The sequence below is a fragment of the Tinamus guttatus genome, unplaced genomic scaffold (assembly GCF_059628265.1).
Source record: "Tinamus guttatus ecotype Peru unplaced genomic scaffold, ASM5962826v1 Tinamus_guttatus_pri_ptg000087l, whole genome shotgun sequence".
NCBI lineage: Eukaryota > Metazoa > Chordata > Aves > Tinamiformes > Tinamidae > Tinamus > Tinamus guttatus.
In genome coordinates this window covers 1,308,405-1,380,493 of record NW_028288621.1, presented here as the reverse complement: position 1 = coordinate 1,380,493, position 72,089 = coordinate 1,308,405, and the positions used below count along the sequence as shown (strand labels likewise).

At 48.7% G+C, this 72,089-nt stretch overlaps 1 pseudogene; it reads left to right on the top strand.

The window, feature by feature from the left end:
- Positions 1–40,106: 40,106 nt before the first annotated feature.
- LOC148595549 (ras GTPase-activating protein nGAP-like) lies at positions 40,107–65,172 on the top strand (annotated as a pseudogene).
- Positions 65,173–72,089: the final 6,917 nt, after the last annotated feature.

Genomic DNA, 72,089 nt, shown 5'->3' with positions numbered 1-72,089 from the left:
CCTCACAATGGATGACCTCACAATCGACGACATCACAATGGGCCTCTAATGACATCACAATAGATGACCTCACAATGGACGACATCACAATGTGTGACCTGACAATGGACAGCATCACAATGGATGACCTCACAATGGAACTCTTGTGACCTCACAATGGACGACCGCACAAAGGGCCTCTAACGACATCACAATGGATGACCTCACAATGGACGACATTACAGTGGATGACCTCAGAATAGGAATCTTGTGACCTCACAATGGAAGACCTCACAATGGATGACCTCACAATGGACGACATCACAATGGGCCTCTAATGACATCACAATGGATGACCTCACAATGGACGACATCACAGTGGATGACCTCACAATGCGACTCTTGTGACCTCAAAATAGAAGACCTCACAATGGAAGACCTCACAATGGATGACCTCACAATGGACAACGTCACAATGGGCCTCTAATAACATCACAATGGATGACCTCACAATGCACAACATTACAGTGTATGTCCTCACAATGGGACTATTCTGACCTCACAATGGAAGACCTCACAATGGATGACCTCACAATGGATGACCTCACAATGGGCCTCAGATGACATCACAATGCATGACCTCACAATGGACAATATGACAATGGAAGACCTCACAAAGGACGACCTCACAATGGACGACCTCACCATAGGCTTTTCATAACCTCACAATGGACGACATCACAATGGGCCTCTGATGACATCACAATGCATGACCTCACTATAGAGGACATCACAATGCATGACGTCACAATGGGACTCTTGTGACCTCACAATGGAAGACCTCAAAATGGACGACATCACAATGGACGACCTCACAATGGGCCTCTAATGACACCACAATGGATGACCTCACAATGGGACTCTTGTGACCTCACAATGGAAAACCTCACAATGGATGACCTCACAATGGATGACCTCACAATGGGCCTCTAAAGACAACACAATAGATGAACTCACAATGTACGACATCACAATGGATGGCCTCACAATGGGACTCTCGTGACCTCACAATGGAAGACCTCACAATGGACGACCTCACAGTGGGCCTCTAATGACATCACAATGGATGACCTCACAATGGACGACATCACAATGGATGACCTCACAATGAGGCTCTTGTCACCTCACAATGGAAGACCTCACAATGCATGACCTCACAATGGACGACCTCACAATGTGCCTCTAATGACATCACAATGGATGACCTCACAATGGACGACATCACAATGCATGACCTCACAATGGGACTCTTGTGACCTCAAAATGGAAGACCTCACAATGGATGACCCCACAATGGACGACCTCACAATGGATGACCTCACAATGGGACTCTCGTGACCTCCCAACGTATGACCTCATAATGGGCCCCTCGTGACCTCACAACGGAGGACCTGACAATGGACGACCTCACAATGGGCTTCTCATGACCTCACAATGGATGACCTCACAATGGACGAACTCACAATGAACGACCTCACAATGGGACTCTTGTGAACCCACAATGCAGGACCTCACAATGAATGACGTCACAATGGACGACCTAACAATGGGCCTCTAATGACATCACCGTGGATGACCTCACAATGGACAACATCACAATGGATGACCTCTCAATGGGCATCTAATGACATCACAATAGATGACGTCACAATGGACGACCTAACAATGGGCCTCTAATGACATCACCATGGATGACCTCACAATGGACAACATCACAATGGATGACCTCACAATGGGACTCTTGTGACCTCACAATGGAAGACCTCACAATGGATGACCTCACAATGGAGGACCTCACAATGGGCCTCTAACAACACCACAATGGATGACCTCACAATGGACGACCTCACAACGGGCCTCTAATGACATCACAATGGATGAGCTCACAATGGACGAAATCACAATGGATGACCTCTCAATGGGCTTTTCGTGACCTCACAATGGAAGACCTCACAATGAATGAGCTCACAATGGACGACATCACAATGGGCCTCTAATGACATCACAATGGATGACCTCACAATGGACGACATCACAATGGATGACCTCACAATGGGACTCTCGTGACCTCCCAACGTATGACCTCATAATGGGCCCCTCGTGACCTCACAACGGAGGACCTGACAATGGACGACCTCACAATGGGCTTCTCATGACCTCACAATGGATGACCTCACAATGGACGAACTCACAATGAACGACCTCACAATGGGACTCTTGTGAACCCACAATGCAGGACCTCACAATGAATGACGTCACAATGGACGACCTAACAATGGGCCTCTAATGACATCACCGTGGATGACCTCACAATGGACAACATCACAATGGATGACCTCACAATGGTCCTCTAATGACATCACAATGGATGACCTCACAATGGACGACATCACAATGGATGACCTCACAATGGGACTCTCGTGACCTCACAATGGAAGACCTCACAATGGATGACCTCACAATGGATGACCTGACAATGGGCCTCTAACAACATCACAATGGATGACCTCACAATGGACGACCTCACAATGGGCCTCTAATGACATCACAATGGATGAGCTCACAATGGACGAAATCACAATGGATGACCTCTCAAGGGGCTTTTCGTGACCTCACAATGGAAGACCTCACAATGAATGACCTCACAATGGACGACATCACAATGGGCCTCTAATGACATCACAATGGATGACATCACAATGGACAACCTCACAATGGGCCTCTAATGACATCACAATGGATGAGCTCACAATGGACGAAATCACAATGGATGACCTCTCAATGGGCTTTTCGTGACCTCACAATGGAAGACCTCACAATGAATGAGCTCACAATGGACGACATCACAATGGGCCTCTAATGACATCACAATGGATGACATCACAATGGACGACATCACAATGGACAACCTCACAATGCGCCTCTAATAATATCACAATGGATGATCTCACAATGGACGACCTCACAATGCAGGACCTCACAATTGGACTCTTGTGACCTCACAGTGGAAGACCTCACAATGGACGACCTCACAATGGATGACTTCAAAATGGATGACCTCACAATGGACGACCTCACAATGGGACTCTTGTGACCTCTCAATGGGCCTCTAATGACATCACAATGGATGACCTCACAATGGACGACATTACAATGCATGACCTCAAAATGGGCCTCTCGTAACCTCACAATGGACAACCTCACATTGGATGACCTCACAATAGGGCTCTTATGCCCTCACAATGGATGACCTCACAATCGACGACATCACAATGGGCCTCTAATGACATCACAATAGATGACCTCACAATGGACGACATCACAATGTGTGACCTGACAATGGACAGCATCACAATGGATGACCTCACAATGGAACTCTTGTGACCTCACAATGGACGACCGCACAAAGGGCCTCTAACGACATCACAATGGATGACCTCACAATGGACGACATTACAGTGGATGACCTCAGAATAGGAATCTTGTGACCTCACAATGGAAGACCTCACAATGGATGACCTCACAATGGACGACATCACAATGGGCCTCTAATGACATCACAATGGATGACCTCACAATGGACGACATCACAGTGGATGACCTCACAATGCGACTCTTGTGACCTCAAAATAGAAGACCTCACAATGGAAGACCTCACAATGGATGACCTCACAATGGACAACGTCACAATGGGCCTCTAATAACATCACAATGGATGACCTCACAATGCACAACATTACAGTGTATGTCCTCACAATGGGACTATTCTGACCTCACAATGGAAGACCTCACAATGGATGACCTCACAATGGATGACCTCACAATGGGCCTCAGATGACATCACAATGCATGACCTCACAATGGACAATATGACAATGGAAGACCTCACAAAGGACGACCTCACAATGGACGACCTCACCATAGGCTTTTCATAACCTCACAATGGACGACATCACAATGGGCCTCTGATGACATCACAATGCATGACCTCACTATAGAGGACATCACAATGCATGACGTCACAATGGGACTCTTGTGACCTCACAATGGAAGACCTCAAAATGGACGACATCACAATGGACGACCTCACAATGGGCCTCTAATGACACCACAATGGATGACCTCACAATGGGACTCTTGTGACCTCACAATGGAAGACCTCACAATGGATGACCTCACAATGGATGACCTCACAATGGGCCTCTAAAGACAACACAATAGATGAACTCACAATGTACGACATCACAATGGATGGCCTCACAATGGGACTCTCGTGACCTCACAATGGAAGACCTCACAATGGACGACCTCACAGTGGGCCTCTAATGACATCACAATGGATGACCTCACAATGGACGACATCACAATGGATGACCTCACAATGAGGCTCTTGTCACCTCACAATGGAAGACCTCACAATGCATGACCTCACAATGGACGACCTCACAATGTGCCTCTAATGACATCACAATGGATGACCTCACAATGGACGACATCACAATGCATGACCTCACAATGGGACTCTTGTGACCTCAAAATGGAAGACCTCACAATGGATGACCCCACAATGGACGACCTCACAATGGATGACCTCACAATGGGACTCTCGTGACCTCCCAACGTATGACCTCATAATGGGCCCCTCGTGACCTCACAACGGAGGACCTGACAATGGATGACCTCACAATGGACGACATTACAGTGGATGACCTCAGAATAGGAATCTTGTGACCTCACAATGGAAGACCTCACAATGGATGACCTCACAATGGACGACATCACAATGGGCCTCTAATGACATCACAATGGATGACCTCACAATGGACGACATCACAGTGGATGACCTCACAATGCGACTCTTGTGACCTCAAAATAGAAGACCTCACAATGGAAGACCTCACAATGGATGACCTCACAATGGACAACGTCACAATGGGCCTCTAATAACATCACAATGGATGACCTCACAATGCACAACATTACAGTGTATGTCCTCACAATGGGACTATTCTGACCTCACAATGGAAGACCTCACAATGGATGACCTCACAATGGATGACCTCACAATGGGCCTCAGATGACATCACAATGCATGACCTCACAATGGACAATATGACAATGGAAGACCTCACAAAGGACGACCTCACAATGGACGACCTCACCATAGGCTTTTCATAACCTCACAATGGACGACATCACAATGGGCCTCTGATGACATCACAATGCATGACCTCACTATAGAGGACATCACAATGCATGACGTCACAATGGGACTCTTGTGACCTCACAATGGAAGACCTCAAAATGGACGACATCACAATGGACGACCTCACAATGGGCCTCTAATGACACCACAATGGATGACCTCACAATGGGACTCTTGTGACCTCACAATGGAAGACCTCACAATGGATGACCTCACAATGGATGACCTCACAATGGGCCTCTAAAGACAACACAATAGATGAACTCACAATGTACGACATCACAATGGATGGCCTCACAATGGGACTCTCGTGACCTCACAATGGAAGACCTCACAATGGACGACCTCACAGTGGGCCTCTAATGACATCACAATGGATGACCTCACAATGGACGACATCACAATGGATGACCTCACAATGAGGCTCTTGTCACCTCACAATGGAAGACCTCACAATGCATGACCTCACAATGGACGACCTCACAATGTGCCTCTAATGACATCACAATGGATGACCTCACAATGGACGACATCACAATGCATGACCTCACAATGGGACTCTTGTGACCTCAAAATGGAAGACCTCACAATGGATGACCCCACAATGGACGACCTCACAATGGATGACCTCACAATGGGACTCTCGTGACCTCCCAACGTATGACCTCATAATGGGCCCCTCGTGACCTCACAACGGAGGACCTGACAATGGACGACCTCACAATGGGCTTCTCATGACCTCACAATGGATGACCTCACAATGGACGAACTCACAATGAACGACCTCACAATGGGACTCTTGTGAACCCACAATGCAGGACCTCACAATGAATGACGTCACAATGGACGACCTAACAATGGGCCTCTAATGACATCACCGTGGATGACCTCACAATGGACAACATCACAATGGATGACCTCTCAATGGGCCTCTAATGACATCACAATAGATGACGTCACAATGGACGACCTAACAATGGGCCTCTAATGACATCACCATGGATGACCTCACAATGGACAACATCACAATGGATGACCTCACAATGGGACTCTTGTGACCTCACAATGGAAGACCTCACAATGGATGACCTCACAATGGAGGACCTCACAATGGGCCTCTAACAACACCACAATGGATGACCTCACAATGGACGACCTCACAACGGGCCTCTAATGACATCACAATGGATGAGCTCACAATGGATGAAATCACAATGGATGACCTCTCAATGGGCTTTTCGTGACCTCACAATGGAAGACCTCACAATGAATGACCTGACAATGGACGACATCACAATGGGCCTCTAATGACATCACAATGGATGACCTCACAATGGACGACATCACAATGGATGACCTCACAATGGGACTCTCGTGACCTCCCAACGTATGACCTCATAATGGGCCCCTCGTGACCTCACAACGGAGGACCTGACAATGGACGACCTCACAATGGGCTTCTCATGACCTCACAATGGATGACCTCACAATGGACGAACTCACAATGAACGACCTCACAATGGGACTCTTGTGAAACCACAATGCAGGACCTCACAATGAATGACGTCACAATGGACGACCTAAAAATGGGCCTCTAATGACATCACCGTGGATGACCTCACAATGGACGACATCACAATGGATGACCTCTCAATGGGCCTCTAATGACATCACAATGGATGACCTCACAATGGACGACATCACAATGGATGACCTCACAATGGGACTCTTGTGACCTCACAATGGAAGACCTCACAATGGATGACCTCACAATGGGACTCTTGTGACCTCACCATGGAAGACCTCACAATGGACTAACTCACAATGAACGACCTCACAATGGGACTCTTGTGAACCCACAATGCAGGACCTCACAACGGATGTCGTCACAATGGACGACCTAACAATGGGCCTCTATTGACATCACCATGAATGACCTCACAATGGGACTCTTGTGACCTCACAATGGAAGACCTCACAATGGATGACCTCACAATGGATGACCTCACAATGGGCCTCTAAAGACAACAGAATAGATGAACTCACAATGTACGATATCACAATGGATGGCCTCACAATGGGACTCTCGTGACCTCACAATGGAAGACCTCACAATGGACGACCTCACAGTGGGCCTCTAATGACATCACAATGGATGACCTCACAATGGACGACATCACAATGGATGACCTCACAATGAGGCTCTTGTCACCTCACAATGGAAGACCTCACAATGCATGACCTCACAATGGACGACCTCACAATGTGCCTCTAATGACATCACAATGGATGACCTCACAATGGACGACATCACAATGCATGACCTCACAATGGGACTCTTGTGACCTCAAAATGGAAGACCTCACAATGGATGATCCCACAATGGACGACCTCACAATGGATGACCTCACAATGGGACTCTCGTGACCTCCCAACGTATGACCTCATAATGGGCCCCTCGTGACCTCACAACGGAGGACCTGACAATGGACGACCTCACAATGGGCTTCTCATGACCTCACAATGGATGACCTCACAATGGACGAACTCACAATGAACGACCTCACAATGGGACTCTTGTGAACCCACAATGCAGGCCCTCACAATGAATGACGTCACAATGGACGACCTAACAATGGGCCTCTAATGACATCACCGTGGATGACCTCACAATGGACAACATCACAATGGATGACCTCTCAATGGGCCTCTAATGACATCACAATAGATGACGTCACAATGTACGACCTAACAATGGGCCTCTAATGACATCACCGTGGATGACCTCACAATGGACAACATCACAATGGATGACCTCACAATGGGACTCTTGTGACCTCACAATGGAAGACCTCACAATGGATGACCTCACAATCGAGGACCTCACAATGGGCCTCTAACAACACCACAATGGATGACCTCACAATGGACGACCTCACAACGGGCCTCTAATGACATCACAATGGATGAGCTCACAATGGATGAAATCACAATGGATGACCTCTCAATGGGCTTTTCGTGACCTCACAATGGAAGACCTCACAATGAATGACCTGACAATGGACGACATCACAATGGGCCTCTAATGACATCACAATGGATGACCTCACAATGGACGACATCACAATGGATGACCTCACAATGGGACTCTCGTGACCTCCCAACGTATGACCTCATAATGGGCCCCTCGTGACCTCACAACGGAGGACCTGACAATGGACGACCTCACAATGGGCTTCTCATGACCTCACAATGGATGACCTCACAATGGACGAACTCACAATGAACGACCTCACAATGGGACTCTTGTGAAACCACAATGCAGGACCTCACAATGAATGACGTCACAATGGACGACCTAAAAATGGGCCTCTAATGACATCACCGTGGATGACCTCACAATGGACGACATCACAATGGATGACCTCTCAATGGGCCTCTAATGACATCACAATGGATGACCTCACAATGGACGACATCACAATGGATGACCTCACAATGGGACTCTTGTGACCTCACAATGGAAGACCTCACAATGGATGACCTCACAATGGGACTCTTGTGACCTCACCATGGAAGACCTCACAATGGACTAACTCACAATGAACGACCTCACAATGGGACTCTTGTGAACCCACAATGCAGGACCTCACAACGGATGTCGTCACAATGGACGACCTAACAATGGGCCTCTATTGACATCACCATGAATGACCTCACAATGGGACTCTTGTGACCTCACAATGGAAGACCTCACAATGGATGACCTCACAATGGATGACCTCACAATGGGCCTCTAAAGACAACAGAATAGATGAACTCACAATGTACGATATCACAATGGATGGCCTCACAATGGGACTCTCGTGACCTCACAATGGAAGACCTCACAATGGACGACCTCACAGTGGGCCTCTAATGACATCACAATGGATGACCTCACAATGGACGACATCACAATGGATGACCTCACAATGAGGCTCTTGTCACCTCACAATGGAAGACCTCACAATGCATGACCTCACAATGGACGACCTCACAATGTGCCTCTAATGACATCACAATGGATGACCTCACAATGGACGACATCACAATGCATGACCTCACAATGGGACTCTTGTGACCTCAAAATGGAAGACCTCACAATGGATGACCCCACAATGGACGACCTCACAATGGATGACCTCACAATGGGACTCTCGTGACCTCCCAACGTATGACCTCATAATGGGCCCCTCGTGACCTCACAACGGAGGACCTGACAATGGACGACCTCACAATGGGCTTCTCATGACCTCACAATGGATGACCTCACAATGGACGAACTCACAATGAACGACCTCACAATAGGACTCTTGTGAACCCACAATGCAGGCCCTCACAATGAATGACGTCACAATGGACGACCTAACAATGGGCCTCTAATGACATCACCGTGGATGACCTCACAATGGACAACATCACAATGGATGACCTCTCAATGGGCCTCTAATGACATCACAATAGATGACGTCACAATGTACGACCTAACAATGGGCCTCTAATGACATCACCATGGATGACCTCACAATGGACAACATCACAATGGATGACCTCACAATGGGACTCTTGTGACCTCACAATGGAAGACCTCACAATGGATGACCTCACAATCGAGGACCTCACAATGGGCCTCTAACAACACCACAATGGATGACCTCACAATGGACGAGCTCACAACGGGCCTCTAATGACATCACAATGGATGAGCTCACAATGGATGAAATCACAATGGATGACCTCTCAATGGGCTTTTCGTGACCTCACAATGGAAGACCTCACAATGAATGACCTGACAATGGACGACATCACAATGGGCCTCTAATGACATCACAATGGATGACCTCACAATGGACGACATCACAATGGATGACCTCACAATGGGACTCTTGTGACCTCACAATCGAAGACCTCACAATGGATGACCTCACAATGGATGACCTCACAATGGGCCTCTAAAAACATCACAATGGATGACCTCACAATGGACGACCTCACAATGGGCCTCTAATGACATCACAATGGATGAGCTCACAATGGACGAAATCAAAATGGATGACCTCACAATGGGCTTTTCGTGACCTCACAATGGAAGACCTCACAATGAATGACCTCACAATGGACGACATCACAATGGGCCTCTAATGACATCACAATGGATGACCTCACAATGGACAACATCACAATCGACAACCTCACAATGCGCCTCTAATGATATCACAATGGATGATCTCACAATGGACAACCTCACAATGGATGACCTCACAATGGGACTCTTGTGACCTCACAGTGGAAGACCTCACAATGGACGACCTCACAATGGACGACTTCAAAATGGATGACTTCACAATGGACGACCTCACAATGGGACTCTTGTGACCTCACAATGGAAGACCTCACAATGGATGACCTCACAATGGACGACATCACAATGCATGACCTCGCAATGGGACTCTTGTGACCTCACAATGGAAGACCTCACAATGGATGACCTCACAATGGACGACATCACAATGGATGACCTCACAATGGGACTCTTGTGACCTCACAATGGTCCTCTAATGACATCACAATGGATGACCTCACAATGGACGACATCACAATGGATGACCTCACAATGGGACTCTCGTGACCTCACAATGGAAGACCTCACAATGGATGACCTCACAATGGATGACCTGACAATGGGCCTCTAACAACATCACAATGGATGACCTCACAATGGACGACCTCACAATGGGCCTCTAATGACATCACAATGGATGAGCTCACAATGGACGAAATCACAATGGATGACCTCTCAAGGGGCTTTTCGTGACCTCACAATGGAAGACCTCACAATGAATGACCTCACAATGGACGACATCACAATGGGCCTCTAATGACATCACAACGGATGACATCACAATGGACAACCTCACAATGGGCCTCTAATGACATCACAATGGATGAGCTCACAATGGACGAAATCACAATGGATGACCTCTCAATGGGCTTTTCGTGACCTCACAATGGAAGACCTCACAATGAATGAGCTCACAATGGACGACATCACAATGGGCCTCTAATGACATCACAATGGATGACATCACAATGGACGACATCACAATGGACAACCTCACAATGCGCCTCTAATAATATCACAATGGATGATCTCACAATGGACGACCTCACAATGCAGGACCTCACAATTGGACTCTTGTGACCTCACAGTGGAAGACCTCACAATGGACGACCTCACAATGGATGACTTCAAAATGGATGACCTCACAATGGACGACCTCACAATGGGACTCTTGTGACCTCTCAATGGGCCTCTAATGACATCACAATGGATGACCTCACAATGGACGACATTACAATGCATGACCTCAAAATGGGCCTCTCGTAACCTCACAATGGACAACCTCACATTGGATGACCTCACAATAGGGCTCTTATGCCCTCACAATGGATGACCTCACAATCGACGACATCACAATGGGCCTCTAATGACATCACAATAGATGACCTCACAATGGACGACATCACAATGTGTGACCTGACAATGGACAGCATCACAATGGATGACCTCACAATGGAACTCTTGTGACCTCACAATGGACGACCGCACAAAGGGCCTCTAACGACATCACAATGGATGACCTCACAATGGACGACATTACAGTGGATGACCTCAGAATAGGAATCTTGTGACCTCACAATGGAAGACCTCACAATGGATGACCTCACAATGGACGACATCACAATGGGCCTCTAATGACATCACAATGGATGACCTCACAATGGACGACATCACAGTGGATGACCTCACAATGCGACTCTTGTGACCTCAAAATAGAAGACCTCACAATGGAAGACCTCACAATGGATGACCTCACAATGGACAACGTCACAATGGGCCTCTAATAACATCACAATGGATGACCTCACAATGCACAACATTACAGTGTATGTCCTCACAATGGGACTATTCTGACCTCACAATGGAAGACCTCACAATGGATGACCTCACAATGGATGACCTCACAATGGGCCTCAGATGACATCACAATGCATGACCTCACAATGGACAATATGACAATGGAAGACCTCACAAAGGACGACCTCACAATGGACGACCTCACCATAGGCTTTTCATAACCTCACAATGGACGACATCACAATGGGCCTCTGATGACATCACAATGCATGACCTCACTATAGAGGACATCACAATGCATGACGTCACAATGGGACTCTTGTGACCTCACAATGGAAGACCTCAAAATGGACGACATCACAATGGACGACCTCACAATGGGCCTCTAATGACACCACAATGGATGACCTCACAATGGGACTCTTGTGACCTCACAATGGAAGACCTCACAATGGATGACCTCACAATGGATGACCTCACAATGGGCCTCTAAAGACAACACAATAGATGAACTCACAATGTACGACATCACAATGGATGGCCTCACAATGGGACTCTCGTGACCTCACAATGGAAGACCTCACAATGGACGACCTCACAATGGGCCTCTAAAGACAACACAATAGATGACCTCACAATGGACGACATCACAATGGATGACCTCACAATGAGGCTCTTGTCACCTCACAATGGAAGACCTCACAATGCATGACCTCACAATGGACGACCTCACAATGTGCCTCTAATGACATCACAATGGATGACCTCACAATGGACGACATCACAATGCATGACCTCACAATGGGACTCTTGTGACCTCAAAATGGAAGACCTCACAATGGATGACCCCACAATGGATGACCTCACAATGGATGACCTCACAATGGGACTCTCGTGACCTCCCAACGTATGACCTCATAATGGGCCCCTCGTGACCTCACAACGGAGGACCTGACAATGGACGACCTCACAATGGGCTTCTCATGACCTCACAATGGATGACCTCACAATGGACGAACTCACAATGAACGACCTCACAATGGGACTCTTGTGAACCCACAATGCAGGACCTCACAATGAATGACGTCACAATGGACGACCTAACAATGGGCCTCTAATGACATCACCGTGGATGACCTCACAATGGACAACATCACAATGGATGACCTCTCAATGGGCCTCTAATGACATCACAATAGATGACGTCACAATGGACGACCTAACAATGGGCCTCTAATGACATCACCATGGATGACCTCACAATGGACAACATCACAATAGATGACCTCACAATGGGACTCTTGTGACCTCACAATGGAAGACCTCACAATGGATGACCTCACAATGGACGACATCACAATGGGCCTCTAACAACACCACAATGGATGACCTCACAATGGACAACCTCACAACGGGCCTCTAATGACATCACAATGGATGAGCTCACAATGGATGAAATCACAATGGATGACCTCTCAATGGGCTTTTCGTGACCTCACAATGGAAGACCTCACAATGAATGACCTGACAATGGACGACATCACAATGGGCCTCTAATGACATCACAATGGATGACCTCACAATGGACGACATCACAATGGATGACCTCACAATGGACGACATCACAATTGGTGACCTCACAATGACACTCTTGTGACCTCACAATGGAAGACCTCACAATGGATGACCTCACAATGGATGACCTCACAGTGGGCCTCTAATGACATCACAATGGATGACCTCACAATGGACGACATCACAATGGATGACCTCACTATAGAGGACATCACAATGCATGACGTCACAATGGGACTCTTGTGACCTCACAATGGAAGACCTCAAAATGGACGACATCACAATGGACGACCTCACAATGGACCTCTAATGACACCACAATGGATGACCTCACAATGGGACTCTTGTGACCTCACAATGGAAGACCTCACAATGGATGACCTCACAATGGATGACCTCACAATGGGCCTCTAAAGACAACACAATAGATGAACTCACAATGTACGACATCACAATGGATGGCCTCACAATGGGACTCTCGTGACCTCACAATGGAAGACCTCACAATGGACGACCTCACAATGGGCCTCTAAAGACAACACAATAGATGACCTCACAATGGACGACATCACAATGGATGACCTCACAATGAGGCTCTTGTCACCTCACAATGGAAGACCTCACAATGCATGACCTCACAATGGACGACCTCACAATGTGCCTCTAATGACATCACAATGGATGGCCTCACAATGGACGACATCACAATGCATGACCTCACAATGGGACTCTTGTGACCTCAAAATGGAAGACCTCACAATGGATGACCCCACAATGGACGACCTCACAATGGATGACCTCACAATGGGACTCTCGTGACCTCCCAACGTATGACCTCATAATGGGCCCCTCGTGACCTCACAACGGAGGACCTGACAATGGACGACCTCACAATGGGCTTCTCATGACCTCACAATGGATGACCTCACAATGGACGAACTCACAATGAACGACCTCACAATGGGACTCTTGTGAACCCACAATGCAGGACCTCACAATGAATGACGTCACAATGGACGACCTAACAATGGGCCTCTAATGACATCACCGTGGATGACCTCACAATGGACAACATCACAATGGATGACCTCTCAATGGGCCTCTAATGACATCACAATAGATGACGTCACAATGGACGACCTAACAATGGGCCTCTAATGACATCACCATGGATGACCTCACAATGGACAACATCACAATAGATGACCTCACAATGGGACTCTTGTGACCTCACAATGGAAGACCTCACAATGGATGACCTCACAATGGAGGACCTCACAATGGGCCTCTAACAACACCACAATGGATGACCTCACAATGGACAACCTCACAACGGGCCTCTAATGACATCACAATGGATGAGCTCACAATGGATGAAATCACAATGGATGACCTCTCAATGGGCTTTTCGTGACCTCACAATGGAAGACCTCACAATGAATGACCTGACAATGGACGACATCACAATGGGACTCTTGTGACCTCACAATGGAAGACCTCACAATGGACGACATCACAATGGATGACCTCACAATGGACGACATCACAATTGGTGACCTCACAATGACACTCTTGTGACCTCACAATGGAAGACGTCACAATGGATGACCTCACAATGGATGACCTCACAGTGGGCCTCTAATGACATCACAATGGATGACCTCACAATGGACGACATCACAATGGATGACCTCACAATGAGGCTCTTGTCACCTCACAATGGACGACATCACAATGCATGACCTCACAATGGGACTCTTGTGACCTCAAAATGGAAGACCTCACAATGGATGACCCCACAATGGACGACCTCACAATGGATGACCTCACAATGGGACTCTCGTGACCTCCCAACGTATGACCTCATAATGGGCCCCTCGTGACCTCACAACGGAGGACCTGACAATGGACGACCTCACAATGGGCTTCTCAAGACCTCACAATGGATGACCTCACAATGGACGAACTCACAATGACGGACCTCACAATGGGACTCTTGTGAACCCACAATGCAGGACCTCACAATGAATGACGTCACAATGGACGACCTAACAATGGGCCTCTAATGACATCACCGTGGATGACCTCACAATGGACGACATCACAATGGATGACCTCTCAATGGGCCTCTAATGACATCACAATGGATGACCTCACAATGGACGACATCACAATGGATGACCTCACAATGGGACTCTTGTGACCTCACAATGGACGACCGCACAATGGGCCTCTAATGACGTCACAATGGATGGCCTCACAATGGACGACATCACAGTGGGCCTCTAACAACATCACAATGGATGACCTCACAATGGACGACCTCACAATTGGCCGCTAATGACATCACAATGGATGACCTCACAATGGACGACATCACAATGCATGACCTCACAATGGGACTCTTGTGACCTCCCAACGTATGACCTCATAAGGGGCCCCTCGTGACCTCACAACGGAGGACCTGACAATGGACGACCTCACAATGGGCTTCTCATGACTGCACAATGGATTACCTCACAATGGACGAACTCGCAATGAACGACCTCTCAATGGGACTCTTGTGAACCCACAATGCAGACCTCACAACGGATGACGTCACAATGGACGACCTAACAATGGGCCTCTAATGACATCACCATGGATGACCTCACAATGGACGAAATCACAATGGATGACCTCACAATGGGCCTCTAATGACATCACAATGGATGACCTCACAATGGACGACATCACAATGGACAACCTCACAATGCGCCTCTAATGATATCAGAATGGATGATCTCACAATGGACGACCTCACAATGGATGACCTCACAATGGGACTCTTGTGACCTCACAGTGGAATATCTCACAATGGACGACCTCACAATGTACGACCTCAGAATGGATGACCTCACAATGGACGACCTCACAATGGGACTCTTGTGACCTCACAATGGATGACCTCACAATGCATGACCTCACAATGGACGACCTCACAATGGGCCTCTAATGACATCACAATGGATGACCTTAAAATGGACGAAATCACAATGGATGACCTCACAATGGTATTTTCGTGACTTCACAATTGAAAACCTCACAATGAATGACCTCACAATGGACGACCTCACAATGGGCCTCTAATGACATCACAATGGATGACCTCACAATGGACGATATCACAATGGACAACCTCACAATGCGCCTCTAATGACATCACAATGAATGACCTCACAATGGACGACCTCACAATGGACAACCTCACAATGGACGACTTCACAATGGACGACATCACAATGCATGACCTCACAATGGGACTCTTCTGACCTCACAATCGGCCTCTAATGACATCACAATGGATGACCTCACAATGGAGGACATCACAATGGATGATCTCACAATGGGACTCTTGTGACCTCACAATGGAAGACCTCACAAGGGATGACCTCACAATGGATGACCTCACAATGTGCCTCTAATGACATCACAATGAATGACCTCACAATGGATGACGTCACAATGTACGACATCACAAAGGATGATCTCACAATGGGACTCTTGTGACCTAACAATGGAAGACCTCACAATGGATGACCTCACAATGGATGACCTCACAATGGGACTCTTGTGACCTCTCAATGGGCCTCTAATGACATCACAATGGATGACCTCACAATGGACGACATTACAATGCATGACCTCACAATGGGCCTCTCGTAACCTCACAATGGACAACCTCACATTGGATGACCTTACAATAGGGCTCTTGTGCCCTCACAATGGAAGACATCACAATGGACGACATCACAATGGGCCTCTAATGACATCACAATGGATGACCTCACAACGGACAGCATCACAATGGATGACCTCACAATGGAACTCTTGTGACCTCACAATGGACGACCGCACAATGGGCCTCTAATGACGTCACAATGGATGGCCTCACAATGGACGACATCACAGTGGATGACCTCAGAATAGGAATCTTGTGACCTCACAATGGAAGACCTCACAATGGATGACCTCACAATGGACGACATCACAATGCGTCTCTAATGACATCACAATGGATGACCTCACAATGGACGACATCACAGTGGATGACCTCACAATGCGACTCTTGTGACCTCAAAATAGCAGACCTCACAATGGAAGACCTCACAACGGATGACCTCACAATGGACGACGTCACAATGGGCCTCTAATAACATCACAGTGGATGACCTCACAATGCACAACATTACAGTGTATGACCTCACAATGGGACTATTCTGACCTCACAATGGAAGACCTCACAATGGATGACCTCACAATGCATGACCTCACAATGGACAATATGACAATGGAAGACCTCACAATGGATGACCTCACAATGGACGACCTCACCATAGGCTTTTCATAACCTCACAATGTAAGACATCGCAATGGACGACATCACAATGGGCCTCTGATGACATCACAATGCATGACCTCACAATAGACGACATCACAATGCATGACGTCACAATGGGACTCTTGTGACCTCACAATGGAAGACCTCAAAATGGACGACATCACAATGGACAACCTCACAATGGGCCTCTAATGACACCACAATGGATGACCTCACAATGGGACTCTTGTGACCTCACAATGGAAGACCTCACAATGGATGACCTCACAATGGATGACCTCACAATGGGCCTCTAAAGACAACACAATAGATGAACTCACAATGTACGACATCACAATGGATGGCCTCACAATGGGACTCTCGTGACCTCACAATGGAGGACCTCACAATGCACGACCTCACAATGGGCCTCTAATGACATCACAATGGATGACCTCACAATGGATGACATCACAATGGATGACCTCGCAATGGGACTCTTGTGACCTCACAATGGAAGACCTCACAATGGATGACCTCACAATGGACGACCTCACAATGGGCCTCTAATGACATCACAATGGATGACCTCACAATGGACGACATCACAATGGATGACCTCGCAATGGGACTCTTGTGACCTCACAATGGAAGACCTCACAATGGATGACCTCACAATGGACGACAGCACCATGGGCCTCTAATGACATCACAGTGCATGACTTCAGAATAGACGACATCACAGTGGATGACTGCACAATGGGACTCTTGTGACCTCACAATGGATGACCTCACAATGGACGACATCACAATGCATGACCTCACAATGGGACTCTTGTGACCTCACAAGGGAAGACCGCACAATGGATGACCTCGCAATGGACGACATCACAATGGATGACCTCACAATGGGACTCTTGTGACCTCACAATGGAAGACCTCACAATGGATGACCTCACAATGGATGAGCTCACAATGGGCCTCTGATGACATCACAATGCATGACCTCACAATGGACAATATCACAATGGAAGACCTCACAATGGACGACCTCACAATGGACGACATCACAATGGACGACCTCACAATGGGACTCTTGTGACCTCACAATGGAAGACCGCACAATGGATGACCTCACGATGGATGACCTCACAATGGGCCTCTGATGACATCACAATGCATGACCTCACAATGGACAATATCACAATGGAAGACCTCACAATGGTCGACCTCACCATGGGCTTTTCATAACCTCACAATGGAAGACATCACAATGGACGACATCACAATGGGCCTCTGATGACATCACAATGCATGACCTCACTATAGACGACATCACAATGCATGACGTCACATTGGGACTCTCGTGACCTAACAATGGAAGACCTCACAACGGACGACATCACAATGGACGACGTCACAATGGGCCTCTAATGACATCACAATGGATGACCTCACAATGGGACTCTTGTGACCTCACAATGGAAGACCTCACAATGGATGACCTCACAATGGATGACCTCACAATGGGCCTCTAATGACAACACAATAGATGAACTCACAATGTACGACATCACAATGGATGACCTCACAATGGGACTCTCGTGACCTCACAATGGAAGACCTCACAATGCACGACCTCACAATGGGCCTCTAATGACATCACAAAGGATGACCTCACAATGCACGACATCACAATGCATGACCTCACAATGGGACTCTTGTGACCTAACAATGGAAGACCTCACAATGGACGACCTCACAATGGGCCTCTAATGACATCACAAAGGATGACCTCACAATGGATGACATCACAATGGGCCTCTAATGACATCACAATGGATGACCTCACAATGGGCCTCTAATGACATCACAATGGATGACCTCACAGTGCACGACATCAGAATGGATGACCTCACAATGGGACTCTTGTGACCTCACAATGGATGACCTCACAATGGACGACATCACAATGGATGACCTCACAGTGGGACTCTTGTGACCTCACAATGGAAGACCTCAGAAGGGATGAGCTCACAATGGAATACCTCACAATGGATGACCTCACAACGGACGACATCACAATGGATGACCTCACAATGGGACTCTTGTCACCTCACAATGGGCCTCTCGTCACCTCACAACGAATCACATCACAATGGGCCCCTCGTGACCTCACAACGGATGACCTCACAATGGACGACCTCACAACAGGCTTCTCGTGACCTCACAATGGATGACCTCACAATGGACGAACTCACAATGAAGCAACTCACAATGGGCCTCTAATGACATCACAATGGATGACCTCACAACGGACGACATCACAATGGATGCCCTTACAATGGGACTCTTGTGACCTCACAATGGGCCTCTCGTGAGCTCACAACAGACGACCTCACAAAGGCACTCTTGTGACCTCACAGTGGATGACCTCACAATGGACGAGCTCACAATGGGCCTCTCGTGACTTCACAATGCACAACCTTAAAATGGATTACCTCACAATGGGTTTCTTGTGAGCTCACAATGGACGACCTCAGAATGGACGACCTCACAATGCGCCTCCCGTGACCTCAGAATGGGCCTTTCCTGACCTCAAAATATAGATTGAAACCAAAAGCATGAAAAGAATACGAAAGAGAACAGCAAGAATACAAATAAGAACAATCTCCTTCACAATAACATTAACAAGAACATAAGCAACAAAAAACACTACTTGAAAAATCAAAAAAGAAACATTTCCATACCACGTTCATGACGGCATCTGTGGGCCCAGCACTTGCTGGCAGCAGCCAGGGTGAAGGGGCCCGTGGCCTGCAAGGGCCAAGGAGCCGTTGGCATTCGCAGCCCCGAGAGCAGGGCTCTCTGTGCAAGGGGTCTCTCTGTGCCGAGCGGTGGGGCCCGGAGCAGGCAGTGCCGGGCCTGCCTGCAGCAGCCTCCTTCCCCCGGCAGCCCCTCTGGCAGGCAGGCGGGGAGCCCAGTGCCAAGCGGAGCAGAGAACAGGGCAAGGGCAGCGGTGCGAGCGCCGAGGGGGGCGCGGGGCTTTGGGGCCTCCCTTGGGAGGCATCGCGCAGGCTGCCCCGGAGCCCCGCAGCTGCCCCGCACCCTGTGGGCACCACGAGTGGCCCTGGTGCTGCGCAGACCTGCTGCTCACCTGGCCTTGCTGCTGCGTGGCCAGTGCTGGGGCCACTGCTCCACGGAACCGTGGGAAGCATCGGTGTTCCCGTGGCGATAACTGCCCCTCTGGAATGTTCCGTACTTGCTGGGAGGTGACAGCAGCCACAGGGGCCAAGGGGCCGCCGTGAGGAAGGCTGCTGCTGTGCTGGGCTCCTCCTGGCACGGATGAGCCCGGTGGCAGAGAGCAACGTGCGGCCTCGGCCTTGCTGGCTGCCAAGGAGGGCTCCTCAGGCAGCGCCCTGGCACGGCTGCCGCCTGCCTGCCCACAGGCCGGGCTCCGCTCGGGGCTCTGCTTTGAGCCCTGCATCGTGGTGGGCTCCACATTGTTGCTTTACCCTTTAGGACTTCTTGACCCAGGCCTCCCATCTATCAGCTCCACGTGTCTTATCTCTAGACACTTGACGCCTTCACATCCCGTCTCTGCAAGGACTGGGATATCTCCATACAAATTACGACTCCTTGACCTCCACATCCTGTCTCCGGGAAGACCGGGATCTCTTATCTCCATATGATTTACGACTTTTTCACCTTGGGATCCTGCTTCTGGGAGGACTGTGGTATCAGCTCCAGGTGTTCTATCTCCATCAGCACCAGGCCCAACTGATGCTCTGCAGCGTCTACGGAGCGGCGCTGGCACTGGAGCTGGAGGAAGAGGAGCACCAGAGCATGCAGAAAGGGGCGGACTCTGCAGGAACGGAGACATAAAAGGAGCACGGATTTCCCCTCCTCCGCCGCTGTGTGGTATTTCCCTCCCAGGTGTGTGCTTCATCCCCTGCACCCACACACACGCTTTCTTGCCCTCAACATCCCTTGCACCGAGGGCTGCGGGACAGAGCCTGCACCCAGGCACCTGTGCCCGCACCCAGGCGCAGCCAGCGACACTCAGCTGCACTGGGGGTGGTGGCAACTACAATCCTGCTGCATCTCTCCCGCTTGCTTCTCTTTTCCTTCCTTTTCCCTTCCTTTTCGCCCTGGCCTATTGCGCATATGAGAATAAAACTTACAAGCTTTTTACACATTTGACCCAGTTTGTGTTTTAATCTCGCTCTTGGGATCGTATCAAAACCTGCCCTGACACCGCGGCTTTCATCTCTGCAGACACACGCACTCCCTCGCCCCCACGTTAGCCGTGGTACTTCTTTTCCCACCGGCCTGACCCTGGGTCCGGGCCCCCCCACACACACCACAACTTTACTAGGTCGGGATGGTTCTTTTCCACCAAAATGCCGCGGCGGGGGCCCTCGTCCCCTGGCGGGGCCTCGTCAGCTTTCCTTATCCTCGTACTTTTGGCCGTTTTTCGGCCGTTTTTTGGCCATCTTTCGCGGCCGCTTCTCGGCTCGCGGCTGCGCTGGCGGCGCCTCACGGCAGAATGGCACTGCGCGTGCGCGGGGGCGGGGACTGCAGCTCCTGCCCACTGCGCAAGCGCCCTCTCGGCAGCCGGGGGCGGGGCCGGGGAGGGAGGGAGTCCTCCCGCGGTGGGGGGGCGTGCGCGCATGCGCAGTGCGCCCCTCCCCTCCATGCCGGGGCGGGGCGGAACCGCGCGGCACCAGGAGGCCGTTGCCTGTCCCCCGCGGTCGCCATGGACACAGCGGAGCCGGTTGCGCAACGGCCTTTACTGTCGCCATGGAAACATGGGCGGGAAGAGGAGGGATTTGGGGTGGATAGAAAAAGTAAAATAATAATAATAAAAAGAAGAAATAATAACAATAAGAAGTAATAATAATAAGAGGAAATAATAATAATAAGAGGAAATAATAATAATAAGAGGAAATAATAAGATGAAATAATATTAATATTAATAATAATAATAATCCCCAGTGGCCACTGGGGATGATTTTTGGGCCTGAGCTGGCTGGGAAAGAACACACGACACTTAAGCTGCGACACAGGAATGTAGAAAGAACAGGGACATAAAAGGAGCCCGGATTTCCCCCCCAGGTGTGTGGTTCTTCCCCTGCACCCACACGCACGCTTTCTTGCCCTCAACATCACTCGCACCGAGGGCTGCGGGACACCCCTGAAAGAAGAACAAAAATAATTAAAATTAAAAAGAAATAATTACAAAAATAAATAAATAATAATGATAATAATGATAATAATGGCCAGCTGCCGTGGGGATTTTTTTTGGTCTGCTTCTTTAGCTTATTTAGAACGAAACCCACTCTAGCATGAAGTTAAAAATGCAGAAAAAGCATTTTTGCTACTTAATATCTTTTAATATCATTTGTTGTATTAAGTATTTAGCAAATATGTTTTCAGGCAGATGTTTCTGAAATGCCTGTCTTTTATTACACACATTTGCTTTCCAACGCTTAAAAATAAAAGTCTTCCAGCTTTCCCTTCAGTTAGAAGGAGACTTTCTTTTTAATTCCAATCAAGTGTCTTCCCATTAACATTTGGAAAGACGACTGAAAGGGGGTTCACGAAGCTCGAACAAGCATGAGAGCAAGTCTGGCTGATGCCAGTGCCATGCAAATAGACAGTGCCGTAAGTGATTTTAACTCGTTGTGTAAGAGGGATTTCTCCAGGGTTTCTGATGGAACCTTCTGTAGGGTGCAGCTTTCTTTAAGGTGTAAACTTATTCTGTTGAATTGATCTTTATGTTCGATTTGGTGTGGGTGGTCTTTCTGAGCACGTTGCTGTGTTAAAAGAGATGGTGATTTTTCTGCTGCTTTATCCAGAAGTCTTTATCTGGAAGAGAAATTCAAAATTTAGCCCCCAAGGTAACACACCTTTACAAAACTCTAATTCAGCTGTCTAGGGGAGGATATTACACTGAGGCATCAATATATTTTTTTTGTGCTTCAAACATTTGGGCATTGTTGAGGTTTTTTTTTTTTTTTAGTAGTAAAAATAATTTATTTAAAATGTATAAAATCTTGAGTATACGCAGGTTCAAAATGTAAGCAAAGGCCTTGGCATGATAGAAGACCTGGTGTGTGGTGCTTTAAAAAGGGAGTATCACTTGCCTTAATCTATTAATACTAGGGGTTCTGCCTCTGCCTTTTGACTCAAGACAAGCTATAATGCAAGCACTTTGTTTCTAGGCTAGAAAAGAGATTTTCAAGATTCACACACGAAACTGGACCCCTAAACCATGTGACACGTACCTTGATGAGCTGCTGGTAAGTTCAAAAATCAAGTGAGTTCCTGCATGTGACTGAGTCTGTGGGAGTTTCAGCTCGTGGCGCACGGCAGGGGGGAACCAGGCTCTTGCACCTCGCTGCACAACTAGCCAGGGAGCCAGCTCCGTGTCCTCAAAGCCATCAGAGTGAGACACTTCCATCCACTTATTGCTTTACTTTCTGTCTCTCCAAACAGTGAGTGGCTTGTGGGGCAACTTCCTCAGGAGAAAAGTTTTGCTTAGAAGGTTCAGGAGAAAAGTCTGGCTGGTTTGTAAGTGTGCAGGGTGGCTAACAAAACCTCTGTAGTGCAGCAACACTTTTCACATTTCCTATTACACTGTTTTTAACCTGCATGCAAAGTCTTCGCGTGTTGCACTTTGGCACCTTGACCTTTCTGTGTTGCCAGAGCCTGACATAATGCTCCGTTTGATGTTCTGTTTTATTAGGATACTGTGGTGCTGATATCAAGTCCGCATGTGCTGAAGCCGCCCTCTGTGCTTTGTGGCACTGCTACCCTCAGATATACAGAAGCCCTGAGAAACTGCAGCTAGATGTCTCTTCAATTAAAATAACAGCAAAAGATTTTTTCATGGCTATGGAAAGAATTGTACCAGCTTCACAGAGGTCTGCGGCTTTGCCCGGACAAGCATTATCACCCATTTTTAAACCACTGCTTAATAAGACTTTTCAGAGAATTTTATGAGTCCTGCAGAGAGTATTTCCCCACGCAGAACTTGTCCTAAAGAAGGACCAGCAGCAAGGCAGGACCATAACATGTACAGCTGGTTAAAACTACTTGTTGTTTTAGCTATCATCATTTCACCTCATATGAATTGAAGTATTTGTGGATCACACTGTGCGATGTGTGAGATCACATGCATCAGATATCCTGGCAACATCCTGCTAGCTTTTCTACCTGGAGACTTGCTAGGTTCATTTTTATTGGTAGAACAGGCAGAAAGCCACAAGTGCAAGCAGAGATGTTAGGTGATCCATAATTGCTTCCCCTCTCTCTTCTCTGCTTCTACCTTCTCCTCCCTGAGTGATCTTGGAGGATCTTTATACAGAAGATGGGTTGATCTACACACCCTGGCTTAGGAGTCTTGAGACAAAGGGCCATTGGTGGCCATCACATTCATTTAATTCCCATACTTTTACCGTGGGATACAGATTCCAGACACACAGCCTCGTGGGTTGTGTGGGTGACTAACAAGTACAGGAGTTGTTGCTGATAATCACAATTCTTTGTTCTTGGGGGAAAAAGGGACATTTGGCCAATGAGGAAATATAACTTTTGCAAAATATAAGACTTAGGCGAGCTTTGTAGAGCCTTGTGCAACCTCTTTAGGCTGTGGTAGGATCAAGTCTTCAAAAACAGCACTTAGTGTGAGCCCATCCAAGGGAGAAATAGAAGATAAGTGGGTTTGGGGGCTCCTTTGGAAGCTGTATTAGAGTGAGACATGCAGGCTATCCAGGCAAGTTAACAAACCCTTCTTGTCTTCCAGATGATATGAACGCTACTTTACAAAGTGATTTCATCTGGAGTGACGAGGAGTCACTTTCAGCCTTTGGAGATGAGGAGACTTTTCCTGAAAAGACTTGTCAAAAGAAGAAAAACTTCCTTGACTTCAAGAGGTAAATGCCTGTCCCCTTTTAGGTTCAGAACTTCAGCTTGTTGTGTCTTTGGAAAGAGATTAGGCTGCTTGTGTCTTCTCTCAAGAGAAACTAGAGACAGAGCAAATTAACACTGATGTCTTTATTCATCACTATGTGTTTTAAGCTTGCTATTTTCTCATTTTGTTCTAGAAATGCTTCTCACCAGCCAACGTGTCACAGGCCAAGGCTCTTGCTCTCTGGAGAGCCAGACCGTGGGCAAAGCTCCCACTTGGCGCCTGCAGTCATACACACCCTGGAAAAGTTTCCAGTTTATACCCTGGACCTGCCAGTTCTGTTTGCTAGTGCCTCATCACCAGAGGAAATATGTGCACAGGTATCCTTTTTTTTTTTTTTCTTTCTTCTCTCTTTAATCTCATGAGATTCACTGACTGTCTGCAAACTGCTCAAGTGAGGTAAGTGAAATTGTTAATGGAGGTGGTCTGCTTTTACTGTACTTCGTTATTGTATTATAACATTTTGAGCTTTGATGAGAGATGGACACGTAAGCACAGATGTTCTATTGAGTCGTGCGGCTCTTTAGAAGTTAACTTACATGTAAGCAGTCTTGCAATCAGGCAGCAATCTGGATCTCTGTCTGTGTAGCTCTCAATTTTTGAGTCAAATCAGAAATTTTACTCTATTATTAATGTTTTGCATGGTGAGGTTTTTTTTTTTGTTTGTTTGTTTGTTTATTGGTACGTTGCCTTTATGCACTTCTATTTTATTAGGCCAGTTTGATGTGTAGTTATTTATGAGCAGCCTGTGCTCCTGGTTCATTGCTCTTACCAAAGCTTTCATTTTACTAGTTTATCCGAGAAGCTCAGAGGACAGCACCAAGTATAATTTATATTCCACGGATCGATGTATGGTGGGAAACAGCTGGCGTTCCATTGAAAACTACAACGTTATTAGAGAAGATTCCAGCATTTGCTCCGGTTTTGTTGCTTGCAACAGCAAACGTATCGTACGTGGATCTCCAAGATGAGGTATTTCTGTAAACACTTCTCCCAATTCTTCTATTCAGTTTCATTTTATGAATCCTTTAAGTAATACTGTCCTCCCTCAAGCAAATGGATCCTTTTATTACGAGGGCACCCTTCTGAATCATGTAATTTTGCTTAGACACAAAGCAGCGCTGAGAACGTTTGTCTCGGTTGTTTTGTGAGTCAAGGGACTCGCTTCCATTTCAGCAGGAAACCTCAAAGGTGGGGGATGTCATCACTCTGTCAGTGCATCCTGTGCTCGTGCATTCCCTGAGCTTAAATTCTAGAGCTTTTCCTCAAATAAGATATTTTATTTGCCATCCTGACCTAAAGAAATCTAGCCTTTGATCACCAGGAAGATAACATTATTATTGTTATTATTATTATTATTCAGATCATTATTAAGCTTAATTTAAAAAATCCTCTTTTTGACGTAGTGATCTTGTACCTGAAATGTCTTTCCTTCTCATGCCATAGATACAGGAGTTGTTTATTGAAGATTATGGAGAAGTTTTCGATATCCCGTTGCCTGCTAAGGAAGAGAGAAGCAACTTTTTTGAGGACTTAATTTTAAGTCAAGCTGCTAAACCTCCTGCATCTAGAAAGAAAGCAGGTGAGCCTATTCTATAGATAAAAATTTGCTAACTGTATGTTAACAGCCTTAAAATACTTGTTTTGGTAGTGGGTTTCCTATCAGTAACTCTGTGTGTGCTCCTATTTGAGTGCTGCCGATGGAATAAATTGTCTGGTTCCCTTAAGCTCGGCAGGCCCTGGAAGTGCTGCCGGTGGCGCCGCCGCCTGAACCTCGGGAACCACCACAGGGGGAAACGCAAGGGGCAGAGGAGCAGGAGGAGGAGTCCCTTGGTGCACTTAGCGTTTTCTTAAGGGATGTTACTCTCAGACTTGCTACTGACAGACGTTTCAAGGCCTTCACAAACCCTGTTGATGCAGATGAGGTAAACTGCTCTGGGTCTGTAATACTGTACTGTCTGGGTGTATTTTTAACTGCCCAGTGTTGGTGTGCTCTAGCGAAAGGCTTATCTTTAGCACTGCACTAAAAAGATTTCTTTTTGGAGGAGCAAAAAAGTGTTTTGTATTTTATTTTGCTGACTCCCTGAGGCTCTTCAATGTCCTTTTTTTGAGTAGTCACTGAAAGCCCTGGTTTCCTCCTAGAAACTCAGACCAGCTACTACCAGAGTCTGCCTGGGGAAAGACTTTGATATGTAGGTATGCTACTACTCTGAAATAAACAGTCAGATTTCTTTGGGGCTGTTGGAATAAAGCCTAAAGCTCTTGCCCCGTGTTTGTTGGCTGTCAGTGGTTCTTCTGGGAACAGGAGAACAGCAGATGTTTAAAAAAAAATTCAAGATTCCGCCTGCCATTTTGTCTCTGGCTCCCCAGTACAGGATCAGCCATAAATGACATGTGGTTTCATCTTCCCCCAAAACTTCCAAGTCCCTCTTTTTCTCATTTAATTTACTGACTGTGCTCCCATCTTAACAGACTTATACTTCAGAGTTAGTTGCAATTTTAATACAGCTGTGTATCAGCAAGGGCCCTGTTCCTCTGGGCATCCCTCATCTTTCCCTTCCAGGCTCTTGACATGTGAACAGTCTAAACAAATAGAAGTGTCCTCACCTAAACTAGCCTTGAGGCTCCTCTCAAGCTCCCAGTAAAGACCGAATTAGCTCTGCTCCAGGTATCTCCTCCTAAGGGAGATGCCTAGAGCAGCTGCTTCCAAAGGGCAATTCCGGCAGTGGATTTCCTGCTGCCCAGAGCAGAGCCTGGCTCGGGTGGCTCAATCCAATGTATTCACTGCGATGTTCTGAAGCTGAAGGAAGCAAATCCTGCTCTGCATGTCTGTTTCCTTCACTGTCCCACACACACTCCCCAGCTTCCTGCTGCCTTTCTTCTCCCTTACAGTGTGCCTCTTCAAAGCCCTTTGAAAGAGCCCTTCCTTTTTCAAGCAGCTAAGTGGTTAATTCCACTATCTGCTCATAATGTCACAAATATTCAGGGTTTTTAAGAAGTCATTTATTTGAATTTATTAAAATAATGTGGGTAGATATTGTGTAAGTCTAATAAAACCTCTGAACCCATCTATTTAATTTGTAGGTACCTGATTATATCACAGTAATTAAACAGCCAATGGACCTTTCAACAATTCTCTCTAAAATTGACTTGCACCAATGTTGGGGCCTTAGTAAGAATATATAGGAAAGTGGAGTTTGTGGGGAACTGGACCGACGCCTAGCAACCGAACACCTGGAGGAGAACCAATCAGCTGGGAGCCTGTAGCCAATGAGTGCTGCTCCTCAGCTCATGCCCACCTGCACCGGTATAAAGCCCTGCTACAGACAACAGCAGGGGGGAGTTGACCTTGCTTTGTGTGGAGGTGTTGTTTGCTCTGGCTTGTGGGGAGGGCCCTGGCACTTGGTGCAAGAGTGACCCTTGACATCTGGTGACCCCGACGTGATCGTGCGAGAACGCGAGGGATCTTACTGGAAGCGGATTGTGACCACGACCTGGTGAGTCAGAATGGGAATTGGCGCATCTAGAGTGAAAGTTGCTGCAACAGCAATGGAACATGATACTGTTGAACGCTTCGTAAGGCTTGCTCAAAAAACTAAGATTGAGGTCTCGAAAACCGAGCTAACTGATTTATTACTATTTTGTAAGAAGAGAAAAATCATAGAAGAAGCTTCCCAAGCATATAAATTTGAATCGTGGGAGCGAGTAGGAAGAGAACTATGGGACGGTGTACAATTAGGCTCGGAGGAAGCGTGGCGCCTCACAAAGACATTTCGTCTAATATGGCCTATGTTTGAGCGGTTAGTTGCTATTGCGTTTTGGGAAGCGCTCCATGGAGAAGAAAAGGAAAACGGGTCTGAAAGTTCTGAATGTACCAACAATACTGAGCCAATTCAGTGTAAGAAAATAGATAATAAGAGAAAGGTAACCTCACCTAAACAGGCATGTCCGGTAACTTTGGCCGAACAAGAAGTATGGGGGGGAGTGGATGAGTATCTCCCCCCGTGGGAGGGGGAGGAGCGACCACCCCCCACAGCACCCGAATGGGAGAAGCGACCACCTCCCACAGCGCCCGAATGGGAGGGGGAAAAGCGACCAACCCCCACAGCGCCCGAAATGGAAGTGGACCCAGTTAAAGTACCGATCCCAGATGGATCGGACGATGATAATGCCGTGGTTCAAAAAATGCGACAAGAACTTCGGGGACAGGCAGAGAAAATGACAGAATTATTAGAACAAATGCGGCGACTAGACGGTGGGTCCAAGGCCAGAGATGTGAAGGCAGCCTATAAGGCTGCCCATAGGGCTATAGTCGAAGGGTTGGAAAATGTAGACAAACAATTAGAGCAGTGGGAGGCATGAAAAGATGCTCCTAAGATTCAAAAGAAAGCAGCTGGAGGAAGTGACCCAGCTGAAGAAGGATTGTTGCCGGAGCTCCCAGCCACTTCCACTGCAGGTGGAAGTAATGATGAGGGAATGCCACCTGTTGATCCAACATTTAATGCGGGAGCACGGTATAAAGGGCTCATAGAGAATGCTCAGTTACAAGGAGAATTTGTATTAACACCACTAGCAGCTCCTGTAGTAACGGGGGCCCAGGGCCCCAGGTGGGAACCTCTCGATTGGAAATTTGTTCAAGGCATACAAAAAACAGTAATGCAGTATGGGCACGACAATAAGTTGGTGAGAAATCAGGTCTCCGCCCTGTTTAAATATTCCCATATGGTACCTGCGGATAGCAGAGCGATAATGGAGCTCCTGCTTTCCTCTACCGCTTACATGCTTTGGTTAGCAAAATGGCAGGAAAGATTAGAGGAAAAACAGTTGGAGAATCTAAATCGCAGTATGGACGATCCATTAAGGGTTGCCACCCTTGATCAACTGATGGGGAATGGGCGTTACCGGGCAACCGAGGCCCAGGCAGCGCTCCACCCCAGGATACTACAGCCATCGAAAAATGCAGCGCTAGCCACTTTTCTTGCACTACCACAAATAGGAACGCCACAGTTACCATACACCAAAATAACACAAAAGCCGAATGAGTCTTTTTTCAACTTTGTTGATCGACTGAAGGAAGCCCTGGATATGGCACCTAATGTGCCTGCGGAAATGAAAGCAATATTGGCAAAGGATCTTGCAGTTCAAAACGCAAACCAAACTTGCAAGCAACTGTTAGCTACTTTGCCACCAGGAGCTTCAATTGTCCAAATGATAGAGACCTGTGCCCGAGCGCCATTGATGGAGGAAGAACAAAAAGCAAAAATATATGGTGCGGCTTTGGCCGCAGCAATTAAAGGAGAAAGAATGTCTAGAAAGGAAGACAAGAGATTCCATGGGACATGTTTCCGATGTGGTCGATTAGGACACATGAGGAGGAAGTGTCCTAATAGATTCAGGATGGAAGGTATAGCCCCGAGAGGATTTAATGGGACCTGTACGAGATGTCAAAGGTTCGGGCATAAGGCAGCGGAGTGCCGATCACGGTTCCGCAAGAACGGCACGCCAATACAGGGAAACGGGAGCCGCCGCGTTGTGAGGGATGCGGCAAACAAGTATCCCCAGACGATGGCTGCCTCTGTGAACTCTCCACCGCAACCCGCGGAAGCACAGGAGTCAACCTCTCTGTGGCAAAATCCACAGTGATTAGAGACTGACGTGCACATATTAGAATTGATGTGCACTGGTCCCCTGGGGAGGAGCTGAGAGCCAGCGACCCCCCCCCCCCCCCTCCCAACCGCCGCCCTCTTCTCCTTCTCCCGCCCCCCAAGCTGCAGTGTTGCTGGGAGCAGGTCAGGGCGGGCGGACGATCCGGGCAGGGTAATGAGCAGCGGACGGAAGAGCAGATTTGTGGTACTCTCACAGGTGGCAGTGAAGTGCAACTTTAGCACGGGAAAATGAGTGAGCTTGACCAGTTATGCCAGGAGGCTGAGCAACTGAAAAACCAAATCAGGGATGCTAGGAAAGCATGTGCTAACGCCACCTTGGCTCACATCACAGCCAACATTAACCCCGTGGGGAGAATTCAAATGCATACTAGAAGAACACTCTGGGGACACTTGGCTAAAATTTACGCAATACACTGGGGGACTGATTCCAGGCTTCTAGTCAGTGCCTCCCAGGATGGCAAGCTTATAATCTGGGACAGCTATGTGTCTTCCTAGCTGGTTATGATGACTTCAACTGCAATGTCTGGGATCATGATAACCGTGTCAGTTGCTTAGGTGTGACTGATGATGGAATGGCAGTGGCAACAGGATCGTGGGACAGCTTCCTCAAGATCTGGAACTGAAAAGAGCAGCGGACTCCGTGACTGGAAGAACTTTCCAGCGGTTGAAAACTAAAAATGATAGCATATCCAGTCTGACCATACTAACTTGGACCCCCATCCTCCCCAGCTCCAAAGGGCAAGATTTTTTCCTTCCCCTGTCGCTGAAATGAAGAGCACAATTACCTTTCCAAGAAGAATTTCTGTGGTTGTAAGCAAAATGAAATTGTGTATTCCTTTGGGACCATTTTTCTTTGTCTTGGGAATTTAAAAATGAAACACTAACATAAAAGCGTGACCAGAATGATTATATTTATGCTTGCAACTATGTTTTTATTTGTAATATTTGATGCATGATATTGCCAATTTTTGTTTTTTTTGTAAAAAGAGGGGAAATGCTGAGGTTTACAGCTATGTTAATTTGTTTTTTGTAAATGTTGCAATGTTTATTGCTAATTTTTGTTTTTTGGAAAAAAGAGGGGGAGATGTTGGGGCCTTAGTAAGAATATATAGGAAAGTGGAGTTTGTGGGGAACTGGACCGACGCCTAGCAACCGAACACCTGGAGGAGAACCAATCAGCTGGGAGCCTGTAGCCAATGAGTGCTGCTCCTCAGCGCATGCCCACCTGCACCGGTATAAAGCCCTGCTACAGACAACAGCAGGGGGGAGTTGACCTTGCTTTGTGTGGAGGTGTTGTTTGCTCTGGCTTGTGGGGAGGGCCCTGGCACTTGGTGCAAGAGTGACCCTCGACACACCAATATATAACTGCAGGAGATTTTCTGAAAGATCTTGATCTAATCTGTAGCAATGCATTAGAATACAAGCCAGATAGAGAAGCTGGAGGTGAGGATAGCTGTTCTGTGTACGTTGCACCTTGCGCCAGCAGGAGTTTGTGTATCAAGCTATCAAATCATTATGAAATATAAAATGAAATGAATGGTAAGAAAAACTGCCAGAGAATGAGCATTTGTGCTAACAGACTAATGACAAATCCGTTTTCTTTCCCAATTAGTTCTCCTTAGGGAAATGTGATTTAACTGAGTGTTCAGGGGGTGCCGTGGTGTTTTGGTGCTTTTTTGTTTTTTGGTGCTTTGGTTTCTCGTGTTGAGGGAGGATGAAGCTATTTAGCAAACTCTTAAACTCTTTGCAGTGAATAAATGTTTTGACTATTACTGGTGTAGCTGACTGGGTACCTCTATTGGCTAACATGTTTTAGGCCTGGAGCATGTATAGTCCATAAGGCACAGCAATTTGTGCTGAGGTCACTTCACGCTTCTTGCACTCAGAGACAAAGCCTGAAGCTCCTTTTGTTATAGCTTGTTACGAGAGCCCGTGCCCTGGCAGGAGAGTCAGCGTTTGCATGCAACCCCAGATTCAATTAGCCATGTACTTCTCATCTTCCAGCTGCTTCTTACAGAGGATTAATATTCTCTTGGAAATCAGAATCCCTTAACTGTATATTACACAATTTGAGAGATGTTGATCCTCATGAAAATGCAGATGTAATGGGCAGCTCGAAATGTAAGAACATTCCTTTAATTTGACTGACTAGTCTACCTTGTTTTTTCCTGTAGTTACTTTACTTGACACTTATTTCTTCATTTTGGGGCTTGTCTAGTTCCAATTTATGCATTTGTTCAACCACAGACCCCGGCAGCAGCTCTTTTCCAGAGATTTTGATGAACAGCATGGAAGAGTCTCAGTCTGTCCCTTCTTCAGGAAGGTGGTCTTCCTCGCGAGAGCAGGAATGGTCACAGGTCTTTCAGCAGCTCTTACCTGCCATTTACTCCAGCCACTATGTTTTTTAATGACTCCTCTGTTAACCTATATGGTTAAGGGTGGTTACGGAAGTGAATTTGTGAATAACTTGAGAATTGCTGATTAAACTGGATATATTAAGGTTTAGGTCTTTATTTTAAAACAGAAAACAAAAGCAACCAAACAAAAAAGAAAAACACAGAAAGAAAGTCAAGGGTAAATGGCATCCTGCCAGCTGTAAGAATGAAAGTGTGTTTCACTCTCTTCTCTTGAGATCCTGTCACCTCTTAAACGTGATTTAATTTGGCTGTCTGCTGGTCTTCACCTGCAGGAGAAAATGCAAATCCAGAAAGCAATTTGCAGGAAATAATTTGAGTTTGGAATATTTGAAAATAGTTTGAGTCATACCCTAGCTGAAGAGTTGTTTAAGTCAGCTGAAGTTGGCTGCTTTTAAACATTATGAGTGTTTGGCTTGTAAAATAAATTAAAAAAAAGGCAGACTGTATGGAAAACTTACCACATGAAAGAACTGTGGCAGTAAAGAAGGATTTGGCTAACTTTCTACTTCATTTTCTTCCAGTTAATGCTGGGAATGAGGATGCCCCTTATTTCAGCGGTGGGAAGGATGCTGCTGTATCGTCGGAAGGCAGGATGGTGCTGGCTACAAAAAGCTGCTGAGTGAAAGCTGAAGTGGTCCCCTCAAAGCTCCCAAGTAGCAAAAAGCCGCAGGTTTATGGTTTCACCATCTTTCATTGCTCTCTTGGTGGGTCGGTAGTGCCAGTGTAACAGGAATCTCCACCAGCATAGAGGGTTTTTAAGCACAATAAGGAATATCTTCCATTTGAGAATGCCCAAGCTAACACTGTGGGGACCCTTCCAGTAAGGGACCATGCATGAAATCGCGTGGTCTTTTAAGCCGATGTACAAGAGGAAGCGGCCGTGCCTCCGTGCCGTTCCCAGCTCCGCGGCTGAACGAGCTCCGGCGGGAATTCTGTCGCCCGGCTCGGTGCGGCGACGGCTCCGCCGCCGTTCCCTGCGCGCAGGCTGCATTCCCGGCCAGAGAGCGGATTAGACTCTCCTTCCCAGATGAGCGATGGATTTAACATTCAGCTGCTTCAGGAGTTAGCGAAATGTTCCACCTTCTACACTGGCTTTAAAACTGGACTAAGAGTAGTGATTCTTAGTGTCCTATCCGTGTTTGCGCTTGGAGAGTCTTTACAGCCCGAGCAAAGGGTTGAGGGATTTTCTGTGTTTCCTGTGGATGTCCCTGTTGTTTCAAGCAGGTTTGTTAGGGATGGACTGAATTTCTCTCCGTTCGGGTACGAGGGGAGTCAAGCTCTGTTGGAGGAAAGGCACATTATTTCTGCATAGTGGCATACATGTGAAGAGCTTGCTGATTTTTTTGTGTTGCACTGCCTGTGTTAAATTATTAATCGCTGAATTAATAATTAACCTGAAATTCTCAGAGACTGGTTATAACATCAGGTGTGTTGTGAACCTGGTTTGCATTCACCAACCAGCTCTCTGCTGCTGCCACTGAGTAAATAAACCCTAATTACTCCTGATGTTGCAGGCGCATAAAGCATTCAGATTCCCTTGTTCATTTTTGCTGGTAGCACAACTGAATGTGCCATCCTGAGGGCTGTTATCAGATAAAAGGAAGATAAAATTAACTTTGGAAAGAGATTTCCAGGCTTAAAGGGGCCTGCAGGGAGGTAGCAAATCAGGCAAGAGCGTAGGAAGAAGGCTGAGCAAATTGAAAGTTTGCATGCAGTTAGCACTGAAAGTTGCTTTGAGATTGGAAGTTATTCCTTCAGAAATTCTCTTCGTTCAGAAGAGAAATTCCTTTCATTGTTGATTTTGAAAAGCATGGAGAAAGCAGAAGCAGAAATTGGTGAATCAGCTGAATTGTAGTTCCCTTAATGGTTTGCAGTTGGGATTAGAAGAAGATCTTTCAAATATGGACTAAGTGTAAATGAACGTCTTAGCTGTCCTGGTGTCTGCATGCAGCCTCAGAGCAAGAATGTGTGTGTGGGAACTCTCAATGTCAGCAATACGTAATCTCTTAAAATACATAGAGCTTGGAATGGAATGGGGATGGTCTAGTCTACTGTAGTAAAAGAGCAAATACAATGGGAAAGGTTGTATCATTTAATCCCTTGATTGATTTGTTTGATAGTTCTTACCTGGAAAGAAGAGCACAAGGGAGAGCTGGTGGAAAAGATAAAAATCGGAAGGCTGAGAAATGAAGGCTGGGCTATTTCTTGAATGTAACAGTAAGTTGCTGGGTAAGGAACTGGTGTGCAGTCATCCTCTGTCTATATCTTGACACTCTTTCTGGAAAACCTCCTCCAGGCAATGTATTAAATAGGGTGAGAGACCCGAAATCTGAGTATGTCCTAGCGGCTAGGCAGGAAAAGTGAGTTTTAGACCGTTTGACAAAAACGGTCCATTTAATGCTGTTTAATTTAGGCATGGTGGAGGCTTGTAAAAGGGTTGGTTTTTGGAGGGGACGTGCGGGAGATCTCTGCGTTGAAACAAAACGAGTGTGAAAATAGAGCAGAAAGAGCTGAGCCCTTCTCTGCTTGCAGGACCCGGAAAGGAAAGAGCAGGAAGCACAGAAGAGCCTGTTTGAATAAGTCTTTGTACCTAAGAAGTGTTTTAAGCCCATTTTAACTCTCAAAAAGCTACCCCACCTCCAGTGTGAATGCACTGGGGCATCCGGAGTCCCCCGCTGAAGGGTGGTAATGGTGTGTCAGCTGGAGCTTCCAGATAGTGGGGCAAAGGAAACCCTTCCCAAAGCTGGGAACTTCGCATTTCTTACTAGTCAAAGAATTAAATATCTTAAATCCTTCTCTGTTAACCTCAGTGCGATGGTTCCAGAAACTCTGTTGGAGCAGCCACGTCTGGGAGCTGCGAGTGAGAGGTGGCCGGGGCAGGTCAGTCCAAAGGGTTATCCCCAAAGCTCATTAAACTGCTAAGTGACTTGTTAAGGATTATCGGTGGGATTGTTGTTTCATTATTAATTGCAGTAAATGATGCCCTTAGATGGATAGTCCTTGGGGGTTTATATTCTTGGAAGATAAACTCAGATATATCCCAGATATTTTTTTCCTGTTCTGCACCTTATCCCAGGGTACTGCTCGCATATATTGGCTGTGTCCTGCAAAAATAGCTTGTCTCGATGAGCAGTTGCTGTGCCCTGCTGAGGAGGGAGGATTGAGCGCTGCGTGCGCTGGGGCACGGGCTGCAGTGCTGTGGTGGCACGTTTCCTGTTGGCTCTGCTGCTCCCTCATAAAGGCACTATGGTTTAGGCCACTGATGTCTTAAAATGCCAGGCCGTTGCTGTACTGAGCTTCTGACCAACCTGGGGTAGCGCTGAGCGATCCTGAGAGTCTGTTTTCTTGTCCAAAACGTGATCCAGGACAGGAGAGGAATGCAGAAGCGCTGCGAGGCCTCTGCGAAGGAGCCGAGTGGCTTGTCCGGCTGTGGCTTTTCCCAGTTCCTGACCACCGCTTCCACGCAGGTGACACTGGTGTGTCACTGTCACGCAGAGCTGCCTCTTAGTTACCATTTCTCAGGGCAGGGGATGTCTTGAGTCAGTAAATGCCTTTTAATGCAAAGGTCTGGCAGGAAGAATGTGGCATCTGGGCATGGAGCCAAGAACCAGGAGCCAGTGCTTAGCTCCTGCTCACAGCTACTTTAACATTTGCCAAAGGAAGCAGCTTCTTTCCAGGACACTTAGTTTTCCCCTTTTTGCTTGTGGGGCATCCGCTAAGCTTTCCATGAATGCCCCAAGTCTGTCAGCAGAAGCGGAGGCCATTCGGTATAAGAGTAAAGTGCCAGTGGGCTTGTCTAGGGAAAATTACTTGAGCGGAGCAGGAGTTTTGGGTTATTTTCACAAAGATGTGACTGGTTCCCATGTGCTAATTGAGAAGTTTGTGTGTGCGCAAAATCCGTTTTATTGTGCATGTGTAGCATTTTGAATGCGGAGCTTGCCACCCCTCCAAAACCCAACAGCCGAAGCTCCCCTAGGCTGGATTGAAAACACGTAGAGTAGTTTCTGCTGCAAATAGCTTGATGCAGCCCGGCTGTATGATTTGCACGCGCGATTCTTTCTGGGTGGCGATGGGGTTGTCAGCATCTGTAACGTCACATTTGTCTTTGGAGGCACACGGGCCTTCACTTTGATAATTCAAAGCTGAATATGAAAGCTGAATGTGAATGCAAAAAAGTGGAGATCATTGTTAAGAATACATCTAATATTTTAGAATATGTGCACTTATATTCCTGTATATATAAGTATATATATTTAGTAAGGTTTCCTAGGTTGATGGCACCTAAACCTACAGCGTGATTCTTCTCGTGTGCAGAGGATTTACAAAGAGACAGTCATGTAGCCCAGGGACAGCAAAGTGATCACTCATGGAGAAGAAACAGTGCAAGTCTGTTTGCATTTTAATGGGCTTTAATGAGAATTTAGGAAAGCAAAAATGGATATCTTTTCCCCCCTGTTACCATCATGTCTGATCGCTGCAGGGCTGGCGCCCCTGGTCCTGGCAAACAAGAGATCGTTTTCAGCTCATGCTGCTGTTGAAGGGCTGCTAGAGAGTGAAGGGACCGCCGGTACCGTCCTGAGAGCAGAAGGAATGGCAGCAGCCTGGGGGCCTCTTTGGCAGTGCGAATCGGGAGGAGGAAATTAGCAGGATGCCACACGTGGGTCCTAGCGCCAGAGATTTGCCAAAATACTCCGACGTCCGTCAGGGACCTCCACTTGGATGATGTGGAAGCTGTGCAGTCTGTCCCCAGCCAGCCCAAGCTCCTTCTCTGGAGACTTGCTGCACAATTCGTCACTCCTCACTCTTTCATTTCTGACATCTGCAACAAGATCTTCCTATTTTTGCCACAGTTCCCCCCTCCCTCCTTTGCTCTGCGTTGCTGCAGCCTTGGGCAGACTTCTTTCCTTTCCTTTCTTTTCCAACTCAATTCCTCAATTAAAGCAAGGTGTACGTTAAGCTGGCTGAAGTTTGCTGGCAAGACAGGGCACTAAAGCGCCCCGTGGCACCTTGCTATTAATGAGTGTTGCTTTTGCCAAGCTGCATGGGACCATGGGTGGGCCATGGGACATTCGTGGAACTGAGCAGAGTTTCCCATCAGCTTGTTGTTTCACTTGCCTCTGTCCAAGGTACGCTTTAGGGTCAGGGTGCTTTTCCTCTAGCAGTCTTCCCGCAGTGCTCCAGGCCGGCTGTGGATTACCAGGAAGGAGGAGGGAAGCAGCCAGTTGGGACCCTTGCTGTCCTGAAGATGCTGATGGAGATGGAAGGGTAATCACCATAGAGAAACTGGGGAGCAGGGAAGGGTGTAGAGCTGGGCAAGAGAAGGATTGTGGGGAAATGAACAGAAGAACTGCAGGTTTTCTCTTGAGAATTTCTCCTGCTCTCCATTTTTTCCACATCCTACCTCTAATGAAAGTCTGCACTTGCTGTGGGGAGAAGGGACACTCGAGACTCTTCCCACAGCTGGCAGCGGTGTAATAAGGGCATGTCATCCTTTATAATCCTTTCTACAGGTTTATAAGATCCATTTCTCCTCTGGGATTCCCAAGTGTGTTGTGGGCCAAATGGGAATTTAACTGTGAGCGAAAAACATAAGTTGAATGTTCAGGAGCAAAGATGAGTGGTCGGGGCAGAGGATGGTGATGGGAGGGGAGCGAAGCCGCTGAGCGCTGTCGCGGGTCCTAGGGCTGCCTTTGAGGAGCTGTAGTTTCAGCCTGTTGTTTGGAATCCTGGAAACCAGGGAATGGCGCTGCGTTTTGTGCAGCTCGGAACCGTTGTTGTCGTGATGTCACAAGGCGCCGCCAGTCCGCAGCGCCGCGCACCTGCGTGTCCCGCGGGTTCCCGGCACGACCGGGCGCTTGTCTTCATGCTCCCGCCCGCTGCGCTGAGGAGCGCGACGCCGAGGGCGCGATGGGAGCTTCCCTGCAGCGCTGCATCGTGTGCTGCTGCTTGCTGTCCACGCTGCGTCCCCTGCGCCGGGGCCGTGTCTCGCGGCGCAGGAGGGTGCGACCGGAGCTTTATGCCAGCTCTGCATCCAGAGGTGCTGCTCGCGCTGCGTCCTGCGCGCCCGCGGCGGGGGAGCGGGGCTCGGGTACCCCTGTGCGGGCAGCGGCTCCCCGGGCTCGGCGGCGTCCCCGCAGCGGGCAGCCCCACAGCACCGTTAGGGGGGTGAGCTGCTGCGGGGCACCACGGGGGCTCTTCAGCCCAAATCTGTCACGCTGCCCCAGACTGGCTTCAACTCCAGGCCTAATACTGCAGTTGCCCCCAGCTCCTTAGCGTTCATTCTCAAAGCTTGTAAGAAAGCTCAAAAACTGTCGGCACGCTCAGCATCTGCTAGGTAAACTACTCATAAGACTTGAAGACTTGTGGTTTCTTTTGCTCGTTATTTCCCTAATTAACAGGCAGCCTGGAGCCGCAGCGCCGCGCTGCAGGGCCGGCTTGCTTACCCGCTGCGATGCTCCATCTTGTCCTCCAGCGCCCGCGGGGGCTGCGCGTCCTGGCTCCGGCGCCATCCAAACCCCACGTGCCAGGGCATCGTGGGTACCACTATCCCTGAAGAAAGCTCATAATAATATAAAGTTTTTGGAATAGTAGCGAACAAACAGCAATCAAATCATAAATACCAGCGAGTATGGATCTGCACCAGTGTTTTTTTTATTTTAACTGCTTATTGCCTATGAGCAAGTGGGATTCATAACCTTGAGGCTGCAGGTGGAAATGCCGTTGTAATTTAGCGAGTAAATCAGAGATGGAGGAATTGGGCAGTGTTTTAATGCACTCAAAACTGTGTCGGGGCGCCCGCGCGGTGCGGCGCAGAGCCCTCCTGCGCCCACTCACCTCCCTTCTCTTCTCTCTCAGAGGTCCCGGCAGAGAGGTCTCCTTGCAGACAGAGCATCTCGGGGACCAGCACGTCGGAGAAGACCAACTCCGTGGATGCGGCGAACACGTCTCCTTTCAAAGTGCCGGTGAGTCCCGCTTTCCTGCAGGGGAGCAAATTTTCCCATCGAACTGAAGGTGGAGGTTGAAATACCATAATGTATAAACAGGCTCTGAGGAAGAAGGAGTATTTACTTAGTATTTCCATTTTTTTCAGGTGGTTTTGGTACCTGCTGCTATATATTACCGGTAATATTTCTGGTAGATCTGTAGTTTGTTTTTTTCTCCTGGATGGATCTAAGGCTGCAAATAGTGACACATCAGCATTAACGTAGGCAGCAACCTATATAAATACTTCTGAAGTTGCTGCCAGGGTTTGCATTCTATATTCAATTTTTGGTTAGGAGAATAGTTCCTCTAGGTTGGTAATGGCATGTTATTTTTGCTGAGCCTGTAATGTTCCTAATGAAGGTGGTAAAGGAAGGGGCACCCACGGCGGCTCCGTGCAGCTGCTCTGCGGAGGGGGAGAGCTGATTCCGCCCCTCAAATGCTGCTGAATCCTACTAGATTAAGGAGCTCTCCGTTTGCTCGGATCACGCCGAGGAACGCGCGCACGTGTGCCTGCAAGCCCTGGAAGGATCTGATGCAATATGGTTTAAAATGCGTGTTGTCTTCCAAGCCCCGCGCGGGGCTGTGGCGCAGGGTGGAGCGATGCCTGCTGGAAACAGCCGTGACTTCCCCGCGCGCGGAGGTGCCTGGCGCTGCCCGTCAGCAGCTGGAGCTGCAGCGGCGCTGCCGGGGGAACACGTGGCTCCCTGTCCTCGTGGCCCTGCGGAGCGCGGGCTCGGAGGAGGAGGTGCAGGCGGTGGTACCAGCAGCCCAGCAGCAGTTGTTTAGAAGGCAGGTTAGCTGGACATGTAATATGTTTAGGTCCTGGGTAGATTTGAGATTGAGTTTTGCTTCAAAACAGCACCTGGACAAGTATATGAAGTCACTAATACTGAAATCTTCAGAGATTTTCAAGTGTGGATAGTGAGAGTTTTGAAACTGCCTGTTTTTTGGTAAGGCTAGTTGTATCCCAGTCCAAAAAGAGAGCTTGGATGCAATGGACACAAGGCATCTTCTAGTCTTAATCCAAGAACTAAAAACATGGTGTGTGGAGGGGAGCATAGGGTCAAATACTGAGTACCCAAGACTACTGCTCGCTAATAGGAGAGGGGGGTTGTTTGTTTAATTTTTGAGTCTTTTGAGTAGTAATTGGAGTTCACTGAAGTTCACCTGTAACATGAGCAGTGTCGCTTGTTGCAATTCAAAGCTGTCATGCAGGGGAACGGTCATCAATGATCCTGTCCTGTCCCTCTTTCTGCTCTGGGGAATCCCAATACAGCAGATCCCTCACGGCGGTTGGTGGGAATCACTGAGTGTGGATGCAGTGACACTGCCCTGATTGATTTGTTCCCGGTGCAAGAGGTTCCCTGCTTCACTGCTGTGACTTCTCGTTTTAGGGCCTCTTCAGTAAACATCTGAAGGGCTCCACTGAGAGGACAAAGAGCCAGTCAAAACTGGACAGGAACACGAGTTTCTGTCTCCCTACTCTGCACAACGCCGATGACAGGTAAGAGTCAGAGCATCTCCCAGGTGATGTCACCCACAGAGTGCACCTACAGCATGAGTATTGCTGAGCACAAGCCCAGAGAGGTAAGTGAGGGAAGGATTTTATTGCCAGCTGGCAGATGGGTGTGTTTGGGACTGACTGATGTGTTAGAATATGCGATGCAGCGCCAACACAAGGTCAAATACTTTTTCTTCTTCAGCATCCCTGGAAGTAAACGATGGGCCTTAGATTTCATGATAGAAAACCACTGGATTGGGAGGTTTTAGTGCCCTTTGCCTGCACGCGGTTGCCCCGGGGCTGCTGGTGCAGGCAGGTCAGAGTGAGCAGCCCTGGCCAGCCCCGAGGACACGCGGTGCCGCTCCAGCACGCGAAGGGACCTGGCTAAGGCCGTAGTTGTGTAGCTGCTGCAGGGTGGAGTCCTACAGTGAACAGCGCATCTATTTCTCAGAAAATGAGAGAACTCAATAAGGAGCTTAATTCTATCCATCCAAGAGCTCCTTGTGGTAAATTCTTGCTTGTGTCTCTTTTGCTGGAACTTTGGGCTGGAAATGGATTATATAAGAGGCAGGTAAAAGCTGCTTTTTCCTAACTATTTGTAAAGTCTCTTAATTGTCTTCATTAAGCCTTACAGTGCATTTTATTCCGCAGTAGCTCAGCAGGAGTATCAGACGAAGTGAAAAATAGGTTGCCCTGTACTTAAGAGCTCTCTGCCCTTCTGCTGTTTAGTGCATTTTTGCTTCTCCTTTAGCTGAGCAGAATTCATTAGCTGAACCTGTCATGCTGTGCCATTTCAATTGATGATTCTGTCTTCTCCATCTGAAAGGCAGTGCCATAAAATTGTGGAGATGGCTGTGGGTGTTGGAGGTCTTGTTGACGTGAGGAGCTGGGGAGCGGACGGCTGCTGCTCGCCGGTGGTGGCTGATGCTGTTCCTTTAGTCGTGGCAATGTCATGCGGTCTGTTTGGAGTGAAGTTTTGTTATAAACCCCTATTTTCAGGAAGCTGCAACTTGGCTGTACAAAACAGTGCAGTGAGCATAACCATATTAAAGAAGGTTAACCTGTGGTAAAGTACTTTTTGCTTTTAGTGACTTCTGTCGCCAGCTTTCTTTGAAGTTTTGTGATGCAAAAATCTCTGCCATAAATAATGTAAAGACATAAGTGTTTCCATAACATGGCACCCCTGGTAAATGTGGGCTGACGAGGCATCCTCTTCCAGTGGAAAGGATACTATTTTAGGAAGGTCAATAAGCACATTTACAATGAGTCGCTATTACTTTGCTTTGATGCATGATCTGCTCCACAACAAAGCCCTCTCCTCTCTTCAAAAATGGATCTTCCTCTACTGCCTGCCAGCGTGGGCATGAATTGTCAGCTAGACCTGAGTGGCACGTGGGTTTTCTCCAGTTGTGTGTGAAGCATAAAACTCCATCCACGGGGGCTGGCACGGCCCGGCACTGCTCTGTTCCCTTTGTCCTCCAAGTCTCCTGTGCGCAGATTTAAAAACAAGGATCCAGGAGGCAAATGAACAGGGTGGCAGGGCCCACCCTGGGATTTGGGAAGGAGCGATCTGGAAAGCCAGCGGTGCAGAGAACCCTGGATAAGGACAAGTGTCCACGTGATCCTCCTCCTTTTGGCCGTGTGTCCGCTGAAGCAAGCGGAGGGCACGCAGCGTGGAAAAGGAACGTCCTCGGAGAGCAGCAGAGCAGGAAGAAGCCGAGAGGAGCTTTCTTTGGAGAGAAACCTTTGTGCGAATGAGCAGCACGGCTCAAAAGCATGAGCCCTGTGCCAGGCTTGACTGCTGGGTTGGTGAAACCTTGTGCTGCAGGATCATGAGAGTCAAGAGCACTGATGAGTCCTGCTTGGAGAAGGGAAGTGTCTAGGCACTGCTCGACCTCATAGGTACCTTCTGTTGGAAAGCCTGAGGCTTCATGGAGTTCTGCTCCCGCTGGTTGGCCACGCAGGCAGCTGCATGTAGGGGTGCTGAAAGGTTGTAGTTAAGTCTACTGCTTTTCTAAGGATGCTTCATCAATCAAACCACAAGGGAAACTCGGTTCCATCATAAAGATAAACTTGAAAATAGTTTCTTCTCTCCCCATCACCGCCTGCCACTACCCCAAAGTGTCAGTGTGTATCTCAGAGCACCTGGAAAATGCAATTGGTGGATCCAATAGCAAGAAAAACAACTCTGAAGTCATGTGGGAATGAAGCTCCTAAGCTGAAGCAGAGATTAGGATGCTGGAAGGAGAAGGGCTGGAGGGAAGAGGCAGCCAACAAGATCTCATCTGTGTTTTGAACTATGCTGCTCTTTGGGGGTTTTTCCAAAAGCAAAGCCAGCTCCAATTGTTTGGGTGCAAAAGAAGGTAGCATAAAGTAGCTGAGTCTGTGTAATTATTTGGAATTCATAGGAGGGAATGCCCCTTTCCTCCCCACCTCCTGCTCCTCCTGCCCCTGTTTTTTTCTCCTTGCAGGGCAGTAGGAGCATCCCTATCCTGCCCCGTGAATCAGCCCTTTCCCGTTTTAAGCAGGTAGTGCTCGGTGGCACCATGGTGCTGTGCAGGCTTCCAGGGCCAGGGTGACTGATAACATCTACCTTTTCTTGCTCTGACAAACACGGAGCCCTGCCTTCAAAGAAACTATTGTGTAGCTTTATAAAGCAAAGCCCTGTGAGGTTGAGAAGGAAATCGAGGCTGTCCTTATGTTGTTTTTCGCGTGCTGCTGGGGCAAAATCCAGTTCACCTGTAGTTTGTTTTCAGAAATGAAAGCATTAGTTTAGGCCTAAAAGTATTGTGTCTTTATTGTAGTTTATCAGCTCGGTGTCAGCCCTGGGGAAGAAGGGCCCAAGGTAAAGATGCCATCACCTGTTTACTGGGCTGTTGACAGCAGATCTTCCTACTGCACACAGATGTCACCGTAAAATCGAACTGGGAGAATACAGAAAAATTTTCAGTGCCTTGGGTAGTTGGTTCCAAAATGCGTGGAGGAGGGAGGGGTATTTCTAGGGACAAAGAGGAGCCTGCACTGGTAACGGTGTCGTGGAGGTGACCCTGCCCAAGCCAAGGGACGTAGGAGCTGGTCAGCTAAAAGAGAGAAGAGCTGCAGGTGTCGAGCTGGGGGCCAAAAGTGAGTAGTGGAGACATGGGGAGGAAGAAAAGGGGAAGCATTAATTGCAAAACTTCAGTATAGCTAAATGACTTGAGCGCCATAAAGCGGGAAATAAGTGTGTTTGACTTTAGGTCAAAGACTCTATATCTTAAGAAAAAAAATTGTATCTAGCAGGGGCTATTTTTGCTCCAACAAGAGCAGCTACCGTTCTGCGTTGGTTTAGAGATGTAGAGATGTAAGTGTGCTTTTTGCTGTTAGCAAATATTTCCCTAGTTGAAGAAACACCAACAAGTTGTAGCTTTCTGCGAGATGCTGCCACATTTCTTAGAAATGGTCAGAAAAATAATGTTTCCTTTCCCCATTGTTGTTCTTCAGGTCACATGGATTGCCAAAGCTGAAAGAGTCCCGTTCCCATGTGTCTTTACTGAGCCTGGGCAGCACGGTGGAGACCTTGGATCTTGGGGCAGAAGAAAAAGTCTTTGTCAAACCACTTCACAGCAGCATCCTTGGATAAGACTTCTGCTTTGAGGTGAGCACTTTCCATACACCCAGCAGATTATATGCTGTCAGTCAGTTTGAGTACTTATGTATTAGAGCATGCTGGCCTGTGATGAGGCAGCTGGAGAGCAAACTGGGAACACATGTTCTCCTGAGGTCTGCCGAATTGGCATGAGATCCCCAAGTCCTGATGGCTTCAGCCAGTCAGCAAAGAGAAAACATTCTCAATTACTGCATCTTCTAATTGAACTTCTCTTACCTTGGGAAATCTCTAGGCATTTGTAGTCAGCACACGTATGTACGCCCTAAGCGTAGCTATTGCTTGTAAGCTGGATTTTCCTCCTGTCACCTAAATTCACTTGAAAATATACCGTAACCGAGAAGTGTCATTTCCACTGTGAACCATATTGCAGCAGCGCAGCCCCTTCCCAGGTTGATTGAGGAGAAGCTTCGGCAGCTGAGCACATTTCCATTGCACCGGGCAGCGGGGAGCAAAGCTCCTCTTTGCTTTTCAACCCGGGCTGCCTCCAGAACAGGCTGTTTGTGCTCCCACAGTCATTTCCCTGCAAGGGCAGCACCAAGCTGGATGCGCCCAAGGCCATTGCAGGCAGCTGTGGCAGGGGAGAGTCAATGTGGCTTCAGCTGAGTCCTTTGCATGTGTCTAAAGCTCTGCAGTACAACCTGGAAGCGGCCCTGGCAGAAAGCCAGCGAGTAGCAGGCTCTTCTCTGAGCCTTGGCCAGGAGCTATTCCTGCTCACTTGGCATTAGCTCCCTGAAGTCACCATTTCCAGGGAGTTTTTCCTTGTGTCAACACACTGCTAGTTCTGTCTTTGCGCTGTTTGTGACCAAATCATCCAGTACCTGGGATTTTCTGGGGAAAACTGCAAGCATTTCATAGCTATGGATCAATTAACAAGTGTAAAAAATAATTGACTGGCTGATTATAGCCAGATGTATTGTAAGATGTTTAAGAGTCTTTTAAGAGTAAGCTTTGGCCCTTCATATGTTTCCTTTTAGTTTGATATTAATTTGAACTGACTTTTTTTTTTCTCTGTTTTCTGTGGGCCTCTCCATCTCTGCTTTCTGGGATCTTCTAATGCTTTCCTGCCTTTTTCATATTTACTCCCTGTTTCTCAAACATTCCTAGTTGTCATCTTTACTTTTTGCAGGATCGTCCATGTCTTCTGGACTTGCTTGATCTCAGCTGATCACTTATATATTGCAGGTAACCTGCTCCACTGGCAGTAAATGTTTCAGCTGTTCCTCAGCAGCAGAGAGAGACAAGTGGATGGAAAACATACGCAGAGCAGTGCAGCCAAATAAGGTAATGGAAATTCCAGAAATAAGGAAGCAAAGGACATGGAGCTCCATGGGTTAATGGGGCAGTACAGCGCTGGCAAAAGGAAAAGGCATTTCAGAGCTGGTGAAAGAAAGTCAGGTTTTCCATGGGTAAACTTGAGGTAGGTCAGCTCTAGAGCTGGCATGCTGCCTCCCTGGGAGCTTTCTGAGAAGAAAAATGTTCTAGCCCCTACCTTGGACATGCAGAAGACAGCAAGTTGCTTCTGCTTTAGGAGAGAATATGTTGAATTTCCTAGAGATTCTGAATCAAAGCTGAGATCTTTCTTCCATGCAGGACAACTGCCGTCGAGCTGAGAATGTGCTTCGTCTTTGGATCATGGAGGCAAAGGACCTGACCCCTAAGAAAAAGTACTTCTGTGAGCTGTGCCTTGATGACACTCTCTTCGCCCGCACCACCAGCAAAACAAAAGCTGACAACATTTTCTGGGGAGAGCACTTTGAGTTCTACAGCCTCCCGCCTCTTCAAAGTATCGCAGTTCACATCTACAAGGATGCAGAGAAGAAGAAGAAGAAGGACAAGAACAACTATGTGGGCTTGGTCAACATTCCTGTGGCCAGCATAACTGGTCACCAGTTTATGGAAAAATGGTACCCAGTGAGCCCATCTGCACCCAAGAAAGGGAAAGCAGGGGGACCTTCCATTCGGATCAAGTCCCATTACCAGACCATAACCATCTTGCCCATGGAGCAATACAAAGAATTTGCAGAGTTTGTTACCAGCAACTACACTACGCTGTGCTCCGTGCTCGAACCAGTGATCAGCATCAGGAAAAAGGAGGAGATGGCTGGTGCTTTGGTGCACATCCTGCAGAGCACAGGGAGAGCAAAGGTGAGAGAAGGTGGCCCCTGTCCAAGTGACTCCCTCTTGCTGCTCGCAGTGGGTGTCTCTGGGGCTGCAGAAAGTAGGAAGCCTGGGCTGGCCTGACCGCACACAGCAGCAGAAGGTGCCTGTGGCATTTCTGGATATGGGATCAAAAGCTAGGAAAAGGGTCTAGAAAATACTTTCAAGGGCTTGGGCAAATGCATGTGGATGGGTGTCTTACCAACAAGCAAGTGCCCTGGTTGATGCCAAGATTGAAGATACTCTGTGCCAAGTGAAGTGGCTGAAGTAGGAGGGACCATGCAACCTTATGTTACTCATTGGGGACTCATTGAGTGTTTAGGAATCTTAAGAGAGAAATAAGCTAGAAAGTAACTTCCAGAAATGCCTGTGATGGGCTGAACTGCCATTGTTGTCTCAGGCTGAATCAGTTAATCACTTCCAGCCTTGATTTGGTCAGGGTTTGAACAGCTTTTACAGAAGCTGTGCTCAGTGTTATCAGGACTTAGTGTGCTCAGGGATGTTATCAGGACTTCTCTGTGCATGCTGGAAAAAAGTGTGTGAAAATGTCCTGTAGGGCTTAGACAATTTTGAGAGGTATTAAAAGGCGTCGATTTACCTGGCTGCTCCTGCAAAGCTGGGTGTGTGAGAGGGGTGCCCAGCTGTAGCCGGCGGAGTGAGTTACACACCCCCAAACACAAGTGTGAGGGTTTGAGATGTGGAAGAGCAGCCGTTGGCAGCATCCAGGTGACAGCCCCACTCAGCTGCTGTGAAACAGCCTCTCGTGTGCCCGTAGTCGTGTACCCTGCCTGCCTTGACGTGTCCCTCTGAAGGGGGGCTCTCTCGATAAGAGCTTGTTCCTCACCGCGCTGTTTCTCGAATCCAGGGAAGTTGCTAGCTGGGATAACTCCTCTAGGATGGTACTAAAATGCTTTTGGAAAGCAGCCCTTGGATTCCTGCAGTGCTAGCTGCAAGGAGTAGGCACGTTAATGTGATCAGTTTGTCTTTGCAGTGCCACAGTATTTTTGAAGTTCTCTTTTCTAGACACATTGAGCAGCCTGGGCCAAGGAACCTTTGCAGCTCACACTGTGGTGGTGCTGATAGAGATGCATGGTCCCAGCCTGCACTATGTGAAAATATTTCTGTCAAATTTCATCAGAAAGCAATAGCTAATTTGTTCTGAATATTTGCCCTAGTTTGTTCTGAATATTTTGTACTGATACATTAGTTTTGTATAATCAGTAGGGCTAGAATGCCTCGCTGCAGTGCTCTTTGGAGGACATTAATGTTTGGAGCAGCACTAGCAAGTCACACTTATCATTTAGTCCTAATTTAGGATCGTGGGTATTTTTTTCTTTTGAAAAGTAAAAAACCTCGGACAAAAGTACAGCTCCTGTCCTGGAGATTCGTTAAGCACTGAGTGTTTCTTGTGATGTGCCGAGTGTCCTTGGCTCATAAGCACTTATCACTTGAGGAAAGAAATATTACTATAGGACTAAGCCCTATATTAAGTGGTTTTTCACAGTGATGAAACTCGATTGTTACTTCCATGCCATGTAGATCCACAGCAAGTATGCCAACATTTTTTTCCAAGTCCAGAGCTGTTTTCATTTTGTGAATTAAGTTGTTGTAAGCCATTCTTCTTAATTAAATTTTGCTGAGCTGCAAGAATTGATTCCTAACTTCCATCTTGGGTTTTTAAATGTATAGTTTGTCTGTGTTCAGCATGAAAAGCAGTCCTTGGCACCCCATGTCCAAAGCTAGACAGTTATTTCAGTGATCCTCTTGTTCCTGTGTTTATCCTTCCTCCTTGGTTTCTGCCTAGCTTGACTGAGTCCAGTTAGAATAACCTCTGCCCATGTTACTTTTTTCTTTAGGACTTCTTGACATATTTGGTGATGTCTGAGATAGATCGTTGTGGGGAGCACGATGTCTTGATCTTCAGGGAGAACACACTTGCTACCAAAGCTGTTGAGGAATACCTAAAATTGGTAGGGCAAAAGTATCTTCACGATGCACTAGGTAAGAAAGTGCCAACCTGTCTTTTTTTTCTTTTTTTTTTTTTTCTTTGGTATTGCAAGGGCTAATCCAGTTGCAAAGAACAATAAGTCAAGGAACTGGATTGGACTCTGTGCGCTGGCATCTGGGAGGTGACCCATCCAAGGACCACGGCTGTAGTGGTGAAGCCGGAGTGAAAATTAATGACTTTATCCCGTGGTCTGGAACATTGGTGCTGAGTGATAAGACTGTAAATCACCGATGTTAGAGATGGAAATACGGCGTCAGTCGTGCAGCCTGTCTGGTGCCCAGGGCAAGGCTGCTCGTGGCAATATATCCCTCTCATTCTTCATCACGTGCTGAGTGTCGCTAGGCAGTTCACTCCGATGCCGTGCTCTTTGAAAGAGTTAGTGACATTACGTTGGTGTGAGCTGTTTATTTTATCTGCGAGAGCGTCTCAATACACGATTAATACAGAGCCTCATGGACCACAAAGAATGTCTTTCAAAGACATTTAAGGGAAAAAAATAACCCAGGAAGCAACAGTTAAAACAGAGCTCACCCACAGAAGTGATGCTGATTGGTTTAGCAAGTAAGTGATCTAGATGCCCTCAGCAGGAAGATTTTGGACCTAAGCAAAACAGTTTAAGAAAATGTGGCAGCTGATCTGCTTGCAAGAACACTGCTGGCTTTAGCTTGGACGGGCTTGATGGTTGGTTAAGGCTTTTTAAGAAAACAGAGGTCGAAAAACACAACCCCTTTGCACGAACAAGCCTTGGAGTGTTAGCTCAGAGCCGGCAAGGTCATGGCAGGAGGTGAACTCAGAAGACACTGAATCATTAAACAAATGAATGAAGGTTTTGTCTGGTGAACAGCAGCAGTTTAAAAAACATTTCTTAGCATAAGTCCAAAAAAAAAAAAAAGAGAAAAAACGGTGAATGGTGCATTTAAATATATTAAGCAAAAGAAACCTCATCCTTTTTCGAATGTGTGTCCAAGGACTACAGAAACGCAAAGGACTTTGAAAGATGCAGGCGACAGAGGCATTGTGAGATGTTCCTGTAAGAAACTGAGAAAACAAGCAGAATTTATCTCACGCTGGAGTATTAGTCTTATTCCTGAGACAGATTTGAAATGTAAGGAGAGCGAGTTTAGAGATAATAAAAATAAGCATCACTGTCAAGTGCATTTCCTGGGGAAGGCCTGAGGACAAGTAGCAAAGCCTCATTCCTCTGGGAGAGCCAGAGGAGCCAGGCCGCCAAGGTCTGGTGTCTGGAGGCCATGTCGCAAGGCAGCGAGGTTGCTCCAGAAAGGCACAAGCAGGATTGAAAGGTGCATCAGGGAGGCTGTTCCTCTAGTGACTGTGGTCTGTCATCCTCTTCCCTGTGTCCAGGAGAGTTCATCAAAGCTCTGTATGAGTCAGATGAAAACTGCGAAGTGGATCCCAGCAAGTGCTCACCCAGTGAATTAACAGACCATCAGAGCAACCTGAGAAAGTGCTGCGAGCTGGCCTTCTGCAAGATCATCAATTCCTACTGGTGAGGCGCTCTCTCCTCCTTCTCCCTCACAGCTCTTTTGAGTGGAAAGTGTGAATTCCTCTTCTGAGGATGTGAAGCCAGCAGTCGTGCTAGGAAGTAGCCGTCTATCTTCTGAGACTGCCTTGTTTCCTTTTCTTGCTGCCTTATTACCTGGGGCGCAATACCGTGGGTGACTTTTCTGCCTAAACCAGGGGGTTCCAGCAGGAGCTTCTGCTGAAATCCTCTGCAGGGGACAGATAGTGAGTTGTGCCTGAACAAGGAGGGAGTTAAGGGAAAAGACAGCTTAGTGGGAGCTCGGAATAAAAAGTGGGTTTGGTATGTATAGACAACTCTGTCTCAGCCCCTTTAGAATGGTAAAACCAAAAAGTGTGGGAAATCACACTGGCCGAAAGATTAATAAAAATCTCTGCTAGTGAGTGTCCTTGGAAAAAAAAATGTCCTTTCTGCTTCAGGGCAAAATATATGCAAAGCAGTGGAAGAGCTTTACAAGCAAAATACAAATTTCAATTATAGTTCATATAGAGTTATATAGTTCATTTTGATCCAGTTTGCTTTAAATATCTGGAGCACTCTGTTCCAGCGTGGTCGTGGTGGTTTTTAGTCTGCACATCGGTGGGTCTGAAAACAGCTTCATTTCACATGTTTGAACAAGGGATGATTTAACCAGTACTTAAGAATCACCAGATTAAATGGTGGTCTCAGAATAGATGTTTAATGACATTTTCTGGCCTAGAGAGGTGGAGTGAAAATATAAGTCAAGGATGATTTCTCACAGTTAATTATTTCAAGCGATTGGTCACCATTTGGACTTTCTGCCTGTCATTGCCCACACGGTTTTGTGTCTCTGCTTGCTGTTTTTCAGCGTGTTCCCTCGGGAGCTGAAGGAGGTGTTTGCATCGTGGAAGCAGCAGTGCCTGAGCAGGGGCAAGGAGGACATCAGCGAGCGCCTGATCAGCGCCTCACTCTTCCTGCGCTTCCTGAGTCCTGCTATCATGTCCCCCAGCTTCTTCAACCTCATGCAGGAGTATCCTGATGACCAGACATCCCGCACCCTCACTCTTATTGCTAAAGTGGTTCAGAATCTGGCCAATTTTGCTAAGTAGGTGGTGGGGATGACCTTGAAATCTCTACTTCTAGGGGTGCAAATCAGGTCAAGTAAGGAGAGCCCTGCCTAGTGGTCATTTTTGCAGACTGCTGATTCTTGGGCAAATTGGAACAGACTTTAGAAAGGAAGAAATTTCCTCCGTTCTCTTTGGAACAGCCCAGAGCTGAGTTAGGCAGAGTCAATTTGAATGCAGACTGGAGGTGCACTGAATTCAGTAGAGGGACACAGGAGAAAAGCACAAAGAGGTTAATGGTTTAGCATGCCTGTGTGTGCCTGTTCTTTGCTATTTTAAAAAAAAAAATGCCGTTCCTGCCAAGGATCATGGTTTTTTTCCCCTTCTACCTCCCAGGTTCCCAGCTGAATGTAGGCCCAGGAGCACTTCTCCGTTAGGGAAAGGGGTACAGGGAAGGTGCTGGAGAGAAACCAAGTCTGTGGGAGGGAAGAGATGTTACCAACCCCCTTGTTGACAGTATGAGTGGCGAGTTACTAGTATTTAACCAAGTCGAGAAAGCAGGGAATCTCTTAAATTGCCCATTTTCTCCCCTTCCAGACACCTTTTCAGAAAGGCAAGTCAAAAGATAACCATGAAATGTTTTCGGACAGTTATTTTACTCTTGTGCTTTTTTGTGGTGGTTGTTGACTGAGTTTTCCCTCCCCTTTCTTGCAGGTTTGGTAACAAGGAAGAGTACATGGGCTTCATGAATGACTTTCTGGAACATGAGTGGGGAGGAATGAAGCATTTTCTGCTCAAGATTTCTAATCCAGAGAGCATTTCCAACATGCCCGGATTTGAGGGCTACATTGACGTGGGCAGAGAGCTCTCTGTTCTGCATTCCCTCTTGTGTGAGGTTGTTTCCCAGCTTGATGAGGTAAAGCGGAGCGGAGGCCTGGGAGGGCGAACGCGGCGATTGTAGCGTAGCGACCGTAAACACGAGGAGACATCAGGGGAGCAGCCGGAGCCGCGCTGGGGAGAGAGTGCCCAGCGGCTGGGGAGAGGAATGTGCGATAGGGCCATTGCCCAACGGTCCCCTCGCGCTCCCGCTGCGGCCCCGCCGGCTCCGGGAGGCCCCAGGGCGGCTGCTGGGGGCGGCTGGGCCCCACTGCTGGTGCAGACACCCAAATCAGGCAGAGAGGGCAGCACTCGAGTGCTTGGCTGGGAAATGGAAATGCTGGGGGGTGGCTCTTTTGGATGCAAGTTGAGGCACCTGGCTGGACCCTCCCCTGCCCAGCTTGGGCTGAAGTCGTGTCCTGGCCAGGCAGAACTGCTCTCCTGGAAGACCAGGGCCAAACCCGCTGAGATTCGTCCATTTCTGTGATGTTTACATTAGCTTTTAGCTTAGGGGGTGGCCTTGCCAGAGCCACGCTCCTTCCTCCCCACGGGAGACGCTCGGCTGCAGCTCTGAGCACTGGGGCCATTGAACTGCACAAGAGCAGAGTCTGGGTTGTTCTACCCCAGCTACATTCCCTGCAAGACCCCAGATCATTAAAACCTTGTTAACAAGTAAAGCTGACAAGAGTCAGAAAAGCTGAGCTCCATGTCAGCATTTTTTTTTCCTGAAAGTACTTAAAACTGTTCCATATTTGCACATCTGAAGCTGCATTATCTTGTCTGTATTCCGTGTCTTTTGAAACTGGAGAGCTGAGGTGACTTGCAATGTGTTGCTAATAATTTTTGTTGCTAGAAGGGTCTGCCAAGATAATGATTTGTTGGATATTTGTTTTCTCACAGCACATTATCTAAAAGAAGGCACTGAGCTTTGTGCATCAGAGTAAATCTAAATTTCCTTGACTCAGAAGGATAATGTATATTAATCTCAGTTAATCTTAGGCTGGTAACAGTTTGTGGTCTTGTTTATCTGTTTCCGTCACACATGCGCAGAGTTTGCACTCCTGGTGTCACAGGCAATAAAATCTTTGTTATAAAGACAGCTCAGCAAGCTCGGAAAAACAGGCAAAGGGAGCATGTAAAAGACCAGTTCCACCATTTCCATAAGTCGGGGTAAATCCATCAGTGCCACAAACTGTGCCACCTTCCTCCAGCTGCTCAGGCCATCAGGTCAAGGGAAACCCAGTTTCTGCAGGGCAAATGGGTACTGCTCTCCAAACAAAAACGTCCTAAATGTCTCGGGCAGCTGGAAGGGGAAGGAGCCAGACGTAAAGCTTTAAAGCAGATGTGCTTTGTCCTTTCTGTAGGTTAGATGTATGGATCTATCCTAGCAGGCCCCTGGGAGCTGGCATAGTGGATTGCTATAAAGAGAACTAAGGGATAAAGTTACACTGCAGTGCTGTTCTACTGTGGGTAGTGAGTGGGAACTGAGGAGACAAGTAACCTCACAGATCTTAATAGAGCAGGAGATGCTCTGTAAGAAAGCTTCTGTAAAGAGACCTCTCTCTGGAGTGACCGGATCCTTGCTCAAGGGGAAAATAAGGACATCTTTGAAAAGAGGAATGTCTTTGAGGGAGTTTTACTTCAGCATTAAGTCTGTACTGCTTTTGTCTCCTGCTTTGGGCGCAAGAGCAAGCAGCACCGTGTAGCTGCTACAACCAGTCTTGACCCAGAAAGGGCAAAAATAAAGGAGAAACTTCCCCTTCGGGCTGGTGCCGTGCTCGGCCTGGCCAGCACCAGGCTAGGGCAGGATTAAACCTGAAGCCAAGCGTTTAATCCCACCTTCCATGGCAGTGTTGGAATGAGGGTCACTGGTGTTTTCATGCAGTTGCTTTTAACAAGGGAGGAGCGCCTTAGTTTTTGATAACCGTTTGCTGCAGGAGATGGCATCAGCGTGACATGCCAAGCCCAAAGGCTTCTGAAATGAAAACCTTCTTTTCCCCACCTCCCTGAACCCTCTCAAGTCTCTCATGACCCTCGAATGCCGCATCCCTTGTCTGTTGGCATGCATTTGTTTTACCACATGACTCGCTTTGCCTGGAAAGTTCCCTCCCACTAGCTGAATCTGTAGCCTTTAAACCCCCCTTAATGAGTAGATACTGTAGTTTTCACTTTGACCTCACCCAGCCTGGCTTTAGTTTGCTTTGCATGATAGTTTTGCATTGGAATGGCCACAGTTTGGTTTTGTTGAGCATGATTTTTGTTTGTTTTGTTTTGTTTTGGGCGATCAATCCTAATTTCTTTTCTATTTCCTTTTCTTTCCTCAATGTCTGCTGCACCCCGTTGGTCTCCTCCATCCATCTCGTCGCCGTGATTATGCTGCTCCATAACACTGCCTCCCGGTCTGGGCACACCCGCACACAACCACCCACCCTCCTTCCTTCCACCTCCACCCCTCCACCTCTGGGCATCGTGATCCAAAACCTGGCGGGTGTCACGGTGCTTGTTGTCCAATTAGGGTGAAAATTCCTTCCTACAGGCGACCGTGGCAAAGCTGGGACCTCTGCCTCGCATTCTTGCGGACATCACCAAGTCCCTGACCAACCCTCCGCCCATACAACAGCAGCTGAGACGTTTCACTGAGTGCAGTTGTAGTCCCAGCATCAGTGGCAGTCTCTCCTCAGGGCTTCAGAAGATATTTGAGGACCCCACTGACAGGTTGGTCACGGCCGGAGCTGGAGGGGAGATGGGGGATGAGGAGGATTCACTTCAGAGCGCCCAGGCAGTGGTGAATGCCTTGTTGCTTGAACCTTCCCACACCGTAGGAGTGATTCATGTGAAGCAAAAAGCTGGGAGGTGGCAGAAACACCAGAGATCTTGCACAGGGTGGCCTGTGCCAAGCTTCTGCACCGTCAGGTGTAGCTCCCGTTGCAAATGCCGTCCCTCCAAGCTGCCTCGATTTACAGGAGCTTTCAGATAGCTCCTGCTGAATTTTTAGACATATGCAATAATATAGAGCTGGGGAAGGGTTAAATAGGGTCTGAAATGTTCCAAAGTCTTGCTAAGAAGAGAAGAGTGTGAGAGATGGGGGAATTGGTGGGAATGGTTTGCATTGCACCTGTGAAAAATAAATGTGAAGCACTTCTTGAATCAAGCCTAATGCTCAGAGGTAAGTGGTAATTAAGGAAGAGTGTGTTGCAACTTGAAACACTAAGAGCTCATAAAAGGAAATCTGGTTCCTTGAGTCTTTCAGAGCGAGGAAGTTGGCGCAGGGGTTAAATGAGGTAGAGAGGCTTCTCTGGGACAGATCTTGTAGGGATGCGGCTCAGTTAAAAAATAACCAAATTCCTTTTTACTCCACAGTGACTCGCATAAGATGAAATCTCCAACACAGGAAAATGTAGATGGACATTTTAGAGGCAAGACCTTGCTGTTGGCTCAGGAGGCATCTACCCAGAGCATGAGTTACTCAGATGAGGACGAAAGGGAGAGCATCCTGCCCAACGGCCGCAGCATCTCCCTCGTGGACCTGCAGGACCTGCACACAGCCCACGGCGAGCACGGCACGCTCGTGAGCGAGGCACTGCTGTGCCTGGCGGGCAGCCAGGTCTCCGTGGCCCAGGTGGCCACCATCAAGCAGCTGTGGGAGACACAGAACACACCCCAGAGCGCTCCCCTGTTGAGAAGGCCTCTGCGCCCAGCTTTGAACCGACAGGGCAGTCTCCAGCCCCTCTCCTTCCAGAGCCCAGTTTAGCACCTCAACAACCCTCCCGTGCCAATGCTGAAGGCCTCGGTGGACTCCAGCCTGGAGAACTTGAGCACTGCCAGCTCCTGGAGCCGAAGCAGCAGCAAAGACTTCAAACTCAGCGGCCCCAGCAACAGCAGCCTGGAAGACTCCAGCAAGCGCAGCACGCAGAGCGAGGACTTGTCGCGGCGGTGCGCAGCGCCCGACAGGCCCGTCCCCGTCGCCCTGCCCTGCCAGAACAGCAGCAGCCAGGAGCAGATCCGCAGAACGGAGGTGTGAGAGTGTGTTTGTCTCATGGTGCTCGTTTAAAATCAGAGCCACCTAAAAAGAGACATGAATAAATACAAAATACCACTGGGTAAACTGCTGTCTGTTGTTTTCTCTGGATTCGCTGGAGCACTCGCTCCTGCTTCCCTCACAGAGATCGGTTTGTTCCTCCCTCACCCTTACCCCGCAGACACGTCTCAGTGTGTGCCAAGCCGAGCGGCCGCAGTGTTTTGGGAGACAAGTTCCATTGCCTCCTTTTAATTGCAAATTGGGCTGTGGAATTCTCTTTTCTCCTTTTTTTTTTCTTTCTGTTCTTTCTTTCCTTCTTTTTTAATTTCAATAAGAACAGAAGCTTGGCATGTTCTTCCCGGGCGAGCTTTGTGGGCGTTATAATTATTGGACTCTGTTCTCTGCAAGCCCCACTTGTTCCTGAGCGCAGAGGCAGCCCCTTTGCTCGCTGGGAGAGGTCAGCTTTGCCTCCCATTTCCATTGGGGAGGTAGGTGGGAACAGAAGTGTCACTGTGTTCCTCTGCCAGGGGGGCATAGAGGGGGATTAATACACGTTCCTAGAGAGCCTCTCTCTTTATTCTTTTCCCCTATACCAGAATAGCTCATAACCCTTTCGCAGCTAAAGTCCTTGCCCTCCACTTCTGCTGGCTCTCTGGAGACTTTCCGTGAAACCAACAGGTTTTGCTCAGTTCCTTCTCGTCGTCTCCACCTTTATCGCCATGCTTGCTGCAATAAAACATCTAAGTCTGGGAGACCCTGAAACGAGGACATCGCAGCTCTTTGCTGCTTCCAGGCAGCGCTGCATCCCGTCGCAGTCGCGTGGGCCGGTGCTCCCCGGAGCTGGTAGCCAAGGCTGCTGTCCCGCTGGCTCCCAACCCTCCGAAGAAACCGGCCTCCCGCTCCTTGCGGGCGGCGAGTGACGCCGCCTTGCTCTGTTTGTGGTGTGAGAGAAACCTAGGATTGCAGTAGCCTTGCTGCAAAGCTAAGCAGGGGGTGGGTGATAACTGGGTTTGCAAATAAGAACTTCCCCAGAAAGACAGGAGCTCACCTAGGCAAAGAAGAAATTCAGGATTTCGTAGATTTCCTTCACTTTTGATTTTCAGAGGTCTCTTTTTGGGTTTTGTTTGTTTTTGAGGAACTCACATGAATGCTGTGTGTCCAAAGTCTAGTGAGGATAAGGCATCTCTGGAAGAGGGGTTTGGGGGAGGCTTTGAGACTAATAGCTTGGTGGCCATGTTTTCTGCTCTGAATAAATGTGCTTTCAGTGCTGATTCATACGTATTTTCTTTGACAAACGCTTACAGGCATCTCTGCTGCAGGTTCACACACCTGTGGACTCTGCCACGATGTCACCAATGGAGAGGACAGCTGCATGGGTCCTCAATAGCGGACAGTACAAGGAAGTGGAGGAGCATGTAGAGCAGAACCATGATGAAGCCAAGCTTGCTGAGAAGGTAGGGTTTATTCAGCACGCGACAGCCTTTCTGGCTTCCAGCACCCTTCAGCTGCTTCCAAAGTGGTTTCCAGGTGCTGCTGTGCCAGGGTCACACACTGGTCTTCCCACTGGACACTCTTTGTAGAACAATATCCCACACTACAGATTAATCTAGGTGCAGGCTGTGCCATGTCAAATGGGTGCACGCAGACATATCTGAGAGTTCCTACATTACAGGCTGATATTTGGCATTTACCTGCATCATAAATCACGCCACCTCAGTGCTCAACTGGATGTCTTTCATGACAAGATTATAGTTACAATATGCTGCCATTTTTCTGCACTTGCAATATGTATTAGTGATCGTGAACTACATTAAAAATGATCATTAACTCAGCTGAGTGCAGTTTGGTATGCCCTAAGTGCTGGTACAAGTCTCTGCAAATGCAATTCAATCTTGATAGCAGCTGCGTTCGGATTTTGTCTTGAGCTTCACCCAAGGCAAATGTCTGTCATCTAGATGGTGGAGTATTTCAGGGCTAGCCAGAAACGTCCATCATCTCCTGAGATGCACTTTTTTAAGTGTATTTATTTCCCAAAGTAAATGTGAGATGTGACTTTTTTTCCAAATAAAGGGTTTTTTCCAAATAAGAGGTTTGGTATTCTGAGAGGGCGGGATGAAAAGAGGAGAATATTTGATGGACAAGAAGTAGCAACAGAAACAATTTAAGAAAGGTGAATGAACCAAAACTGAAGTGGAATGTGCTGAGATTCATTGTACTATTGCACAAGTGATTATCCAAAGGTGGTAGGTGGAAAAAACAAACTTCAGCCAAGTAAATTTGCAGACTATACGTAGTGAGTGATGGGCCCTGCCTTCAGCCTGGAACAATTGGTTTCATGTTCCTCAGGTCCTGAGAAACGAGTTATTTGGGTCCCTTTCACAAGTTTGGTCACCCCAGGACATCTGTTTACAGCTGAGCACCATTAGCAGCTTGTGGCTGGGAACTCCTTGGGTCTGGAGTAAGTGGGGTTCTTACCAGGCAGGACTGAGGAGCCATGTCAGAGCTATTTGAGGGCTTAAACTGGGCTACAGGAAGACATTCCACAGTGTGGGAATAACCTAATGCTCAGTGGGAGCCTCCGTACTCCTTTGGGGTTGCCCACAGTTGTCTGCTTGTCATTTCCTTTGCTCCCATCAATTTATTTTTAATGAAAGCGAGCGGTGGCTTTCTCTCAGCAGCAGCAGAACATAATAATCCAATGGGTTCCTTTCTGCTTTGCATCTGACTCTTTCCTGCTCTGCTCCCGTCCCTGCACGGTACGAGCAGGAAATAGCGAAGCTGAAGAAGCGCCTGAAAGTGTCCAGCCACCAGCTGGAGAAGTACAAGCTGCTCCTCCTCGTGCAGGAGGAAAATATACAGAGGCTGCTCATGGAGTACAAGTCCACGCTGGTAGACAGGGAGGAGAGGCTACAGCGGCAGCAAGAGGAGAAAGACAGCCAGATGAAGAGCATCATCAGCAGGTGAGACTTGGCTGCAAAGTCTGCAGAACATGGAGAGCAGGAAGCTCCCCCTTGTCACATTTATCCTTGACAATAAAGAGAGCAGTTGTGTGGGCTTGATATTCCTGGACTGACACCACTCCTGCCTTAGAGATGAGGAAACTGAGATATGAGTGTTGAGACTTGCTTCAGATTGTCAGGAGAGCAGACAAAAAGATTTAGGAATTTCTAACCCCAGTCTCTGCTATACCTCTAACTGGTCCATTTGCTTTGTTTGAAAACTGTACTCATGGGGTGGTTTTACAGGACAGTTAGATTATTGGCAATGCCCACTTTGAATATAATAAATTCAGCCAGCTGGGGCTGTGAGAAGGATCGATAACCTTTCTTGAATGCAGCAGACTTCTTGCAGAAAAGAGGACAACCGGAGAAGTCAAAGCAACAGCCCCAGAGTAGCCAAAACACCCAGGAATAGTTTTAAACTGTCCTAATTCTCTCTTTTTGCACATCAGACTCATGGCAGTTGAAGAGGAGCTGAAAAAGGATCATGCTGAGATGCAAGCCATCATTGATGCAAAGCAGAAAATCACTGATGCCCCCGTAAGGAGCTCAGGATCTCCAGGAACTGAGTGCCCTGTGCCTAGAACCCATCATTCTTCCCTATCCTCCTGTCCCAACGTTATGATCTAGATGCCAAGGCAGTACTGGCCATGGTGTTGCACATACGACTTACTGCCTCCTAGGAGAGAATTGAGAGTTCTGTACAATAAAGACCCTACTGTCTGAGAGCAGGCTTTGAAAAGTCAGAATCACAGGACTTTTCTACTTGAGGAGAACCCAAGTGGTGAAGGAGCAGTGGAGCATTGTGTGGACACTGCTCCAAGCGTGGGCCTGGCAGCTCTGGAGCAGCTGTGCTTCTTAGCAGCATAGGTCAGTGGCCATGTGCATGCAGCCCAGCTGTGCACGCTCAACCATGGCTCGGAATGGCAAGGGAATGGCACGCTTGCCATGGAGCTTGCCCTGTCTCGCTTGTGTAGCATTTCACCTCATCTGACTCTCCGCGTCAGCCCGCTTGGCCACCAGGCCAAGACAACACCCGGTCAACACAAGTCACTTGTGGGAAGTGGGACCCAGCGGGAGTGATGCATGTGAATGTGTCATGTGGGGTAGTGGTGTGTCTGCTGTGCCCTTGCTGATGCCAGAGAGCAAAACTTAGACAACAGAACCTGAGGCCGATTTGATATATGCCTGTTAATGGGGGCGAATTTTGTGTTTAGGGAGCATCTTTCCTGTTGCTGGGCTTTTTAATCGCTCCAGCTGGATGATTTTTTCATAGATGATCTTTTAAGAGGATTACACGTTTCAGCAAAGAACACCTTAAAAAAGTAACAAACCTGTTTTTCAAGCTGTATTTTTATGCTAGTAGCACTGGACTGTGTGGTCTGTGAGATCCATCTCTGCATTTCATTGCCTGGCTTTGTTCTAAAGAAGATTTATTTTTGTTCTGTGAATAATTTTTGAAGGTTCTTGTATATGTACAGACACAGATACCTTTGAGATCTTTTATGGATATTCCTACAAAGAATACAAAATAACTTTAAACAGTTTAAACCTCTTGAACCTGTGCTGATTCAAAATGCTGTTCTGTGTCGTGAAGCTGGATTTTGTGTAGCTGGGGGTGGTGCGGGAGCACCAGGCAGCGCCGGTCAACGTTTCGGGTGACGGGCGCCGAGGCCGGGCAGCCCCTGGGCAGAGCGAGTCCCCAATCGCGTGTCCGGGCGCCAGGACCTGTATGGGGAGAGCCGCAGGGTGCAGGGCTGCGGCCCCAAGCTCTGCCTCCCTGCTACAGGAGCCGCCCGTTCCTGAAGCCTTCCACATTCCTGGGAATAGCTGGGATGTGGAGGCAGAGAGCGACAATCCATGGCAACGCGGAGAACTGCTCCCGGCTCTGACGTTCTGTACAAGACTGGGCCTTTTTCTTTCTTTTTTTTTTATGAAGCTGAAAGACTTCCTGGACTGAAATCCTATCTTAGGCAGGGGATTTTTGGTTGCTTCATTACTAGCAACTTCAGTGGTGAAAAAGGAACTACATTGCATTAATTGGGCAGGGCGGCGCGCAGTGCCTTTTCCTGGAGGAAACAGAGGGCACCCCAAAAGTTACCCCGTGGCAATGGCTGAGGCAAGCCCAGCACAACCAGCTCCAGGCCTCGTGTGGTGGCTGCTGCTGCATCTGTGGGGGCTGGAGCCTGCCCAGCCACGAGGGCACAGGGCAACTTTTGGGGCCCCAAGAGAGGGGCTTCAGCTGGCACAGGCGGCCACGGCCTCCACACTGCAGAGCCCCCATAGCCTGAAGGGCCACAAGCAGAGCCCAGTCCTGCTGGGGACGGCACAAGAGGGGCGCTCGGGGCTCCCCCGTCCCCCTCCCCGCCGCCACCCCACCCCATTGCCAAGGAGCTCCCAGTCACAGAGGAGCTGCTGCAGTCACAACGGAGGGGCTGCTGTGCTGTCGCCCTGGCTCGCGGCGCCTGCCAGTCTGCGCCTCCTGGCCACGGCGGCAGCATGGCGCACGTGCGGAGGCCAGGCCGTGCTGCGGGCAGCGGAGCCAGGGATGCGTCCCAGGCGCTCCCCGAGCCCAACAGGAACGGGCCACGCACGCTTGTGCGGCGCCCGGCACCTCCCCTGCTGCGTGCGCCCGACTACCAGAGCCTGGAGCAGGGTGGGCAGCGCAGGAGGAAGCTGGGGGCTCCCCAGGACAGGTGAGCGCTGCTCGTGCTGCGCACCCAGCACAGGGCGCTGCCCTCGCGCAGCCTCCCGGCCCCCAGAGCCCCAGACACCCCGGGCTGAGCCACCACTTCAGCCTCTGTGGAGGGGGAGCTGCAGACAGGAGCTGCCTGGGCCACCCCTTGGCCACCAGCTGCCCTTGAGCAGTGTCCCGGGCCCTGCCAAGGGAGCTGCCCGTGCCCACGTGCGCCTGCCCCACACTGACCCTCTCCGCGGAGGGCAAAAAGCCCCTGGCAGCTCTCGCACAGCCCTGCTCCAGGGCCAGCCGCACGCTGCATCGGGGAGCACTTGCCTGCCCAGCTGGGGCAAGCTCAGCAGGCAGCCGGGAGGCCAATGCCAGCCCAAGCTGCTGCTGCCGCCCAGGGCCTGGCTGCCTCTGGGGCCCTGCCAGGTGCCCGGGGCAGCTCTCAGCAAGGACGCTGCTGCCCAGTGCGCAACCTCGGGGCTCTCTCTGCTCTCTTGCAGCGTGGACACCTTCTCCCGCATCTTCCATCGGGAGAGAGAGCCGCGAAATGTCCTGGAGGCAGAGAAATGCACCCCCAAGCCACCAGAAAGGCTCCCCGAGCTGCGCAACAGCCCCCATCCCCGCCACATCCGCAGGATCCCGGCCATTGGGCAGGGCGGCGCGCAGTGCGTTTTCCTAGTGGAAACAGAGGGCACCAAGGAAGATCAGGTAGGAAGTGCTGCCTCGTGGGACTGCGAGCAAGCAGGGGCCATGGGGAACAAGAGCTCTGGGCAGGCCACAAAGGGCAAGGAGAAGCAGTGGGTGCCCAGTGGCCTCCCATCCAGGCCAGGGGCCACTGCCTCCAGCACCCCCAAAGCTGCCTGCCCCGTGGAAGCCACACGAGCTCCTTCCAACCCTTCTCTTCCTCGGCAGGCTCGCTGGTGGCAGTGGGCGCGCACCTGCAGCCCCAGGGATCGCTTCAGGAGGCCGGCGGGTAAGTTGTGTCCACCGCAAAGAGCCCGCGCAGAACCACCCTCCCCTTGGGGGCTGCTGGGGAGCCGGGTCCCTCGGGCCGAGCCCCTGTGGCGGGGGTTTCCCCGCTGCCCTGGAGAGGCGCCAGCCCTCCCTCCGTGCCAGCGGGACCACAAGGCCCAAAGCTCTGGCCGGACTCTCCAAGGGCACCAGGTGCTTGGCACCTCCTCTCAGGCAGCCGCAGCGCTGCTGTCTCTGGCTTGTCAGGGCTGCAGCAGGGCAGCCCTTCCTCACGCACTGCTGGTCCCTCGGCCAGCCTTCCTGTGGCCCCTGCACGCGTCCCCCTTGCAGCCGCCTTGCTCTGAGCCTCAGCAGCTCTCAGCCTCCTCTGGGGGCTGGGGCTCCACGGTGTCACCTCCTTGCCCTACAGGGCCCCTCACAGCTTGCCCAGCAAGAGCGAAGCAGCCTGAGATGAGCCTGCTCAACAGGCCCCGCAGTGTTTCTCACCGCTTGCCTTCCTCTCTTTTCCCAGGGCCACAGGAAGCCTCTGTGGAGGCCGTCAGGTTTCCCAGGCTCTCCTGAGCTGCACGTGTTGTGCAGTCCATGCCCAGGGGAAGGCAGGAGGCACGGGGACCTGCCCAGGAACACCAGCTTGGAGGGAGGCAGGTGGAGCAGCCCCCGAGTTACCAACTGCCCCTGCACAGCCCAGTCGAGCTGCTGGGGGCCTGCAGAGCCCTGTGAGGGCCAACACCTCCTTTCCCTTGCAAGCCAAGGCTCTGTTCATGCTGGAGGCTGCAAGGAAGGCCCAGTTCATCAGGGCTCTCAGCACTTACCTACTCTTTCTTATTGTTGACAGTAATGTTGTTGTTGTGTTTATTGTTGTTATTTTTGATGTTACACTATTGCTGTTTTTCTTGTTGATGTTGTGGTTAGTGTACACATTGTTGTTTTCATTGTTGGTGTTGCTGTTTAAGTAAATATTCCTGTTCCATTCTTTGGGTGTTGTGTGTTTTTTCCCAGGGAGCTCAGGCACAAAAGCATCCCCACTGCAGCTATGTCTGTGCAGAGCTGTCTTCTCAGGCTCCAGGTGCAGGGGAGCACCAGCAAAAAGCTCCCTCTCGGATTTCCCTTGGAACGTGGCTCAGGGGATGCCCAAAGAGGAAGGTGCCACAGCCCTAGTGCAGGGCAGCCCTGATGCTCTCAGGGTGCCTGAGACAACAAGTCCTCGCAGTGCCCAGGCCACGGGCAAAGGGCAGCTCTTGGGTGTCAGGGACACGGGGCTGTGAGATGCAGAGCCGAGTGCCCCAGCCCCTGGGTGAGCACAGGGCCCATCAGGACTGGGACATGCTCAGGGATGGCAGGAAGGGGGTGCGTGCAGTCCCCCCACAGGAGCTGCTGCAGAAATTGCCTCCTGTCAGGAACAGCCCCGTGCTGGGGACCATCATGGAGGCTGCTCTGTCCCTCTGCAGCCCCACGGACAGGGACCACATCACCAAGGCAGGTCCTCCTGCTCCATGGGGATTCTGGGCTTTCCTGTGGAGGGCCCATTTGCTCTGCTGCATTTGTGTGACACTCAAGTCCTCGGGCTGCCAACAGCCTTTCCCAGCCTTTCTCTATCCTGGGCTGCCCGCCATTCCCTCTGCCAGGAGCTCGAGGCAGAGCTCAGCGCTGCGTGTGAGCGCTGGGCCAGAGGAGCTGGGCTGGCCAAGGGGCCGCCCCTGTGCAGAAGGCCCAGAGCGCAGCAGTGCAAGCTGCGAGCTCCCTGCCGTGGGGAGAAGGCAGGAGCTGCCCAGAGCAGGGCCCGGCACTGCCACAGCTGGGAGAGCAGGTGCCACAGCTGCTCTCTGCAATGCACCACTTTGCAGAGGCACCTTTGGCACCAGGGTGCAGTGGGGCCCTGCGTGCAGCAGCCAGGGAGGTGTCCCCATGCTGGGGGAAGGTGTCCTGCCCTCACCACCACAGGGAAGAGCTTGGCCCCATCCTCTTTACATTCTCCCTCAGCTATTCAGACCTGTTGATAAAACCTCCTATCAATCTCTTCTCCTCGCTAAAAAGGCCCGGCCTGTTTAGTCTTTCCTCATAAGAGGGATATATGTGTCCCTCAATCACAAATGCTCACCATCGGGATGGAAGTTGTCGCTCTGTGCTGCTGGCTCTGGAGAGCCCAGGAGAGGTGAAACGGCCTCTCCTCGAGCAGAACGAGGGCCCCAGGCCCTTGGTGCCTCCTAGGACAGAAGGAGAGAAGCTGATGTTAGGTACGGTTTTCGAATTGACAGAGAAAGAGGCAAACACCATCGATATATTGTGCTTTTTAATAATAGGAGAAAGATAATAAGTATTACCAGCTAGCTGGGTTCCGGGCTTTCCCACGCAGGGGTCACACCACGGACCCCGACTACTTCGGTCTTCCCTCTTTTATACCGTTTTCACCCCAAAAATGTTCCCCCCTCCCGTTTCTCTGTTCTACTTTCATGTTAATGTTATCTATATTTTATTGCTAACTAGGACATCTGGACAGGCAACCCCTCCATGGGGAACCTCCTGACTTGCCATTTTTCAGGAGTCGTCCTTGTAGATAGGCAACCCTTCCATGCAGAGCCATCTGTCATGCCATTTATCAAGAGTCCTTGCATTTTGAGACTAAGTATTGACTAGCTTATTAGTACACTCTACATTAACTATTTAATCCCCATTAGTACACTCTACATTAACTATTTAATCCCTACACTGGGTGCAGTATCTTTGGGCTGGAGAGCATTCCCCAGGGCAGCAGGACCTCAGCTCTGCTGCACACCGAGACGCTCCTGGCTGAATGCCTGCGCTCAGGCAGTGCAAGAGAGGACAAGCTGATCCTCAGGAGAGCACACACTGCTCTCTGCATGGGAAGGGAGCTCCCAAGGCCCTGCCTGAAAAGCAACAACGTCACCAGCGTTTCTTTTGTAGCCATGTGGATCCATCGCACAGAGGGGCAGTAGAAGGACTCGCTGGGGTCCGGAGATGGGAGGGAGCGGGTGCTGCAGGGCAAAACGGCACAAGCAAGGCAGGAGACCAGGAGGCTGCGGGTAGATGAGCTCTAAGGCAGCACTGCCAGCCCAGCGGCGCGTGGCACACAGGGAACAACTGCGTGCGCGGAGCAGCCTGCGTCACTGCGGGCAACGCTGCAGCGACCACCCCTCGGGAACCAGCTGGCCCCGTTCTTGCTGGACTCGTTCAGCCCTCTCTTCAGCTTCCCACAACAAAGCTGCCGTGGTTCTTCGGCCTCTGTGCATGTCTCTTGATTATGGAGACAGGCCAAGAGGGCAGCCTGACATCCTCCAAGAGCCACATTGTCCTGATGAGGGGCAGGATGTTCTCTCCTTCCAGCAGCTTGGAACACAGGAATAAGGAGGTGGGGAAAGGAGGCAGAGGAGAGGAGGAAGGCAGCTTTGGCCCAAAGTGCGCTCTCTTGAGATACCCCAGGGCAAGAAAATGACCCTACTCTCTGCAAAGCTCCAGCCCCAGCTGCGCTTCAGCTGTGAGCGCATTTTGTGCACACTGAGGCCTTGTGCTAGTTTGCCCATGAGCCAGGCCACAAAATGGGCTGTGGGAAAGAGGATGGGCTCTGCCCTCATCGCCTGCAGCCCCGGCCCTGGTCTGCTGGCTCCAGGCTCCCTGCTCTTGGAGGCCTGGGCTCCAACCTGGGGTTCTATCTCCTTCCCAGTTAAGAGCTTCCCATCCACAAAGCCATTGTGTGGCACCAGCCCACGCAGCATAGGAGCCTACACAGACAACCCTTGCTCCATTTTGTGTAGCTAAAACTACTGCTCTTAACTCTGCTATTTGTGCACTGCCTTCACTTTCTTCTATTACTTCTTCACCAATGGTAATATTTAATGCAACAGCCTTTTATAGCTGTTTACCATTTAGTCTTTTTGCTGAAGCGTCTCTAAACCACGTTTTCTGTTGGTGTTTCATCGATGACAGATGGTACATTCAGAAAGCTTAAGAAAGTTTAAGAGCTTGTCCCAGTGCTAAAGGATTTGTTTTTACAGGCATCTGCAATTTGGGAACCTTAGTGTGCCCTTCAGTTAGCTGCATATTTTCTGCTACTCCTGTTAGGTAGGCACATCATTTTGTGGTAGTGGGGTTTGGTGCAATTCCTTCTGGGGGAGCAGTCCCCTTTAGGATTGCTTCTAGCAAATTAAACGGTCCTCTAGTTTGCACAGGTTGTCCTTGATGTATTATCTCAACCTGTTTAACTACTGGGACTAAGGATAAAAGTCTTTTTTCTCCCATTCAGAATATTGTAGTTACCTTTCTTAAATGCAGTCAAGCTAAACAATAAAGAATAAACAATATAGTTTTGTTCCATAAGGGACAGCCTGTAAGCAAGTTACACTAAGTAACAGTAAGTTACTGTAACAACAAATTACAGTAAGTTCATAGCAGTAAGTTACTTGTTGTAACTTACAGTAAGTAGCATGATCAGCAAAACCCCATTCAGCTGTAAGAGGGTCGTGGGGGTGTTCTGGTCCCAGTGACTGAAATGTTTCTAATTCTCCAGTCGGAGTTTTGGCTGACTCTTTGTGTTCTAATTCCCACTTCCAAGGTTTGCTTTTCCTTAAGAGCAAATATAAAGGATGAGCAGTGATAGAAAATCCAGGTAGGTATTTTCTCCAATATCCTAAAGTTCCCATCAATTGTTGTAATTCTTCCCTTGACCGGGGCATTTGCAGCTCTTCAATATTTCTTAAGGTATCTGCAGGAATCCCTGCACTGCCAGCTATCCACCAAGTCCCTAGGAATTTTACCTCTTTGCTTGGTCCCTGGCATTCCTCAGGTGGTACCTCAATGTCAGCTTCAGGTAGGATTTGCCATACTGCTGTGGCTACTTTCCCAACCTTCTTGGGAAAATCACCCCCAATTAAGGATGTCATCTATGTACTCGCATATGCATTGGCATATGTATATGCATTATAAAATATAAATGGTCACACACTACTCTACCAGGACCAATAACTGAAGGAAATATTATGGCAGACAAATTGATGATGGCAGCAGTACTGCCGTGCAGTTTTGAACAAGCCCGATTATCTCACCATTTCTTTCATAAAAATGCCTCTTCCTTACGTAAACAACTTGCTTTGCCCTGAGAACAAGCCACAGAAATTGTCAGTGCATGCCCTGATTGTCAATGTATTACACCAGTATCATCATACACAGGAGTGAATCCTCGAGGTTTACGAACTAATGAATTTTGGCAGAGTGATATCACACATATATCAACATGTGGCCAACTGCGTTACGTGCATGTTAATGTGGATACCTTCCCAGGGTTTCTGGTAGCCACTGCACATATCGCAGAAAAGGCACGGAATGTGAAACACCTCTGCTTAAGATGTTTTGCCACTATGAGCATTCTGAAAGCAATTAAAACTGATACTGGTCCTGCTTATGTTTCACAAACAATTTCTGTCTTCCTACAAGACTGGGGTATACAACACGTTACAGGTATACCGCATTCCCCCACTGGACAAGCCATTACTGAACGTGTCCATGGGACTCTCAAGGCTATGTTAAATAAAAAGACAAAGAGGAAATCCTATGGACAGTGCTACCCCACAGGAACAGTTAGACAAAGCATTATATGTGCTTAATCTTTTGAATCCTTCTGATCCTCAGTTATTTACACCAGCAGCTGACTGACAATTCAAGATGGTCCCTGCAGTTGTGCCTCCACCAAAGGGATGGTATAAAGAATTTGGAGAACCACCAGGGAGAGGCTCCATAGAGCTAATAACATGGGGAAGGGGGTATGTGTGTGTTCTCCTTCCCACAGGTGCTCACTGGTTACCAGCAAAAGATGTAAAGCCTCAGCTGGCAACAGAGCAGTCACAGCCACAGGAGAATTCCAGGCAAGTCTAGGAGTCAAAAACCATTGAGCCATCAGAGTGAATCATGAATCATTTATAAACATTTGGTGCAGCAGGGAATAGATGTAGTGATGTTTGCAATTCTATGCTTTTATGTGTATTGGTCTTAACCTATATAATTAAGAGTTTATGTTTCTATGTACTTTGATCTTCACCTATATTCTCTCTCTATATAACCTATATATATATTCAATTTATTCCTCAATGACCTGGATGAAGGCACAGAGTGCTCCCTCAGGAAGTTTGCTGATGATACCAAACTGGGAAGAGTAGCTGATACCCCCAAGGGCTGCACTGCCATCCAGAAGGACCGAAACAGACTGGACAACTGGGAGGTGAAAAACCTCATGAAATTCAATAAGTCCAAGTGCAAGGTCCTGCACCTGGGGAGGAATAACCCCATGCATCAGGACAGACTGGGGACTGACCTTCTGGAGAGCAGCCCTGCCAAGAGGAACCTGGGCGTCGTGGTAGACGAAAAGTTGACCACAAAGCAGCAGTGTGCCCTCGTGGCCAAGAAGGCCAATGGGATCCTGGGGTGCGTTCAGAAGAGCGTCTCCAGCAGGTCGAGGGAGGGGATCCTGCCCCTCTACTCAGCCCTGGTGAGGCAGCATCTAGAGTATTGTGTCCTGTTCTGAGCCTCACAGTACAAGAGGGACGTGGAGCTGCTGGAGAGAGTCCAGTGCAGAGCTACAAGGATGATCAGGGGCCTGGAACATCTTCCCTATGAGGAGAGTCTGAGGGAGCTGAGACTGTTTAGCCTGGAGAGGAGAAGGCTGAGAGGGGATCTAATCAGTGTCTATAAGTACCTCAAGGGAGGCAGTGAGGAGGATGGTGCTGGCCTCTTTTCACTGGTAGCCACCGACAGAACTAGAGGGAATGGCCACAAACTGAAACACCAAAAGTTCCACAGGAATTTAAGGAAAAAATTCTTGACAGTGAGGATGACAGAGCACTGGAACAGGCTGCCCAGAGAGGTTGTGGAGTCTCCTTCTCTGGAGATCTTCAAACCCGCTTGAACGCAGTCCTGTACCACGTGCTCTAGATGGCCCTGCGTGTGCAGGGGGTTTGGACTAGATGACCTCTAGAGGTCCCTTCCAACCTTAAGCATTCTATGATTCTATGTAAGGATAAAGCTGGGGGGTGGGAGAGGCTTTGCTGACTGCTGTGAGGGGTAGCAAGGGGCCAGGTTATTGGCTGCAGCCTGCTGCAGAGAGCACGTGCCCAACTCTTCTAAGAGGGGGACCCCAATCCCTTCACAACCTGCGTTTTCTACTGCTTGGTTTGCCAAAGAAAAGACACGACACACGGTGAAGAGACAGGATCGTTTCTTTAAGGAGGCCTGTGTGCAGAGCAGCCTGGCATCAGGACGTGGCCGAGCGCCAGCAGCAAAGACTGACACCTTGCAGAGGGCAGTGCCGCCTCTCCCACGCTCTCCTCAGGCGGTTGCACAGGCCTTCCTGGGTGCCCGTGGATGCAGCCCCCTTCCCTGCAGCTCTCAGGATCAGCATGGTTTGGGTGGCCAGGGAAGAGATGGATGGGCTGCTGTCCTCCTGCAGGCCTTTCAGGGCTGAGGGGGGAAGCACG